The sequence below is a fragment of the Panthera tigris genome, chromosome E2 (assembly GCF_018350195.1).
Source record: "Panthera tigris isolate Pti1 chromosome E2, P.tigris_Pti1_mat1.1, whole genome shotgun sequence".
In the NCBI taxonomy this organism is placed as follows: Eukaryota; Metazoa; Chordata; class Mammalia; order Carnivora; family Felidae; genus Panthera; species Panthera tigris.
In genome coordinates, this window is record NC_056674.1 from 24230507 (window position 1) to 24302595 (window position 72089).

Consider the following 72089-nt stretch of genomic DNA (forward strand, 5'->3'; position numbering starts at 1 on the left):
CATTTATTTTTGAGACAGAGAGAGACAGAGCATGAACAGGGGTGGGGAAGAGAACAAGAGGGAGACACAGAATCCAAGGCAGGCTCCAGGCTCCAAGCTGTCAGCACAGAGCCTGATGCGGGGCTCAAACTAACAGACTGTGAGATCATGACCTGAGCCGAAGTCAGACACTTAACCAACTGAGCCACCCAGGTAACCCTTTACCAAACATGTAAAGAAGAATTCATACCTCTTCTTCTCAAACCATTCCAAAAAATAGAAAATGAAGGAAAACTTTCAAATTCATTTTAAATGGCCAGCATTATCCTTATACCATAACCAGAAAAACACTCTACTAAAAAAGAACTACAGGCCAATATCCTTGATGAACATGGATGCAAAAATTCTCAATAAAACACTAGCAAAGTGAACCCAGCAGACCATTAAAAGAATCATTTACCACAATCAAGTGGGTTGCCGAATGGTTCAATACTCACAAATCAATTAACACGATACACCACATTGATGAAAGAAAGGATAAGAACCTGTGATTATTTCAATAGATACTGAAAAATCATTTGACAAAGTATATCAATTCATGATAAAAACCCTGAACAAAGTGTGGTTAGAGGGAACATACACAACATAATAAAGGCCATATTAAAAAAATCCATATATGGGGCTCCTGGGTGGCTCAGTTGGCTAAGCCTTTGACTTCAACTCAGATCATGATCTCACGGTTCGTGGGTTCAAGCCCCACATCAGGCTCTGTGCTGACAGCTCAGAGCTGGAGGCTGTTTCAGATTCTGTGTCTCCCTCTCTCTCTTCCCCTCCCCCACTCACATTCTGTCTCCCTCTGTCTCAAAAATAAACATTAAATTTTTTTTTAATCCATAGCTAATATTATCCTCAGTTGGGAAAAACTGGGAGCGTTTCCTCTAACGTCAGAAACAAGACAAGGATGTCCAACCTCACCACTGTCATTGAACATAGTATTTAACAGTACTAGAAACTCTAGCCACAGCAATCAGACAACACAAAGAAATAAAAAAAAATCCAAATTTACAAGGAAGAAGTCAAACATTCACTATTTGCAGATGACATGATACTACTGTATATAGAAAACCCAAAAGACTCCACCACAAAACTGCTAGAACTGATAAGTGAATCCAGTAAAGTTATAGAATACAAAATCAACATACAGAAATCTGTTGGAGAGAAAACTGCCAGAGGATTAGCAGAAGGGAGTCTCCGGAGTCAAGCGCAGACTAGAGGCCCAAGGAAGAGGGTAGGAAGGGCGGCGAGGCGGTGCGCGCTCCACGGACTGGCAGGAGGGAGCCGGGGCGGAGGGGCGGCTCGCCGGCCAAGCAGAGCCCCCGAGTCGGGCTGGCAAAAGCGGAGGGGCCGGACAGACTGTGTTCCGACAGCAAGCGCGACTTAGCGTCTGGGAGGTCATAAGTTAACAGCTCAGCTCAGAAAGCGGGAAGGCTGGAGGACAAAGGGAGGGAGAGCTGCCGAGCCCCCGGACGGCAGAGCTCAGCTTGGCGGGGAACAAAGGCGCTCGCCAGCGCCATCTCCCCAGCCCATCCCCCAGCCAAAATCCCAAAGGGAACCAGTTCCTGCCAGGGAACTTGCTCGCTCCGCGCAAACACCCAACTCTGTGCTTCTGCGGAGCCAAACCTCCGGCAGCGGATCTGACTCCCTCCCGCTACCACAGGGCTCCTCCTGAAGTCGATCACCTAAGGAGAAGCGAGCTAAGCCTGCCCCTCCACCCCCCGTGCACCTTGCCTACCCACCCCAGCTAATACACCAGATCCCCAGCAACACAAGCCTGGCAGTGTGCAAGTAGCCCAGACGGGACACGCCACCCCACAGTGAATCCCACCCCTAGGAGAGGGAAAGAGAAGGCACACACCAGTCTGACTGTGGCCCCAGCAGTGGGCTGGGGGCAGACATCTGGTCGGACTGCGGCCCCGCCCACTAACTCCAGTTATACACCACAGCACAGGGGAAGTGCACTGCAGGTCCTCACCACGCAAGGGACTCTCCAAAATGACCAAACGGAAGAATTCCCCTCAGAAGAATCTCCAGGAAATAACAACAGCTAATGAACTGATCAAAAAGGATTTAAATAATATAACAGAAAGTGAATTTAGAATAATAGTCATAAAATTAATCGCTGGGCTTGAAAACAGTATACAGGACAGCAGAGAATCTCTTGCCACAAAGATCGAGGGACTAAGGAACAGTCACGAGGAGTTGAAAAACGCTTTAAACGAAATGCAAAACAAAATGGAAACCACGATGGCTCGGCTTGAAGAGGCAGAGGAGAGAATAGGTGAACTAGAAGATAAAGTTATGGAGAAAGAGGAAGCTGAAAGAAAGAGAGATAAAAAAATCCAGGAGTATGAGGGGAAAATTAGAGAACTAAGCGATACACTAAAAAAAAATAATATACGCATAATTGGTATCCCAGAGGAGGAAGAGAGAGGGAAAGGTGCTGAAGGGGTACTTGAACAAATTATAGCTGAGAACTTCCCTGAACTGGGGAAGGAAAAAGGCATTGAAATCCAAGAGGCACAGAGAACTCCCTTCAGACGTAACTTGAATCGATCTTCTGCACGACATATCATAGTGAAACTGGCAAAATACAAGGATAAAGAGAGAATTCTGAAAGCAGCAAGGGATAAACGTGCCCTCACATATAAAGGGAGACCTATAAGACTCGTGACTGATCTCTCCTTTGAAACTTGGCAGGCCAGAAAGGCTTGGCACGATATCTACAGTGTGCTAAACAGAAAAAATATGCAGCCGAGAATCCTTTATCCAGCAAGTCTGTCATTTAGAATAGAAGGAGAGATAAAGGTCTTCCCAAACAAACAAAAACTGAAGGAATTTGTCACCACGAAACCAGCCCTACAAGAGATCCTAAGGGGGATCCTGTGAGACAAAGTACCAGAGACATCACTACAAGCATAAAACATACAGACATCACAATGACTCTAAATCCGTATCTTTCTATAATAACACTGAATGTAAATGGATTAAATGCGCCAACTAAAAGACATAGGGTATCAGAATGGATAAAAAAACAAGACCCATCTATTTGCTGTCTACAAGAGACTCATTTTAGATCTGAGGACACCTTTAGATTGAGAGTGAGGGGATGGAGAACTATTTATCATGCTCCTGGAAGCCAAAAGAAAGCTGGAGTAGCCATACTTATATCAGACAAACTAGACTTTAAATTAAAGGCTGTAACAAGAGATGAAGAAGGGCATTATATAATAATCACAGGGTCTATCCACCAGGAAGAGCTAACTATTATAAATGTCTATGCGCCAAATACCCGAGCCCCCAGATATATAAAACAATTACTCATAAACATAAGCAACCTTATTGATAAGAATGTGGTCATTGCAGGGGACTTTAACACCCCACTTACAGAAATGGATAGATCATCTAGACACACAGTCAATAAAGAAACAAGGGCCCTGAATGATACATTGGATCAGATGGACTTGACAGATATATTTAGAACTCTGCACCCCAAAGCAACAGAATATACTTTCTTCTCGAGTGCACATGGAACATTCTCCAAGATAGATCATATACTGGGTCACAAAACAGCCCTTCATAAGTTTACAAGAATTGAAATCATACCATGCATACTTTCAGACCACAATGCTATGAAGCTTGAAATCAACCACAGGAAAAAGTCTGGAAAACCTCCAAAAGCATGGAGGTTAAAGAACACCCTACTAACGAATGAGTGGGTCAACCAGGCAATTAGAGAAGAAATTAAAAAATATATGGAAACAAACGGAAATGAAAATACAACAATCCAAATGCTTTGGGACGCAGCGAAGGCAGTCCTGAGAGGAAAATACATTGCAATTCAGGCCTATCTCAAGAAACAAGAAAAATCCCAAATACAAAATCTAACAGCACACCTAAAGGAAATAGAAGCAGAACAGCAAAGACAGCCTAAACCCAGCAGAAGAAGAGAAATAATAAAGATCAGAGCAGAAATAAACAATATAGAATCTAAAAAAACTGTAGAGCAGATCAACGAAACCAAGAGTTGGTTTTTTGAAAAAATAAACAAAATTGACAAACCTCTAGCCAGGCTTCTCAAAAAGAAAAGGGAGATGACCCAAATAGATAAAATCATGAATGAAAATGGAATTATTACAACCAATCCCTCAGAGATACAAACAATTATCAGGGAATACTATGAAAAATTATATGCCAGCAAATTGGACAACCTGGAAGAAATGGACAAATTCCTAAACACCCACACTCTTCCAAAACTCAATCAGGAGGAAATAGAAAGCTTGAACAGACCCATAACCAGCGAAGAAATTGAATCGGTTATCAAAAATCTCCCAACAAATAAGAGTCCAGGACCAGATGGCTTCCCAGGGGAGTTCTACCAGACATTTAAAGCAGAGATAATACCTATCCTTCTCAAGCTAGTCAAAAAAATAGAAAGGGAAGGAAAACTTCCAGACTCATTCTATGAAGCCAGTATTACTTTGATTCCTAAACCAGACAGAGACCCAGTAAAAAAAGAGAACTACAGGCCAATATCCCTGATGAATATGGATGCAAAAATTCTCAATAAGATACTAGCAAATCGAATTCAACAGCATATAAAAAGAATTATTCACCATGATCAAGTGGGATTCATTCCTGGGATGCAGGGCTGGTTCAACATTCGCAAATCGATCAACGTGATACATCACATTAACAAAAAAAAAGAGAAGAACCATATGATCCTGTCAATCGATGCAGAAAAGGCCTTTGACAAAATCCAGCACCCTTTCTTAATAAAAACCCTTGAGAAAGTCGGGATAGAAGGAACATACTTAAAGATCATAAAGGCCATTTATGAAAAGCCCACAGCTAACATCATCCTCAACGGGGAAAAACTGAGAGCTTTTTCCCTGAGATCAGGAACACGACAGGGATGCCCACTGTCACCGCTGTTGTTTAATATAGTGCTGGAAGTTCTAGCATCAGCAATCAGACAACAAAAGGAAATCAAAGGCATCAAAATTGGCAAAGATGAAGTCAAGCTTTCGCTTTTTGCAGATGACATGATATTATACATGGAAAATCCTATAGACTCCACCAAAAGTCTGCTAGAACTGATACATGAATTCGGCAAAGTTGCAGGATACAAAATCAATGTGCAGAAATCAGTTGCATTCTTATACACTAACAATGAAGCAACAGAAAGACAAATGAAGAAACTGATCCCATTCACAATTGCACCAAGAAGCATAAAATACCTAGGAATAAATCTAACCAAAGATGTAAAAGATCTGTATGCTGAAAACTATAGAAAGCTTATGCAGGTAATTGAAGAAGATATAAAGAAATGGAAAGACATTCCCTGCTCATGGATTGGAAGAATAAATATTGTCAAAATGTCAATACTACCCAAAGCTATCTACACATTCAATGCAATCCCAATCAAAATTGCACCAACATTCTTCTCGAAACTAGAACAGGCAATCCTAAAATTCATATGGGACCACAAAAGGCCCCGAATAGCCAAAGTAATTTTGAAGAAGAAGACCAAAGCAGGAGGCATCACAATCCTTTATCACTTTATCACATCCACAATCACTTTAGCCTCTACTACAAAGCTGTCATCATCAAGACAGCATGGTATTGGCATAAAAACAGACACATAGACCAATGGAATAGAATAGAAACCCCAGAACTAGACCCACAAACGTATGGCCAACTCATCTTTGACAAAGCAGGAAAGAACATCCAATGGAAAAAAGACAGTCTCTTTAACAAATGGTGCTGGGAGAACTGGACAGCAACATGCAGAAGGTTGAAACTAGACCACTTTCTCACACCATTCACAAAAATAAACTCAAAATGGATAAAGGACCTGAATGTGAGACAGGAAACCATCAAAACCTTAGAGGAGAAAGCAGGAAAAGACCTCTCTGACCTCAGCCGTAGCAATCTCTTACTCGGCACATCCCCAAAGGCAAGGGAATTAAAAGCAAAAGTGAATTACTGGGACCTTATGAAGATAAAAAGCTTCTGCACAGCAAAGGAAACAACCAACAAAACTAAAAGGCAACCAACGGAATGGGAAAAGATATTTGCAAATGACACATCGGACAAAGGGCTAGTATCCAAAATCTATAAAGAGCTCATCAAACTCCACACCCGAAAAACAAATAACCCAGTGAAGAAATGGGCAGAAAACATGAATAGACACTTCTCTAAAGTAGACATCCGGATGGCCAACAGGCACATGAAAAGATGTTCAACGTCGCTCCTTATCAGGGAAATACAAATCAAAACCACACTCAGATACCACCTCACGCCAGTCAGAGTGGCCAAAATGAAGAAATCAGGAGACTATAGATGCTGGAGAGGATGTGGAGAAACAGGAACCCTCTTGCACTGTTGGTGGGAATGCAAATTGGTGCAGCCGCTCTGGAAAGCAGTGTGGAGGTTCCTCAGAAAATTAAAAATAGACCTACCCTATGACCCAGCAATAGCACTGCTAGGAATTTATCCAAGGGATACAGGAGTACTGATGCATAGGGGCACCTGTACCCCAATGTTTATAGCGGCACTCTCAACAATAGCCAAATTATGGAAAGAGCCTAAATGTCCATCAACTGATGAATGGATAAAGAAATTGTGGTTTATATATACAATGGAATACTACGTGGCAATGAGAAAAAATGAAATATGGCCTTTTGTAGCAACATGGATGGAACTGGAGAGTGTGATGCTAAGTGAAATAAGCCATACAGAGAAAGACAGATACCATATGGTTTCACTCTTATGTGGATCCTGAGAAACATAACAGAAACCCATGGGGGAGGGAAAAAAAAAAAAAAAGAGGTTAGAGTGGGAGAGAGCCAAAGCATAAGAGACTGTTAAAAACTGAGAACAAACTGAGGGTTGATGGGGGGTGGGAGGGAGGGCAGGGTGGGTGATGGGTATTGAGGAGGGCACCTTTTGGGATGAGCCCTGGGTGTTGTATGGAAACCAATTTGACAGTAAATTTCATATATTAAAAAATAAAAAAAATAATAATGATAAATTTTTCTGGAAGTCAAAAAAAAAAAAAAAAAAGAAATCTGTTGGATTTCTATACACCAATAATGAAACAGCAGAAAGAGAAATTAAGGAATCAATCCCATTTACAGTTGCACCAAAACCAATAAGATACCTAGGAATAAATCTCACCAAAGAGGTGAAAGAATAGCATTCTTCATCACTACTTTTTGTTATCTCAATTACTATGTGTCTTGGTGTGCAGTTCTTTGGTTTAATTTTGTTGGGGGGATCTCTGTGTCTCCTGGATCTGGATTTCTGTTTCCTTCTGCAGATTTGGGAAGTTTTTGGCTATTATTTCCTCAAAAAATTTTCAGCTATTATTTCTTCAAATAAAGTTTCTGTGAATCCTTACAATGTAAATGTTATTATACTGATGGCATTGCGGAGTTACCTAAGTCTTTTTGTTTTGCGTGATTTTTGTCTCACCTGCTCAGCTTAATCACATTCCATTACTCTGTCCCCTATGTTGCTGTTTCATTCTTCTGCTTCTTCTAGCCTGCTATTTATCCAATCTAGTGTATTTTTAATTTCAATTATTGTATTATTCATTTTTATTGGCTCTTTTTTTATCTCATTGTTAAGGGTCTCACTGATGTCTCCCATTTTTTTCTCAAGTCTGATGAATATTTTTATGATCATTACCTTAAATTCACTATCAGGCATATTACTTATCTTTGTTTTAAGTCTTTTGACATGATTTTGTGCTGTTCTTTTATTTGGGACATATTCCTCTGTCTTCTCATTTTATCTAACTCTCTGTGTCTGTTTCCATGTGTTAGGAAAGAAAAAAAGATAGCTATATCTCCTGGACTTGAAAGTAATGGCCTTATGAAGAAGAAATCTTGTAGTGCTTTGCTATGCAGTGTCCCCTGTTCACCAGAACCTAGAACTTCAGAGGTGTCTCTTATGGGTGATGTGTGCACCCTGCAATTGAGTTTTTTTTTTTAATTTTATTTTTAAGTATGGTCATCTGCAATGGCTCTCTTTGCCTGTTGTCAGCAGTATTTGATTTCTGTGGTGTTAGTAGGCCAGTCTGGGAATGCCTTGGGCTTCAGTTACATCAGACCAGTCATTTTCCAGAGATGCAGTAGTACCAAACTGCAGGGTACTTTCCCTATGTTGTCCCTGAGAAGATTTCATTTGTTGGGTAAGCCTACATTCACACCAAGTGTCTGCATTAGCCCACTACTGGGGTCTCCATCTGACTGGTATGTATGGTTATCTTTGCTTCTTTTCGTGGCAGGAGTCATCTTGGAGCATTGCTGGTCACTGTAGGAGCTGCTTGCACACTGTCAGGCCTGTGGAACTGCCCTGTATGGGCTCTGGAAAGAGGGTTTGCAGGGGGGAGATCCGCTGAAGCACGGGGAGGGAAATGGTGCAGCAGCGCTAGCAAGTTAGGTAGCAAGCCACAGGTGTGGTGTGTTTACACTGGAGGCAGGGGGAGGGAAGGAAATGGCACCTGCCAGTTCTTTTGTTCCTGGAGGAGTTCCCCAGGAATTTCTGTCCCTTTGGGACATGTTTTGAGGTTAGTAAATAACTCTCCCTCCAGTATGTATCAGGTGCTTTTCAAATTGCTGCTTCTGTACCGTATTTTTTTAGAATTATTTTTTGTGCTCTTTAATGGTGGACACTCAGTTTCCACTCACCCACCAGCTTTTCAGAGCTGAGCCAGCTGATTTCTTTTAAATTCAGAGTTTTAAGTACCACTTGTAAGAACTCACAAAATTTGGCCTCTCTGGTTTTTAAAGCCCAATGTTATGGGGATTCATCTTCCCTATGGAAGCCTCCCAGTATGGGAGTTTGTTTCTCTCTCCTCCAATGCCTGCAGTGTCCTTCTCTCCCACAGACAGTCCCATGAGTCCCTTTAGTTCTTGACCATGTCTCTGCCCTTCCTACCCTTTTCAATATGCCCCCTTCTCTACATTTAGTTGTGGAGTTTATTCTGTCAGTCTTTGGATCATTTTCTAGGTTATTTACCCTGATGTGAGTGTTAGCTAGTTGTATCTGTGAGATAAGGTGAGCCTAAGGTACTCTTACTGAGCTATCTTCCATAGAAGTCTTTCTTTCTTCCTTTTGTCCTCTGTTTGGTATGTTCCATTGCCCTATCTTCCAGATCACTGATCTATTCCTCTGTTTCATCTAGTTGAAGCCCTGTAGTATATTTTTTTACTTCAGTTACTGTATTATTCAGTTCTGTTACTTCTGTTTGGTACATTGTGATATTTTTTTCTGTCTTTATTGAAGTTCTTAGTGTGTTCACCCTTTATTCTCCCAAGTTTAGTGAGTGTTTTTACAACATTTACTTTGAGTTATTTATTATGTGGGTTTATATCTGTCCCACTAATGACTTTTTCTGTTTTTTTTTTTAATCTTGTTCTTTCATTTGAAACAATTCCTCTGTTTCCTCATCTTGCTTTACTCTGTGTTAGGCAAAACAACTGTGTTTGCTTTTCTGTGTTAGGTAAACAGCTACACTTTCCAATCTTTAGGGAGTAGCCTGGTGTAGTGATAAACCTTATCATTCAACCTTGCTCTAGTTCCCTGTTGTCTCTCAAAGCTTTGTAATTATCTAAGCAGCCCGATTTATTCTATTATTTTTAATGTTTATTTATTTTTGAGAGAAAGAGAGTGGGGGAGGGGCAGAGAGAGAGGGAGACAGAGACTCCCAAGCAGGCTCCACGCTGTCAGTGCAGAGCCTGATGTGGGGCTCAAATTCATGAAGCATGAGGTCATGACCTGAGTTGGAATCAAGAACCAGATGCTTAACCAACTGAGCCACTTGGGTGCCTCTATTCTCTGTTTTTAAAGTTTGTTTATCTATTTTGAGAGAGAGAGAGACAGACAGAGAGAGAGAGAGAGAGAAGGGGCGGAGAGAGGGGAGAGAAAATCCCAAGCAGGGATTCTCGATCTCACAAGCCGTGAGATCATGACCTGAGCCTAAATTGGAATCTGAATGCTTAAGCCACTGAGACATCCAATGCCCCAACTTATTCTTGATAGGCTCCCATTGTCAAGGATGTGCCAAGACCTGTCAGTCCCAAGGGGTGGGATCTCATTTAGAACTTAGTTGCAGTCTGCTTGGAAGCCAGCCCCTCAAAGTAGCAGCTTTTAAATTATACTAATACATACAGTCCTGTGGGGCTACAAATATAAATCCTGCTGGCCTCCAGATTCAAAGATCTAGGGGTATCTTTTGGGTGACAGTCTCAAAAATGGGGGCTCCAGATTAATGTATGAGCTGCTTTCTGGGAGGTATTATACAGGTTAGCAAGGCCAAGGTAGTGTGCAAAGAAAGTGTCTCCCTGCTTACGTTCCTTGAGAGTGCTCCATGGCACCTAGATGTGTGGCAAATCTGAAGTCTGCACCTCAGGCTGAAGCTCTAGGACAAGTAAATTGTTCTTTTTCACAGGAATACTGGGTGTGTGTTTCAATCTGCTGTCTATGCAGTGCCTGAGGGGTGGTAGCTTGGCAAGAACTGTCTTTCTAATTGTTATAGTCCCATGGAGCCCAGGAACAGAAGCCCTGGCCCTCAGGACCAAGAAATCAAGAGGTGTCCCATATATGGATTGCATGCACCTGTCAGCTTTAGCAAGGCAGCTGGCAAGCACAAGGGACAGGGTACACTTGTTGGCTTCAGCAAAACATCAGGAAAATTCTTGACTTCATGTGCCCACTGGCTTCAGTGATGCAGTGGAAGAGTGTCCCATCTGCACATGCTCACCTGTCTTAGCAAGGGAGCAGGAAAATATCATAACTTCTTATACTTGCTGGCCCAAGCCAGGGAGCAGGGAAGATCCACAACCACCCATGCTTGCCAGCTTTAGCAAGGGAGTGGGAGAATTCTGTGACTGCTTGTATATGCCAGCTCTAGCCAGGTGTAAGGTAACTGCCACAACCACTCACTCCCCTCAGCTTTAGCAAGGCGATGGGAGGCCATGTCCTTGCATGTCCACCTCTGCTAGCAGGGTAGAAAGATAATGCAAAAATTATGTCGCCAGCACTTCTATCTCAAGAGAGTCCCAACTACCTCCTGCCCTTCCAGAAGATTCTTTAAGATTACCAAATGACTCTCCTTCACATATGGTCTAGGCATTTTTCAAACTGCTGCTTCTGTGTTGGGTCCTTAGGTGAGTTAGATCACATGTAAGTTCTTTAAAAGTAGAATCTCAGTGTCTCACAGCCCTTTGCGTTTCTTGACCATAAGCCCCATTGGTTTTCTAAACCAGGCATTTTGGGGACTTATCTCTCTGGTGCATGTCCCAAGAGTTGGGGTGCTTGACATGGGGTACCAACCCCTCAGTCTTCCAGGAGAAGCTCCATAATTGTCAAATTCCTCCATATTGTGGGTCACTGCACTGAGGTTGGGGTTTTTGGTGAAACTGCATCTCTGCCTTTCTTACTCATCTCAAAATGGTCCTTTTATCTTTCATTTTTAGTTCTTTTTGAGAAGGAATTTTTCCATTTATAGCTGTAGATTTGGTGTGTCTGGGAGAAGTTGAGTTCAAGATCTTCCTCTGCCACCATCTTGGGCCACCCCCTCAAACAACACCCAGCTAAGAGTGTTTTTAGATAGTTCCTGTGCCTTCTTTCTGTGACCCTTCCCTACATATCTAGGCCTCTTCTCTTTCCTAGCAGACTAGAATTTTCTTTCAATTCTTTCAGGACAATCTGTTCACATTCACAAGAGGGTGAGTCCCCGCTCCAGCCCCTCTTTTATCCCTTAGACTGCTGACCTGCCAATAGGAACATTTAGTCTCTCAGTTTCTTCCTTTACATAGCCCACAAAATAACCCCACTTGGTCAGTGCTTGACCAGTAAGTGATTCAAGATGCTATCAATTCACGAGGTGAAAGCTGATCTCTAAAGAAGTCAGACTAAGGGAAATTCAATCCCTCCATCTCTCTTCTTTTTTTTAATGTCTATTTATTTTTTGAGAGACAGAGTATGAGTGGGGGAGGAACAGAGAGAGAGAGGGAGTCTCATAATCTGAAGCAGGCTCCAGACTCTAAGTTGTCAGCACAGAGCCTGACATGGGGCTTGAGCTCATGAACTGCGAGATCATGACCTGAGGTAGCATGCTCTTTCTTGTCCCCTAGGCCAGTTTAGGTAAACAGAGGTGGCGCCTCATGCCTGCTGTAAACAACCTTGCTCCCAGCACAAGGATTTTGTTTTGTATTGACGCAAATCCCTAACACCACATATCTTCAAAACACCCTTTCCCTCACACCCATGAGTTAATGTTCATGGATTCATTGCCTCTTTGTGCATGTCCATCATGCTTGTAAGCCTTCTGATCCTAATAAAAATGGAGCGAGGACCCCTACTCAGGCTCTTGTCTCCTCCTGGACATTAGCCTGTCTCACATTTTAATCCTGCATCCATTCTCTTGCTGGACAAGAGGGAACGTCATACCCAGAGTCTACAATAATAAACCACAGAAACGTGGAGTTCTCTACAGATTTTCTTGGTGTCACCTCAGTGACCCAGTGCATGCTGCTGGCTTCCTACTGTAAGCACCTGAGACTGTACACCTGAGAGCTTACTAAGTCATCTGTGGTCCCCTACATAGGGCAGGCAGGCAATGTTGAGGAGCTGGTGCCCCTAGCACAACTATCAGCCAATGATACAACTGAAAGATAAATACCCCCGATTCCTCAGAGAGGAATAAAATAAATACTCCATTACACCTCAGGAAGTATCACTCTGAGCCATGCATTCTATAATATTTTCCAAAGCCCTCATCAGCCTTGAGCCCCAGCTTCCCACAATAGTAATCTCTTCTTAAACATACACTGTATTTTTTTTTTCCCCTTCCATCTTTCCCTTCTTCAATTGTGCTTTCTGGGATTACCTCCAAAATAAACTACATGCAATAGAATTCTAATTTCAGAATTCATCACTGGAGGAACCTTTATATTCAGGACAATGTGGCTATCCTGCATTGAAACACAGGTGGAGTGCTAGGTTGGCACAGTATAGAAGTAGTAACACATCTGAGGTGCCATCTAGGTAAAACTTCTTGTTTTACAAATTGATTCCAGGATTCAAACATGAATATCTGTCAGATTATTTTGCCAATATACCTTGTACTTTAAAGCCATAAAATCTTAAAGCTGGAGTAGTACCTAATCCATTGGTTTTTAAACTCTTTTTCACTTGTAGTGATTTTCTTTTTCAGATGAAGTATTATTAACAGCAGAAAATGTTTGTTGAACTATTTCTCTTACTGCCTTTGTGCTAAGCACTTTCCATATACCTTGTTATTTAATTTTCTCAATAATATGATGATGTAGCTTCCATTATTTTACATGAAAGGAAATTGAAATCTTACATAGACACCCCCTCACCACCACCACATGAAGTGGGTGAATGCAGGAATTCTTTAGAGGAAGTTACTGGTGGCTGTAGAAAGAGTTCATGTGATAAATGACTTTCTTGGACAGGAACATGCTATTGGGACACTGCATGGACATGTAACCCAACTCCAACCCCTGGGAATGGAGATACAGCAGCACAGAACTTTCCTTTGCGACTTTAGAAAATACCCTTTGGTGGATCATCTGCAGCTGTTTCCTCTTTCCTTCAGGCTTGCCATCTCACCAGCATTTCTGAAGCCCCATTTCTCAGCACATGCATCTACATAGATACTTCACCCAAAAACTTGGCCTGGTCATAGTACAAGCTCACGGTGTCATATTTACCCTGTATGTATAATTAAGGTCATAGACCTGGCTCTGAAGGTAAAAAAGAGACAAACAATATTTCACTAACAGTTAAAGGAAAGTTTTTTTGCCCTAATATCCCTCTGTTCTTTGGTATCTACCTCACATGCCTGCTCCTACCAACAATGTGGCAATGAATACAGCCAAGCTCAGGTCTCCCTGCTGCTAAACTTCCACCCAATAGCTGACTTTCCCTACCTGTTAGCATCTGCAGGCATTGTAATTGTCCAATGTTTATACTGACCAATATGTGACCAGAAACTCTTGAATGACAGATCGCCAGTTCCACAGAAACTAAAAACTATGCCAAAATAAATTGAAAGAGTCTTCAGATTAGAGACTAGGCGTCAATGTGGTGTGCTTCCACTGACATAACTGCATTTGGAGCTGCACATGGGACCAAGGAGGACTGTGCAGCAATTGTGAGAAAACGCAGCTTAACATAAAATGTGCATCGTTTGTGGCCGCTACCACAGTGTAGGACCCTCTTTGATGACCTGTATAATAGATCAGTAGTTACATGAGCTTTTTGCTTAGAAGTAATGGTTCTCCTTCTGGACCAGTGGCTGGCATTGTTACTTTTGCTTTTGGAAATCTCATAAAGGAAACATGAGCCTATTTTTATTCATACAGTCACCATTTATTGAACTCTGTCAAACATTGTTATATGGGCCATGAAGTTTCGGATTCATGGATAGAGATTCTGCCCTCATGGAGTTTAAATGCTAACTGGGGAAGATGGGCAATAAACAAATAAACAAAAAAAAATACATTTTACTTAGCAACAAGAGCTCTGAAGCATGAAACAGGATGATGATAATTGGCTAGGGAAATAGGATTGGGAAGGGGGTGGTGAATTTAGATTGGCTGCCCAGGAAAGCTCTCTCTGGAAGAAGCAACTTTAGAAGTGAGATCTGAAGGATAAGGAGCCAGCTATATAGGCCATTATCTTCCCTCTAATAGCATTCATCATGTCCAATTCTGTATGTTCATTAGTCACACATGTTGGTTCTCTCATTATCCTATCCCCTTGAGGGCAAGGATCTTTTCCACACTGTCTCTCCATAGCACCCAGGACAAGACGAGGACTGGGTAATATTTTGCATTGAAAGAACAAATAATAATGGGTTAAATGTGTGTCTATCTGAATGAAAAAATTAATACATGTGTGAATGTGTGAATACATGAACAAACTTAAAGTCTTAATCCCTAGTGAATTTATAAATAGGAAGCAAAGAATAATTAAAAAATATTTTTATAACTGAAAATAAGCTTTGAGTCTCAATGAATATTTGAACTTTAAGTAATCAGAAAGGAAGTGTAAGACACAACTGAAAGGTCTTAGTCACTTTGAAACAGTTAACAAAGCAATCCCAAGACAAAATCCAACAAAGGCCAAGCTCTCTCCCCTCTGGCTCATCCAAAACAGAATTAGAGAATGCACATAGAAATAGCACTATGCCTCCTACAGGAAGCCTGACAGGAGTTCTCACCTGGGCCCACTCCCATTTAACACCAAAGGTGTATATTTGAGCATATACATTGAATTTCTTTGCCCTGTGGAGGATTCCAGTGATTTTTAAGCACAAGAAAAAACTCCTCATTTCACCCCTCCCTGCAGGGCCCAATACATCATCTGTGAGCAACTGATGATGTTTACCCTCCATACTGCATAAGGAGCTTATCAAATGCTACAAAGTCAGGAACGCAGAGAACTTGAAGCAATTTTCTACAGCTTTGATAAGATATCTACATTCACTTTTCTAAGCCTTCCCCTCGGTTTTGAGGTTATTTGGCTACCAGCCTCATATGTCACTGTCCCTCCTCTTATATATCTTATAAAGATGTGGATTATGGCCAGCTCCACCAAGAAAGCACACTGACAGACAGTAGCTGTACTTTTTGTGAGCATAGCATAGCATAGCATAACATATAAGCTTGTTGAATCACTATGTTTTATACCTGAAACTATATAACATTGTGTGTCAACGATATTCAAATTATAAAATTAAATTAAAAAAAAAAAAAAGAAAGTGCACTTGTACTCCTGACCTTATTTCTATGTGTTCATGTCTGCCTGTAACATAGGGATGGGGGTTCTAGTCCTCTGTGGTAGAAGACATGCCTTGGAGGTCCAACTAGCATTTCACTGACCAAGGCAGGATTGTCTCCACTTGAAGTCTCAAATATTCTTAAATATTCTCCAACCATAGCTGGAGTTATTGAGGCTTAAAGTTTGTGGAACTTATTTTATTCACTTTATATACTTCCATACTGTATACCAAACACTGTTCTTAGCATTTTATAAGTATTAACTCATTTAATTCTCATAACAACCCTATGAAGTAGGTATTATTGCTATCTTCATTTTATGTACGGAGAAATTAGGATGAAATATGTTAAGTCACCCACTCATGGTCATCCAGCTAGTAAGTGGCAGATCCTGGATTTGAATCCAGTCATTCTGTATTGTTAACTTCACATGACTCTACCCACATAAATAAAGGGCAAACACTTCCTGGTGCAGGACCTCAGACCCATAAATTACCTGTCTATCCTATTCCCCTCTCACCTCCAAAAGTCCTGTTGGTCTGGGACATTTTAATGTTCAGGGAAACACTAAGGGGTCTCTGTGACCTAATTAGCACAGAGACCAATGTAGGACTGCCTAGTTTGGAGGCATGTTTCTTTCTCATGGGCGTTTCTTAGTCTCTGTATCCTAGTTTGTACAGTTAATTATACAAATCTTATGTGGATGACTGTAGTATATCACAGAAGTGGTTATGGGATTTCTTCAAGGTAATACAGGTAAAGTGCCTTAAGGTAAGGCCTGGAATTTAGTAAATGTGCAATTAATGTTAACTATTGTTGCTTGCCTGCATCTTCTAAATATAAAGATTCTAAATCTGGTGGTCCATGTACTTTACCAAACATAATAATAACCAGGGAAGTTTGATAGATGTGCATTCCTGAGTCCCACTCCCTGAAATTATGGTTCAGTAGGTTTCAGGGAGTAGTGGGGAACAGGAATTCAAAGGGGATCCTGATACAGTAGTTCTCAGATTCTGAGGTATCCATTTCCTCAAAGAGAACATTATAGCAATCTGCATTTAAATTCTCTGAAACTATAAGAAGTAGCCATTGTTGAAGTAGTCAATGGACTTTGGCCTCCTCAAAAGAAGTACAAATGGTCATGGAAGTTAATGGCAATGAGAGTAAGTGAAACTAACAACTGTTCACTTTGCTCTCTCTATAAGCACAAATATTTCCCAGACAGCCCTACGTTGTAGGGAGCTGGGTTAACTACAATAACTGATGCTTTCTGAGTGCTTCCACAGGAAAGCCACCTTTCTAAATGCTTTTATGAATTTCCCATTGATTTTTTCCAACAACTATTATTAAAAAAAATAATGTTTATTTATTTTTGAAGGAGAGAGAAACAGAGTGTGAGCGGGGGAGGGGCAGAGAGAGAGGGACCCACAGAATCCACAGCAGGCTCCAGGCTCTGAGCTGTCAGCACAGAGCCCAACGCAGGGCTTGAACTCACAAACCATGAGATCATTACCTGAGCTGAAGTCGGATGCTTAACTGACTGAGCCACTCAGGCATGTCTAACAACAACTCTCTCTCCTCTCCTCTCCTCTCCTCTCCTCTCCTCTCCTCTCCTCTCCTCTCCCCTCTCTCCTTTCTCCTCTCTCTCGATGACAGAAATGAGGTTTTTGGGTTGATCAAAGTCACCTAAACTGATAGTTTTAGATCCTACTGTATCACCTACTGTTCAATCCCAAAACCTAATGATCTCAATTAGTATGACACCAGGTGTTAAAGCTAGTGTATGAAAACCCAACATTTCTGGCCATGCCACATATCTGTGCCATATGACTTCCTCAAATAACTTGAATATAGGCAGTTGACCTAAATGTAAGTTATTGTCCCAAAGACCCAGGCATAGGTCAGTTTTGACAGAATTTTAAATTTATTTCTTTACATGTATTTATTTTTGAGAGACAGAGAGAGACAGACCAGGAGTGGGGGAGGGGCAGAGAGAGAAGGAGACACAGAATCCAAAGCAAGCTCCAGGCTCTGAGCAAATTTTCAGCACAGAACCTGATGCGGGCTCAACCCATGAACCATGAGATCATGACCTGAACTGAAGTCGGATGCTCAACCAAATGAACCACCCAGGTGGCCCTAATTTTGACAGAATTTAAGGAATAGGAAAGTGTGTATAATAGATATACATATAATAGTGTGTATACAAAGTCCATTAATGTGTTTAGTTTTTAGCAAATATGTAAAAGAGCCAATAAACTCTGTCTTTCAGCAATGTATTTCAAAGATGCACATTGACCTGTGTACATGTTCCAGTGGTGTGGCCTTTGTACATGACATTTTGGGACCTCTTCTTTTGACATAGCTTCCAGACCAGTTTTTCAGCCTCATAAAAACCAATATGTTATTCCATAGTTAATTATGTTAAATAAAGCACAGAATTATGCAGTTTGAACAGATTTGAGAACATTTTGACTATCACCTAATATTAAATCCTCTCAGAAGATGCATATTTATCTTCATTGATAAAAGCCTCCAAAATGGCCAATAGGCAATGATGTACTTCATAAGTTTGATGCAAAGTCTATTTTGAACAAAAGTTGTATGCTAGTTAGAATGTTTTGGACTAAAAATAACAGAAAACCCAAAGTGGTTTAAACAATCTCATACTATCTTATGTAGCAAACAGAATGATGTAGAGAAGTTCCTAAATTGGGTAATTCAGATGCACAACAGCACTATCAAAATTCAGGTTCTTTCCACCTTAATATTCTGTTATTATCATCTTACTGACTTTGACTTCAGCTTGTTCCCTTCATGGTCCCAAGTCTCTGCTTCAGGCATCACATTGTCACAATCCAATGCACAGAATCTGAAAAAGACCTATTTCTACCATATGTTTCTTTTTAAGAGTCAAGAAATCTTTTCTAGATATCTGTAAGCCACCATAAGTCCTTCATGCCTCACTGTCCATATGTATATCCCATTCCCTTCTTAAGCTTGATACTAGCAAAGAGAATGGAATCAGCATGATTGCCTTAGACTAGTGAAGTTCATCCCATGGGATTGAGAAAAGTGTTCCTTCCTGAATGCAATTACTATGTGAGAATATAAAGACCTATACAAAACTTCAAATGAAGATGAGGTTATAAAGTATTTATAGACCACCTATAGTGTCTGCTATAAGAGCCGATTAGAGATTATACAATGTTCCATAAGTTATAAACCTTTAAAGAAGACATCCTTTGATGTTTAAGTTCTAAGGAGTTTGTTTTAAAATCAGCCAAATTACCTTATGGTTACAGCACAGAAAAATCCCAATAATAATCAGAATGAAAGAAGTGATTCAGTCAGGATTACAAGGTTGTAAAGAGTAGAAATTGACTGTGGCCAATTTAAAAAGAATAAAAATATATATTGGAAAGACATGGTGGAGCTCACAATACTGAAAGCTGAAAATCCATGATCGGAAAAGAACAAGCACTAAGACAGTCTACAGGCTCTGCAGAGAGAATCTGATTGACTGAGCTTATAATACTCAGTGCCCACTGGTCCATCAGGGCAAGGCAGGCACCTTGACTGATAGCCCCATCAAGACTGCCCTGAAGGACTGAGAAGTGATCCCTCAATAAGAAAGCAGGAGACAGCTGCAAAAGAAGGGAACTTCAAGGCCAAGAGGCCCCACATAACAAATATTCAATACAAACACCAAAGAGCCTTGTCTGGGAGGGCAGATATTGCACACACTGACAACAGATCTAATCTTGGGACATGAGAAGATGAGGGTGTCAGGATTAACCAAGCCTATTTTTAAGCCCCAGAGACTGACCATCAATTTTCCAGAAATCCTGCTTAGTAGACGCTGTTTACTCCAGGGCCACTTTCTTATCAGGTCAGGACAACTACACAACTGCTTCCAGCTGTTCCTGTCCAATGGGATTCACCTCACCTGGAAATGCCAGAGCAGTTACACCCTGTCCCTGTGTGTATTAATCTACATTCTGTAGAAAGTCAGAAGTGAAAAGACCTTTTAAACATTTACTACCAATAAGGAGAAAAATCCATAGTTTTTTTTTTTTTAAGAATCAATGAGTTAAATAAAATATTTACAATGCTGTAGAGATGCTTCCACATTCCCAATAACATGAGAGAGGCTAAAAGCTAACATTTGGACCCATTTGCCCAGCACTGAATGGAGTAATCAAGTAACTGTCACTTTGAGATGCAACCCAGAAGGCCATCACACATAACTAATCTGGTAACCACAGCAACCTGTATACATCTCACCCCAACTTTGACTAAATATTTAAATAAGATAAATATAATTATGGGATTCACTTTAATATCAAGAAACAAACAGAACTATCTTAACTTTGAAAATAGTCTCTTAAAAGCTTAAGAAGGGACACATGAAACTGGTTTTTATGAGACTAATTTCCAAGGAAGGCATTTTTTTGGAAGTAAAAGTAGGACGATGGCATTACCTGACCCATAGCATCGCACAAGTGCAAAGCATTTAGTACATGCTGAGAGAGACTTATTTGTTAAACATCCCAAGAAACCAATAAAGTTCTCTAATTCCATGCTCCCTCTCCTCAGGATAAAAATTCAATCATTTCAGCATCAAAAAAGAACATCCTGAATTATCCACTTGGCACATTCAGGATATTAATTTTCCAGAGGAAAAATAATTCCCAACCCTCTTACTGCAATGATAAAGGGGTCTGTTGTTTCAGCTGGAATAGACTCCATATAAGTTTGACGTTTCTGAGTTGGCTAATGGCATGAAAGGGCAGCAGTTCTTTCTGCTGGTAAAGTAAAACAACACTGCCACCATCATTCAGTTTGTGTCAGAGCTGGACCGCAGTGATTCCCTAAGGCTGCTTGCCAAGGCCAGGAATAAATGATTTCCCCTCTTTTTTGCTATGCCAAAGAAAGATAATGCAGCACATTCTGTTAACATTTGTCACTGAAGCATAGTCCCCTCCAGGGATAACGTGGGAATATCAAGGACCTAGTGTTTCCAATTAATCAGGACCAAAATTACTCATGCAAGAAATGAAAGAAAATTTTAATATTTGGAAATAGAGTGAAAGCAGTAGCCACATTTAATTAAAGTATACTTTCTGCTTTTAATTTACATGGCAGATTCCATTTTATTAGTCACCTTAATTCTTGTTGCACTCTTCTTACCCCCAAGAACCACCCTAGGCAAAAGCACTAGTGCATTTATACCTGTGTGGGGTGATTTCTTCCCAATGCCTTCACATGAAGCCCAAATACAAGCCTGGTCAAAGAAGATGAGTTCCATGGCAAGCCTTCCTAGCTGGTAGACACATTCTCTTTGTTTCTTGGATTTAAGCATGGCCTTGATTTTTTTCTCTAGACCTTTGTACCATGGTGTCTTATGCATCAAGCACCGTTCTTCATTCTCAAATGAAGGACCTAGGATTCTGTTATTGCCTTCAAGGTGCAAACTTAACAGGCCTTTATACCAGGTCACAGCTCTGTTTGTGATCACTCAGTGGCTTGAAGCAGGCTTTTACCTTGAGTGCAGAATCCCTTTCACTGGGGCCCTGAGGATTGCAGCAATGTCATGCCATAGACAAGAGGCTCCTACCAAGAGGCAAACTGATATACAGTATGTAGTCCTGAGCAAACTAAACATACACAGTATTTGTTGTGGCTAATTAGTTTTATTATTTCATAAGATAAAAGCCTAGGTCCACGGTTTTCAGGGAAATAATTACAATTGCAAATGAAGTGGCATCACCGAAAGCAAAGGTCTTCAATGCAGAAGTAACTACAGATCCCACAGCATCATTGCTGTGGTTCAAGCCCTGCCTGGGCTCAGCTTTTAGACTTAGAAGATTTGTTATCCTCTGGGGTGCCAAACACAGATAGTGAATGACATGTATACCCATACCTATTAACCTTTTGTCTCTCTGTGAGTGAGATCACAAAAGATGTCTCAGAAGGTCAAATATTTTATACCGAACTTTACGAGATAAACTGGTGGATCCTGATTGATCCTCCAGAACCTCAAAACACAATGAGCATCTACAAATATGTGCAAGCGGAAGACCCTGGCCTTGAGAAGGATACAGAAATTTCAGTTATAGACCAAGGCCAGGGGCAGGGTCATTTTCAGTATGACCTATGAAGTTTCCTGAATTTTCAGGACATTAAGGAGTAAAGAAAAGAGTAACAATAAAAAGAAGTAGGTTCTTTTCTTTTTGGCCCAGTAAATTCAGACATTGAAAAAATACTCTGACTATAAATACTTGGAGCACATGAAGTTAAATAACTTAAAATTAGTTTTTACTTTTCAATTGATGCGATGACTATGGAGAGAGGAAAGGAAAGAAAGCATACCTATAGACATTTATTTATGTCTGTATGTGCATATACCTATATTTATATATCTATATATCTATAAATATATATATTTATAGTATATATCTATATCTATAGACATATATATAGATATAGATATATATAGAAATATATATATCTATATATAGATGATATAGATATAGATATATTTATATATAGATATAGATATATAGATATATAGATATCTATATAGTTATAGGGATATAGACAGATATCCACTTCCATCTCGATATAACAGTGTGGACCCTCTTAGTTAAAATTACTGTTGCTTCTGCCAGGCGCATCTTTAGTGATGCCTGCATTTGAGAATGCATAGGTGCTGTCAAATACACCAAAGTGAGCCATTGTCATTTATTTTTCTCTCAGAGTCTTACGAGTAGTTCCTTTGGTTTTTATTCTGCCCTAGCCCCAACCTAGTTTCACTTCTGGTTTTAAGCAGTGACATCAGACCCTTGGACCACTGCTTTGCCCTCACAAGACCCACAAGTTGAAGACTATAGTTTTAAAGGCCTAGAGGACACTTTGACCCATCTTGATGACATAGGGCAGGACTAGTTCAATAGAGAAGGTCAGTCAGGGGCTTGCTGGTCTCCAAGCTTGGTAGAAAGAGCTGTATCGACCACAAACTGCCCCTGGTTAGAGAAAACCCCACATCATGCATTTGAATACAGAAAGGGGGTAAATATGGACACTGACACTCATTATTCCCAAAAGCGAAAAGGCACTGACTTTGCCCCCTGCTATTCCCAGACAGGAAGCAACATCCTTATTGCCCTTATTGTAATTTACAAGTGCCTTTCTCAGCACAAGATTACTTATGCTGCCTGTACCCCTCACCTAATGCCTCAGATATGACTCTTTCCCAAAACAAAGATTCTTAAGCATTTCTTCACCCTAAACCCACTGGCCTCTTGGCACCAAATCTCCAGTGACTGCTATTTCATAACATCACAGAAACCATCATCTCATTGGCCCATTTGTTCCACTCAAATATATAGTAGCTGAGACAGGGGGCAAGGGGTCATGACCTTCTCAGGATATGCTCTCAGGGTGCATAGTCTTTGGGGCTGAGCTCTGGGAATCACCCCAAATCCTGCCTGCTCCAGGAAGCAACAGAGAGACAAAGCAGACAAGATTTACTCTTGGCACATATCTCTGAAACTTCCCACTAGAGAACACTTTTTAGAGGGGGAAAATGAAAAAAAAATACATAAACTTGAAGTTTGGAGTTTAAAGACTGAATATGGTAAAGAATGTTGGGAAAACTCATTATCTCTGTGTATTCATAACACTCATTCTGATTACTCCCATTACCTCAGAGTAGCCAATATTATCCTTCTTAACCTTTCAGTGTTTGGACATAGATCTCCTAGGGGATTTTAGAGTGCTGATTCAAAGTCACCAGATGATGTTGGCTGCAGCAGCCAGAGGCTAAGTTCTTGCTCATGTTTTCATAGATTTCAGTCCTTCTTTGTCCCTGTTGTGTAGCTCAGCAATGGTCCCTTCCTACCCTGGGAATGTCTTGCCCAACATGACTCCATCCATCCCTGTCAAGTGGAGGTGGCAGACTGTGCCTCTGTGGTGAGCTTTATACTAAAATGATTTCTTTCTTCACACCCTCTGGATAAAACAATTTGAATTCATTTCAATAGCTTGTACTTTCCTAGCTTTGAAGACTGCCTGTGAATCAGAATTCTGTGAGTTGAGGAGAGACAGCTTTTCTGAAATCAAGATAAATTTCATCTATGGTTTCACCTTTGTTTACACATTTAATAATGGGCTTCCCACACCTGATCACACAGGCTACATTGCAGCATCCATCACCCATAACTCTGCCATGGTCCACTCTATTTACAACCAAATCCCACATCTTGTCTTTGTAAAATGGCCCCATCCTCCTCCATGTATTGTTCCCATCTGCTAGACCTTAGGGAGATAGCTCCTGAGAGCTGACCTTTCCCAGATAATACCTACCTATCTTAGTCTGCCATTTCCCTCTTCCTCAAGGTACGTTTCATCTCTGAATGCAGTGCATGGCAGCCCACACCAGCCCTAGAGTCACCTCCCAGGTCACCTGACACACTCTGACCTCATCAAGAAGACCTATAGTGTCTGTCATCTCACCACATACACCTCTATGGGTTTGGCCCATATTCTAGAACATGTAGAGAAGTATCATGTAATGACAAAGGACATGTGAACCATGGGGGAAGTATGTGGAGCCATGCTTATGAGGCCTGAGAAGTACCTCGGGCAATTACACAAAAACATACACAACCACCTAAAGTTACAGAGAGAGAGAGAGAGAGAGAGAGAGAGAGAGAGAGAGAAACAAATGCAGAACACAGAAACAAACAAGATATACTTTTCTATTCTGGCACTTGTTTTTAGCCACGTAGGTAAGAAAACATTATGGTTTCCCCCATGCAACTTGTATGGCTTTAATCATGTCTTCTGAGTCACCTATTTTCCAGTCATTCTTAATCTGGCAGTTCTTATATTTTTGTGTTAATTTAAATTTAAAAAAATAAAATAAAATGATGTCATTTACTGATGTCAATGACCACCTGGGCTACAGAAGGAATGCCCTCTGAGGTCTTCTTCCTGTCACAGAAAAGAGAATGTGCTTTATACTCTCTCAGTTCCTCTAGAGGAAGTAGCTTGTTCTGCAGTGCTGCTCTCAAGACTGACAAATTGCCCTGTTCCTTCAGCCAACTAAGCCAGGCCCAGAATCAGCAGTGGGAATGAGGAATGGGTACAATTGTGATAGAGAAAAACAGGCAATGGGAAATCAATCCCTAACATTTTTTTTTCCAGTCTATTCGTTCACTCAAAAAATATTTATTGAACATTAGCCATGTGCAGGGCTGGTCTGACCCCTGGGGATAAAAGAATAAATAAGACAGACAAGGTGGGGACAAGGGACAAGGGAAATACAATTAATAAGCAAGTGAACACAGTGTTTTTAGATGACCTCATCTAGAGTTCTAGGAAGTTCTAGGAAAATAATGAGAAGGCAGTGTGGGGAAATAATAGGGAAGGAGAGGCTATTTCCAATTGGGTAATCAGGAAGGCCTCTCTGCATTGAGAACCTGAATTAAGAGAAATTACCCAGGTGTGTGAAGTGAGAATGTTCTGGGAAGAATGAACAAGGATGAAAGCCCTGGGTCAGGAATATAATACTCCCCAAATATTTTTGCCCAAACCCATTCACCCAAATGCCACCTTGTTCAGGGTGCCCTTCAGGAACACTATAAGCCACTTCCTCTGATCCATGTGAAGCACTGGGCCCCTCTGGCAGTCCAGCCCACACTCTTTCCACTCTCACCCCTCTAGACTACTGCAGTGACTACATCTTTTTCAGCTCTGTCTCTTCCACATCACCAAGCATGGAGTTTAATTGATACCAGCTGTTCAACAGAGATCTGCTGAGTAAATGAACCAATGACAATATAAGACTGGAGTGGCATGTCTGTCTTTTACTTGGGAATTATGACAATTCTAACTTTGGAGCACACTCTACTTGAAGTTTAGTTTAGGGTTATATTTCTCCCTTATAAATTGGTTGTAACGTAAAAGTCAATTGTATTTTGGAGATTTCTCTGCACATTTAAGGGGCAATAAGATAGGGATGGTTGCATCTTGTAGCCAAAATTATTGTTCCATCACTCTCACTGGCCTAAACTTACAGGATCTCTGGTGCTATGCATACTTGGCCCCAACATGGCCAGATAGGGTTCATAGTAACTTTAAAAAGAAAAGAGTAGATGAACATCAATGAAAATGACAGAGTATAGACTTCTGACAGGTATAGACCTCACTCCACCAGAAAGACAATGAAAAACTGACAAATATTGTCAGAATCATTTTTTTCAGAATTTTAAAATTAGCCCAAAGCTTGTAGCAACCAAGGGTTTTTATAAAATAAAAACAACTGAATCTCAGTAAGAACAGTGAGCTTTGGGGTGCCTCAGTGGCTCAGTTGGTTGAGTGTTAAACTCTTGATTTCAACTCAGGTGGTGATCCCGTGGTCATGGGATTGAGCCCTGTGTTGGGCTCTGTGCTGAGCATGGAGCTTGCTTGGGATTCTCTCTCTCCCTGTCTCTGTGCCCAGCCCCTGCTTGCACATGCTCACTCTCTCACTCTCTCTCTCTCAAAATAAATAAATAAACACTTAAAAAAAGAATAGGTTTGTAGCATTTTAAATTACCTTAGTCCCATCCCCCTTTCCAGCTCAGTAGTAGCCTTGAAAATAGCAGTCTGCATTCCCTATAATGGAGGGAACAGAAGAGATCTCATTCCCAAGGAATTGTCATCATTTGACCTGTCTGGTGATTCCCTGGATGATCCAATTAGAAAGGCTTGTCTTTATCTGTAGCCCAGTGTTAAAAGCTTAAGAGGGGAGAGTACTTGTGTAAACATTTACTGGCAAGTGTTTTAAATGTACAGCTGCCCAAGCAAATAAAAAAAAAAAAAAAAGGCAAATAATAGACTAATCAAAAGGCTTAAATGGAAAAGTTGAGGACTTTGATCCACTATATTCCTGGGAATATAGAAAACTGAGAATCTGCCACATAGGGCTGTGTACCTACCCAGGAAATCCCTACACTCTCAGCTCTGGCTGACCTTGAAACTCTTCACAAATGGGAAGTAAAGGCTGGGGCTGACTTGTAAGCTGCCTATCTGAGTGTTGAATGTGCTCCCTAACATCACCATCTGTAAAGTCTAGGAGACATTCTGGTTCCAGAAATTTAAGGAAATCTCTGTCCAACCATTATCTACCAATAAACTGTGTAGAGACTTTGTTATGTGGCAACACACACAAAAAATACATACTATACAGAATTAATTCAGAAAAGTCACTAGATAAAAAACAACTACAAGCCACAGTGACAACAAGTCCTAAAGTGAGGGAATAATCTTATTTCCAGAGTTGCCACATTGTATTATTTTAAATATCTAGTTTTCAGTGCACCTGGGTGGCTCAGTCAGCTAAGCGGCTGACTTCAGCTCATGTCATGATCTCACGGTTTGTGGGTTTGAACCCTGCATCAGGCTCTGTGCTGACAGCTCAGAGCCTGGAGCCTGCTTTGGATTCTTTGTCTCCCTTTCTCTCTGCCCCTCCTGTGCTCGTGCTCTGTCTCTCTCTGTCTCTCAAAAATAAACTTTTAAAAAATTAAAAATAAAATAAAATATCTAGTTTTCAACAACAACAAAATATTTGACATGCAAAGAAATGAGAAAGTGTACCCATGAATAAGAAAAAAACTTCATCAATAGAAAATGTTTCCAAGGAAACTCAGACCTTGGACTCACTAGACAAAGATTTTAAATATGTTCAAAAAACTTAAGAAAATAATGTCAAAGAATTAAAATATATGTAAGAATGATATCAAATAGAGAACAGAGAATATAAATAAAGGCAAATTATGAAAAGGAGCCAAGAAGAAATTATAGAGTTGAAAAGAACAATAACTCAGTGGGAAAATCCACTAGAGGGGTTCCATAGCAGATTTGAGGAGGCAGAAGGAAAAATCAGCAAGCTTGAAGATGGATCAATTGAAATCATCCAGTTTGAGAAACAGAAGGAAAAAGAATAAAGGAAGATAAACAGAACTTTAGAGACATGCAGGACACCATCAAGTGTATGGGGTTTTGTTTTGGAATGATGAAATTGTTCTAGAATTAGATAATGGTGATGGTTGCACACCTCTATGAAAGTACTGAATCATATACTTTAAAATGATAAATTTTGTGACAGATGAATTATATCACAATATAAAATAATTTTTTAAACAAAGTAGCAAGTAGTTTGGTTTTACAATACCTGCAAATGCCAAAACACATCATGGAAGATGTGTCCTTTCTTCCCCTGCCCTGCAGGTTTTCTGGCTTATAAAATTATACAATGAATTCCTAGTTTATTGTTACTGGTTGTGTTTTTCTTTCCTAGTCTTCCTTTTTAAGAATTAGATAATACCAGGGGCGCCTGGGTGGCTCAGTCGGTTAAGCAGCCGACTTCGGCTCAGGTCACGATCTCGTGGTCCGTGAGTTCGAGCCCCGCGTCGGGCTCTGTGCTGACAGCTCGGAGCCTGGAGCCTGTTTCGGATTCTGTCTCCCTCTCTCTCTGCCCTTCCCCTGTTCATGCTCTGTCTTTCTCTGTCTCAAAAATAAATAAACGTTAAAAAAAATTTTTAAAGAATTAGATAATACCGACACATGAAAAAATGCTCAACATCACTCACCATCAGGGAAATACAAATCAAAACCACAATGAGATACTACCTTACACCTGTCAGAATGGCTAACATTAACAACTCAGGCAACAACAGATGTTGGCGAGGATGCAGAGAAAGAGGATCTCTTTTGCACTGTTGGTGGCAATGCAAGCTGGTGCAGCCACTCTGGAAAACAGTATGGAGGTTCCTCAAAAAACTAAAAATAGAACTACCCTATGGCCCAGCAATTGCACTACTAGGCATTTATCCATGGGATAGAGGTGTGCTGTTTTGAAGGGACACATGCACTCCCATGTTAATAGCAGCACTATCAACAATAGCCAAAGTATAGAAAGAGCCCAGATGTCCATCAATGGATGAATGGATAAATAAGATGTGATACACACACACACGCACACACACACACACACAATGGAGTATTACTCGGCAATCAAAAAGAATGAAATCTTGACATTTGCAACTACGTGGACGGAACTGGAGGGTATTATGCTAAGTGAAATTAGTCATTCAGAGAAAGACAAAAATCATATGACTTCACTCATATGAAGACTTTAAGAGACAAAACAGATGAACATAAGGGAAGGGAAGCAAAAATAATATAAAAACAGGGAGGGGACAAAACAGAAGAGACTCATAAATATGGGGAACAAACTGAGGGTTACAGGAGGGGTTGTGGGAGGGGGATGGGCTACATTGGTAAGGGGCATTAAGGAATCTACTCCTGATATCATTGTTTCACTATATGCTAATTAATTTGGATGTAAATTTTTAAAAATAAAAAAATTAAATTAAAAAAAGAATTAGATGATAAAATACAAAAGAATATGTATCCAGAATAATGACAATTATATTTTTATTAACATAGTATTGACAATTATATAGCATCTTCACCTTTATTTATAATCCTCCCTGTGAAAAAGATGGATTTGCCTTTGTTCAAAGGCAAGAAGCAAAAGCTCAGAGAGTTGATTTAACAGGCCTGAGATCACACAACTGGTAAATGGCTTAGCAGGGACTTGATCCCAGCTCATTGACTTCACAGCCTAATTGGGGTATTATAACACCTCATTTTGATAAGGCAGAGTAGAGAGTAAGTTGCATTTCAAAGCACAACAAATTGTGCCAGGAATGATGGTTCTAGACCGTGAGGACATAAGAGCCATGCCCAAACTGGAGGAAAGGTGGATGATACCTGTGGTGTGCAGTCTATACCAGGACAGAGACTGCTCTCCATAAGAAGCTGAGCCAAATTTGAAAATGGGAGTCACCTTGGCTTACAGGTTTGTACTAGCAGTCATATGCATCCCCCTCAATCACCAGTGGCCTCTGCAGAATTCCAGTACTTCCATGTCAATAGTGGCATAATGTTAAGTAGGATATTAAGATGATGATAATTATCTAACCCAGGGAGTGGAAGGAATCTTCCCAGAGTACCATAGCACAGGGTTTATTGAGGAAAAGGTCTTATTAATTGCATGGCTATCATACCTGCTTCTCCAGAAAAGAACTTTCCAGCCTTTCCCACTCCCCAGATACCAGTGTGAGCGCCCTACTCTGCCTCAGGGGTGAGGTGAGCCACTTGGCAGCTTCACTGAGACAGACAATTTGGGAGCTTTGGGAGTTTCAGAATCACCAAGAATCTGGGGGCCCTGTCATGACAATGGTCTTCTAGGTTTGGAATGAAAGTAATCCTTCCTATTGAAAAATAATTGGAGAAGAATTTCCACAGTAGCAAAACACTGCTAAATATGTCAAGAAATGGTAGTCTCAGTCGCAGAAAGACAAAATTTTATTCCTACTCTCCCAAAAATTTGAACGGAAACATAATTACATGGTGCATTACTGCCATCAAGTGGCCAAATGAGGGAAATACCCAAAGCCTGAAACTGTTTCCAAGAGTGAAATTCTGGGCAAAAGTGCTTAGATGAAAATCATTCCTATCACCCCGATTCTTCTCTTTGTCCAGGTAGACATATCTAAACTCCACATTTTTAGCTCTTCTCAGATCACTCTCAGTTTCTTTCAAGAAGCTACACATAATTTCCTCTCTGGGCCTTTGCAGTTGCCTGACTTCTACTTGGAAGGAACTTTCCTCAGAACTTTATTATTATTATTTTAAAGAGGGAGAACGTGCATGTAGGTAGAGGGAGAGAGGGAGGGAGAGAGGGAGAGAGAGAGAGAGAGAGAGAGACAGACAGACAGAATCTCAAGCAGGCTCCATGCTCAGCCTGGAGCCCACCGCAGGGCTCAATCCCACCATCTTGGGATCATGACCTGAGTTGAAAGCAAGAGTCTACACTCAACCGACAGAGCCACCCAGGTGCCCCTCTACAGAACTTTAATAATGCATCGCTTTTGCCATTCAGATATTGTCTGAAAGTCCACCTTCTCCAAAAATTCTCCTTTATTCATTCCATTTAAAGTAGCCACTCCACCCACAAGTCACTTTCTCATAAGACACAAGTTTAATTCTTATTCACAGCCTTTCTCAACTCTGAAATTACTTTATTTATTTATTTACTTATTTATTTACTTACTTCTTTTATGTACACCTTCATACCCCACACTTTCCCACACCTTCATACCCCAGAATGAAATTTCATGAGAATAAGATTTTGTTTGTCTTCATCATCCCACCATCTGGAACAGCGCCCAAATGAGAAGAATCTCCAATGCAACAAGTGCTGCCTGGATGGATGAATGGATGAATGGATATATATATATATATATATATATATATATATGGTTGGATAGACAGATGGACAGATGGGTGGATGAGTGGATGGGTAGGTGAATGGGTTAGATGGGTCAGCAAGAGAGTGGGTAGATGGATGGGAGGATGGAAGAAAGGACATATAAATGAGAAATAAAAAGACCAGTATTTTACACCAAAATCCCAAATAATACTGCCTCCATTAGCAATTCCATGGTCAACATTTGGGTTTCATTTTTTCAAAATTTGATGACTTTGAATGGCAACGACAGTCTGTGTTACTTACTCATATTTAGAGAACACCTGCAATCAGTTAATTTGGATTTTTTAAAACACTCAAGTTTTCTACCAAGGTGCAGAATTACCCCAGGTATTGTACACAAAGTATGCTTTCCTTTAAACTGCATCTATGCCCATAAAGTTGTTATTGACACACGAAGTCTTTAAATGATTCTTTCCTTTGTAAATTGAGAACACTTGTGATAAAATATAGAAGATCTCCAGCAACTGAAAAAGAATGCACATTTGCTACTGAATATGGCAATTTTCTAGAATCAAAGGCCTTCCTCATGATAGTTTGCTGATATTTCATGTCTGTGGATTTAAATTGCAGACGTGAGCTCATCAATATAGCCTGTCAACAATGGGTATGCACTTAAATAAAATCAAAATCTACAGGCAAAGTAGCCAGAAGTGGTGTTTTGCAGGGACCTTTTCCTTCCAGGAGAACTAAAATGAAGCTACTGTTGATGTTGAATTATGTTCTCATTCACATATAAATAACTTTGGCAGGTCACAGTGGAGGTGACATTGCTAAGGAACTGTGCAGTGCCTCCTCAACTGTCACATCACTATCTTAAAAGACAGATAGGTAGTCTATAGCAACTGTGTGGGAATCTTCAAGCTTCTACTTAGATCTTCAGGCACAGCTCTGGATAAGTAGGTGGAAAATTTTGCCCTCTGCTGCAGATAGAGATGATGGATTTTTCCAAATGAATTACATGGCAAATCTATGTGAATTTCCCTCCCAAAGTAACTAAGAGAAAACTAACTTAGACTTGCTGCCAACCAGAGTTTTCAGGAAAGGTTTAGGAAAAATCATGCAAACTTGCAAAGATGATATTTAGCCCCAGGACAGGAGAAATACCCTTTTGTCTAGTGATAGCCATTCTGGCTTCACTGTAAGCACTCATGAAGTGCTTTTTAGCTTATATCCCAAACCATAACATCTGCCTATTCTCCCCCCACCTTCCCAAGTAAATATGAACTGTGAATACATCTTACCTTCAAGTCACAGTTCAGCTGTTCTTCACATTCATGTGTTCATTATTTCACTCAACAAACATTTGCTAAGCACCTACTTAGTGCCCACCTATCAATGTGCCAGGGAGAGAGGTTGATACTGAGATGATACCCCGCCCTCGAGGTCTAGAGGAGTTATAGCACAATGAAGACTATAACTGAAAAAGAAAATCTAAAGCACAGTTAAGAGTTCTACCAATTATCCACTACATATGTTTGGCAAGTAACTTCAACTCTGTAAGCCTCAGTTTCCTCATTTATAAAATGGGGGGGGGCGGTATAGCAGAACCTACCACTCAGGAATGCTATAATCAGTGAAAACTCATCAGGATATGGCACACTATAGGGAGTAACCAATAAACTGAGAACTTCAAGGGTTCAGACTTAAGAGAGGGATCCCTGACCACACAGCTGGTAAGTAGGGTCAGAAATGCTTCATGGGTGCTTGCCCATTTGATTAAGTCATTTCCTGGATCCAGGACTCAGTTTCCTCATAGTTTATATAAGGAAGTTGGATTATGGTTGATCCCATCTGGCTCTTACTTTCAGCTATTTGATCTGTGTCATGAAAAAATTAGTAAGATTTGGACTTGCAGAGATAAAGGATAGAAAGATATTTCCAGTGTAGACTAGAAGAGAGTACTCCTTAACTTAAAATATCACCCTTATTGTCCACTATCCATAGAACATTTAATTCAGCAATTGTTTCTTGCGTAACTTTCATGTACTTAGGAAAAATTTTTAAAATACTTAACATGAGGCATGAGCTCCTACTGACACACAGGAATGGAGATGATGCTAGCCAAGGGATTCAGGCATGGTCCAGAGGACTCTGCTGGGCCAGGATTACCTAAGGGTAGATTTTGTAGAGGTTCTGAGAAAGGAGCAGGTAAGCCTGGACAAGAAATTGGGAAGGGTTATGATACTTTGTTAGTTCACAACAACACCATGTTACCAATCATCATGGAGAAATTTCAATGCTTGCCTTCCTATGTGTCAGAGTTGAATAAGACCCAGCCTCTGTCCTCAAATGTGTCTCCAAGCAAATCATGCCCCCATGGGCTGGTAAGTTCAGCAGTGGAAACTGTGATAAGGTCCAGTGGAGCCAGCCAGCTCAGAAGAAGCAGACATCAGCTCTCTCCAACCTGTTAATGAATTGGGATCAGATACAATCTTTCTCTCTAGCTCTACTCCTGACCTCACACAGTCACAGCTGTGGGCTCAGGGAAAGGGATAGAAATTTCCCTCTGTGTGCAGCCAAGTGGCAGACTGAGTGCCAGAGGTCCAGCTATCTCAAACACAAATGCAGAATGGCAAATGGAGGCAAGGCCAAGAGTGTGTGCCAGCAGGTCTACAGTGATAGACCCCCCCCCCATGTCAGGATTACCCTGTCTTAGTCTGTTAGAGGTGCTATATAAGATATCATAAACTGGGTGGCCTATACCAACAGAAATTTATTTCTCACAATTCTGGAGCCTACAAGTCCAAGATCAGGATGCCAGGAAGATCAGGTTCTGACAAGGTCCCACTTCCAGGTTACAAACTATAGACTTCTTATTGCATCCTCACATGGTGGAAAGACAGCAGAGAAAGGAAGCAAACTCTCTCCATCTCTTCTTAAAAGGGCACTAATTCCATTCATGAATGGTCTACCCTCGTGACCTAATTACCTAATCACTTCCCAAAGGCCCTACCTATAATATTGCCATACTGGGGGTTAGAATTTTAACATATAAGCTTTTGGGAGACACAAACATTCAGTTAATAACATACCTCTGCTCCAATTAATAACAATAATCTGAAGAGACACTGGTCATAAACAACTAATACATACCAGCTGAAAATGGGCCTTTATATCCAACACTAGTAAAATATCCACCATAGACCTAATGTTGTGTCAATGCATTACCCAAATGTGTTATCTCATTGCTCTTCAAAACAACTCTGTGAGGAAGATACTTTATATTCTCATGTTAGAGATGAAGAAACTGAGGCTTTGGGGGATTGTGTATCTTGCTCTAGTTCACAGAGCAAGTAGTAACTTGAGCCAGGGCTTGCCCTAAGACCCTATTTACCTGAACCTAGTTCTTTTTTTTATTTAATTTTTTAATGTTTATTTTTGAGAGAGAGAGAGAGAGACAGAGCATGAGCAGGGGAGGGGCAGAGAGAGAGGGAGAATCTGAAGCAGGCTCCAAACTCTGAGCTGTCATCACAGAACCTGGCACAGGGCTTGAACCCACGAACAGCGAGATCTGTACTGTACTTCCTTAAGTTTGTGTGCCAAGCTTCTCCAACACTGCCAGCAGGGGGAGGTGGAGTCTGGCAGAAGTGTAGTCTAGTTCAACCGTAAGAACATAGAAGTGAAAGAGAGACTTGCACTTGCACACACCCTGGAGAAAAGCCTCAACCAGTGTGGAGAGAGAGCAGTTAAGAATTGATAATTCTTCCTCAAAGTGCCTTGGTGGGATTGAGCTCCATTGCCTACAATCTGACCAACTCAATAACACACCATGCTCTAATCCTTCCCCATGTTACTCATTCCTTGGGGTCAGCTGCCAAATAAACCACCTACACACACATCCTTATCTCAGGTCTTCTTTCAGAGGGAACCCAGGCTAAGACATAGAAGAGGCAAAGTGGAAAATGGCCACAGTGAGGACCTTATCCCTTAACACTATAGAAGCCCCTCAGAACCGGACTCAATCCCTTGAAAGTGCAAAAACCCTGATTGACTGGAATTTCCATCACCTGCAAGAATGGGGACTCACAAAATAAAGTTTAATTGTTAAAAAAAGACCAAATTGCATTTATAGCACATATGAAAAAAATTGACCTGCAGCCCAACCATGAAACAAGAGAAAAGGGTATCCCTGCTCATCTTTCCTATGAAGAGCCAGTTAGTTTTTAGTGAAGACCTGGAGTACCTGCTCTCATTCTTCATTCACAAATAACTGACCATGATGAGCTGAGCAGACTGCATCTGCACATAGGCAATCAACAGGGCATTTGAGCCACCTTTCTGAGCTCTTCCACAGGCATTGGTTGCCCACCCCCATCTAGTTCTCCTGGCCCACTCAACCAAGCCCAGAACAATGTCTTTACCCAGCTTAACACCATGGCCACCTTCCCACCCCTGGTCCAGTGGGAGCTGCACACCACCTCTTTTGACTCCAGGTTACACCAGGGGCTACCAAGACCACCAACAGTGCAGTCCTTAACTTCTGAAGTCTCAGGATCCTGAGAAAGAATTGATGAAGCCCTAAGAACACTGCCGTCTGATCTGGGCTTCCAGGGTGCCGGTATGGGTCCATCTGTTGACAAGGGGGTGGGGAGGAGAGCTTCCTTCTGTCTAAACTTTACTTCTGAGACAATCTCCCCACTGCCTTGTCCCTGCCTGAATCCCAAGGTGGGCTCCCAGCTGCCTGTATCTTGCCTAGTTACAGATGCCAAGCATTGTCCACTTTTGTGGCATCATGTGTTGGAGAGACTAGTGGACTAGGAAGCCAGTGACCTCAGACCCGAATTCTCAGGGCTTCACCCCTGCTTCCTGGCCCCAGGTGGCTAATGGGTATGAAGGGCATCTGAAGGCAGAGCTCTGAGCCAAAGGTAGGTGGAGAGGGGAGTAGCAACAAGCTAGATCACTGTGTGGTCCCTTACCCTCCCACTGCCCCAATTCCAATTTGGAGACAGGTCCAGGGCTGTACCCCTCATAGAAGACATGAGATTGGGTTTTCTGATTAAACTTCATTTCTGTCTTTTCAGTAACAACAAAGAGGGCATTAGAGGACATTATCCGTGTATATCTACATGGAAGAGGTTTTTTTTTTAAACTTTTTAAAAGTTGATTTATTTTTGAGACACACACACACACACACACAGCGTGAGTGGGGGAGGGGCAGAGAGGGGGAGAAGAGAGACACAGAATCCAAAGCAGGCTCCAGCTCTGAGCTGTCAGCACAGAGCCTGACATGGGGCTCAAACCCATGAACTGTGATCATGACCTGAGCCAACGTAGGATGTTTAACTGACTGAGCCACCCAGGCAGGCTTGGAAGAGATTTTTTTTTAAGTTTTTAATTCCAGTTAGTTAACATACAATGTTATATTAGTTTTAGTTGCACAATATAGTGATTCAACAATTGGATTCAACAATTCCATATCACTCTGTGCTCATCACGAGACGCGTGCTCCTTAATCCCCATCACCAATTCTCCATACCCCCACTTCTGGTAACCATCAGTTTGTTCTCTATAGTTAAGTCTGTTTCTTGATTTTTCTCTCTCTCTTGTTTTTTCCTTTTGCTTTTTGTTTTGTTTCTTAAATTTCACATGTGAGTGAAATCATATGATATTTATCTTTCTCTGACTGGCTTATTTCACTAAGCATTATACTCTCTACCTCCTGGATGGGAACAGATTTTGATGAAGCACAGGGCAAGGGACATTCCTGCATCCACAATGAAAATTTGACCAGGTCTTCCCTTTCTCTTTACTTATGTCCAGAGCTAACAACATGAGCTAGTCTCCAGAGATCTCCATTTTCACAAGGCAAGTGGTCAGCAAGTTTTTCATCTGGCCCTATCACTAACTGAAACAGGCTCTGATGGCTTCCAGAGGCTCTATCAGTAATGGGGTGTGATGGCTTTCCTGCTTTTCCATGTAAAAAATGGAAGAGATACAGAAGGAAATGATGAATGACAAATGGCTTATAGTATTTATGGCCAAATTCTAGGTAATTGAGCCAAAGAGGGAGGAAACATATTCTTAAAGATGCTATTAATATAGAAGACATTTTGGGTTTCCTAACTTCTGTTTCACCCATCCTTAATCTTAGAGACATGGAACAGGTTGTGGCAGATGCTGAAGATTGCCTCCCAACAGCCATTTCATCTTTACTTCTTTTTTACAGAATCCTGAACTTGTTTAAGTGTTAAGCAACTACTCTGCTTAAGAAAGGGATAAAAGAACTTTACAGCTCCAGAGGGTGATTGGTATCAGCCAGTCATAATTATTTCATTTACCTTTTCAGAGATTGGCTAGAACTAGGTTGCATGCCCACCCTTAAACAAATAAATGATGGAGGATCACGTGACCCAGTTCTTATCAATACTATGTGAGAGGTCTGCTAAGTTGCTTCTAAGGATATTTTTCTTTTCTGATACAAAGAAGTGTATTTAAAAATCCCTCTTTTGGCAGCTGAAAAATATTGCGTCTATATGTGATGTATGAAACAATGGCAGCCATTGTTTTGTCCCTGATGGGAGAAATAGGCCACTATGTTCTGGATGGCATAACATAAAGATGAAAAAGCCTGTATTCTTGAAGTCATTTCTGATCCACTGTAACTGCCCCCCCCTTTTTTTTTACTTTATCATTAAGATAATAATTCCTGTATTACTTAAACTATTTTTAGTTGAGGTTTCAGTTTCACCTGTGGTCAAATAAATTCAGAAAATAAAATTGAACAAGTTATGTCTACTGGTATTTCAGAACCTAAGTATTGAACACAAATGTACATCATGAATTTTCAAAAATAAAAATCCAGTAATCTTGTACATCTAGCCTGGGGTCATACTGGGTTACTGGGTTTTCTAGGCCAATGGCAGTTATTGTATTGATTCCCCAAGACATCTTAATTTCACAGTTATATATTTTTTAAAAAACTGGGATACCTTTGGTGGCTCAGTCGGTTAAGCCTCTGACTCTTGATCTCAGCTAATGTCATGATCTCACAGTTCATGAGATTGAGCCCTGTGTTAGCCTCCATGCTAATCCCAAGAAAGACTCTCTCTCTCCCTCTCTCTTTGCCCTTCCTCTGCTCGTGCTTTCTCTCTATCCAATAAACTTAAAAAAAAAAAAGAATACTGAAGCAATATATAAAAAATAAAAATAAAACAGAAATTCTCAATTTTTATGGAAAGCTTTCTATAGTGAAAGCTATAACAAATTCACATATTTGTTATGTGAGTCATAACAAATTATAATTTCTTTAAAAAAACTTTAAAAGTTTAGTTTACTTTTTAAATTCATTATTTTGATATAAATAGCATTAAATCACTAAAAAATTTTGGTTTAAAATAACTGTCAAGGGGCACCTATGTGGCTGTCAGTGAAGCGTCTGACTCTTAGTTTCAGCTCAGGTCATCATCTCATGGTTTGTGGGATTCAGCCCCATATCGGGCTCCATGCTAGGATTCCTTCTCCTTCTCTCTCTCTGCCCTTCCCCTGCTTTTCTCTCTCTCTCTCTCTCTCTCTCTCTCTCTGTCTCTCTCTCTCTCTCTCCCTCTCTCTCTCAATAAATAAATAAATAAATAAATAAATAAAATAACTGTCAAGCCTGTGGCTAAACCAGTAATTTGAGGTACTCTCCCTGGCACATCCTCAGCCAAGAGCCAGGATCATTATGGTTGTTGTCATCAAAACCTTGAATCAAAGTTGCCACAGGAGAAGTTGAGCATAAAGCAGTGGGTGATGTTCAGGTCCCTGGTTTTAGCTCTGTCATTACTATCTGAGTGGCCTCAATTTCTCTGAGCCTAGATCCCCATTTTCAAAGTGAGGGTCTCATTAGTACAAACCCCTTACAGATGCAGAGAAGAGAATCTAAGAGAATGCATGGAAAGATGCAAAGTGCTTAGCATTGCATGGCACATAGTGAACATGCAACCATGGTAAGTATCATTGTTTTTTAACCATCTCCTCATCCCTCCTCTGTGGGGCTGCACTTTGTACCTCTAGTAAGCTTTCTTCCTCCCTTCCTTGAACTCACAGCACTTTTTGCAAACCACATACCCAATTACATCAAATGTGTTTCTGACATCTCTAATTTTTACTATTAAAGTTTCATCTCTAACAGAATTCCTCTCAAGACCCACCTGCACCATCCTCTAGCCCCTTAGTGTCAGGTGTACAACACCCACTTGAATCAATTCAACCTGACCCCTTTCCAGGTGGATAGGGCATGGAGGTGGGGGGATGTCATGTGAAGACATTTATTTCTTCTGAATTCCAGTTACTAGGTCCATACACTCGACTTGAGATCGTTTCCAACGTACTCTTCAGAAGATTAAAGAATGAATAGTACTTTTTAAAAATACTTTCCTGCAATTCAACCTCAAAGATGACATTCTATCCTATTCTCCTCATCACATCTCATAGTTCTAGCTATGTGGCTGCAGCTGCTGACAAAAGGTCCCCAAAGGCTTTCCTAAAGACCCTTGAGTCCTAAGTTCAAAGGTGATTAAGAGCTAAATTGTCAATAAGTGCTTACATCAGTCTTCAACACTCAGGCTGCTGGAGTGACAGTTCATTTTCTCAGAGTTCTGAACTCGAGAAGGAAGGTATCTTACCTCTTGTGGTAGACATCCACTGGTTTTTGTCATCCAGTCTGGTTGTAGCACTTCAGTTTTCTTTCGGAGGGCCACTTCTCCCATGTGAATGGACTTTCCTCCACTCACATGTCCGGAGAAGAACACGTGACCAAAACCAAGCCAAGTTGCACCAAGTGCAACTAGGTTCAGGGGCTTCTGTCCCAAGAAGCACTCCCTTTGCTGTAACTGGAGATTGCAGTGTTTACCATGTGGAGAGAAGTTGCCCATGAAGAAAGCACAGAAGAGGGAGAAAACCAAGAACAGCACTGGACCCCCCGTGTTTTCAACTACCTTTGCAATCAAATTCCCTTTCATGGTTTCTCTTAAATGTTTTTATAGTATTTTAAGACACTTTGAAAGGGCTTCCTGTCACCTTCAACTTAAAGAGTCTGAGTAACAAAACTTCCAAACAATTAGAATAGAAATTTTAGCTAGTAATAACTCATTACAAAATCACACTTTCATTTTTAAAGTCATCTCCTATGTATCTTCATTTCATCCTGAAGCAGTAGGTCAGGAATTAGAGCCTTTATTTTATAGGTGAGGAACCTGCAACCCATAAAGTGTTGTGAGTTGTGCATGGTCCCTTGGTGTTGACTAAAAAGCCAGCCACACTGTAAGGCTGCGTGTGCCAGGTAATGCTCATCTCTGTAACTTCTATAAAGCATCACCTTCAAGCTTTACAAGGTCAGGATGAATTTATTCCTTATCATTAACACTACTCAGAGCACCATTTTTGTATTATAGCAACTGTATTAAGATAAAGCACAGGTGAAATCTTCACAAGCCAGCTTCTTTCCCAATATGTTGCTCTCACAACCATGTATTTTACAATGCTTAACTCACTGATTTCCTAATCTCAGAGAAAATAAGAGGATTAGTAAGAGATAGTTTAGGCATCTTGAATCTGTAGGAAAAAAAAAGTCATTCTTTAAGCTCCTGAAGATTCCATACTGGGGAAGGAGAGAAATGTCAGGTATCTGGCCAATGCTTTGTTTCACTATTTTTCTTGGCTTCAAACTTGCAAGAGAAAAGATTTTACAAATCTTGGGTGGGTGCTAAAAGTGTTTTAAACTGTATAGTTAAAAAAAATCTTCAAGAAATTATTTTTTTCTAGGTTCCCAAAGCTCTATGTGCTTCAGCACCACTAGGAATGAAGACGAAGTTTCATGGATAATGTAGATGATAATATTAGTTGTTATCACATACACTGTGCTAGTTAGGATGATCTAGGTTTTGTTGTAATAACAAACAATCTTTCAGGGCTTAACACAATAAATCTTTATTTTTTATTATGCCCCAGGGTGGTTCGGCTCTGCCAAGGTCTCTGCTCATAATCATCACCCTTAAACCCAGACTGAGCAGGAGCTAGTTTTAAAATGTGCTTCCATAGTAACTGTGGCAAGGGAGAAGGAATGTGATGAGTTGTGCACTGGCTGTTACATCTTCCACTTAGAAATGACACACATCACTTCCACAGATATATCATTGGTTAACAAATCACATAGCTGTGTCCAACTTCAAAAGAGTCAGAGAAGTTGACCTACCATGTGCCTGAAAAGAAAAAAGAGGAGCACAAACACAGCTTTAACATCTGGTCACCCCTGGCCAACAATTCTACAAGGTTGGAGAATCAGACCATTCTTTCCATTTTAGATGGAGACACCAATAGAAAGGCCATATGTAATAGGAAGAAAGCTAATGTCTTGTCTCTAAACCCAGTTTTTATTTCAGTATGTAAAGAACCCTATATCATCAGAAATTGGGATTTCCCAATATCGTCACTTGTGGGCAAGCTAGCAAAGGGATGTGGAAATGGATTTTAAATATATCATTTTAATTTACAGAATAGCAAAACTGCATGAGATAAAGGGAGCAGTGCTTAAAAAGGACTGAATCACTTCACCATGTATGTAATTCATGTCCTAATGCTGTACACTTTAAAAGTATACAGTGCTAGATATCAATTATATCTCAATAAAACTGAAAATAAGAAAGAAAAAAGGAAAACCTCTGTACTAGATGATATCTGTGTGTCTCAGGCAGCACGTTAGAATGACCCACTGAGATTCTGAGACAGAAGGAGATGACCCTGACCTCCAGTCCTTTCACTAGGTCAATTCAGACTGTCAAGGACAGTGAAAAAGCGGGGAGTGGACAAAAGCTGAAGACAGAGGACGGGTGTGCAATTGCTGATTGGAGAGAACAGAGTTCTGATACTAGAGACTGGGTAGCTGGGTGATGCCATTTCCACTGCTCCCACACATGCGCATATGCACCTAAGAGTGCCACAACACTCCACTCCAGTAGACTAGCAGTGCCATTTAGCGGAGAAAAGAGGCGTTACACTGAGCTCCACCCAACTGGGCCAACCTTGCTCTTCAAGAACACAAGTCTCACCGCCTACTTAGTATATGGACTATAAAGTGCTACATAGTCTGACTTCTAGGGTAAACGAAGTCATTTCAGTTCTATTTCAATCTGTTATCATGTCCATCTATTCCATTCTCTTTCCTTTTTTTTTTTTTCTCCTTTACACTTCTTTTTCTGGAAGACAGAAAGAGAAAAAATCATTTTATTTTCAATTTTTATTAAAAATATTTTTCTTTAATATTTTTACTATATTTTCTACTTTTGCATAAATTTTCTCAAATTCTATCGTTTTATTCTTCCATCGTTTTATTTTAGTCTACTTCAGTGTATTCACGTTTTCAAATTTTCAAACAATTTTCTTTTTTTCTTTTTCTTTTTCCCTTTTTCATTTCTTTTCTTTTTCTTGAATGCAGAAAGAGAAAAACTTCATTTTTACTTTCAACTACAATTAAAATATTTTCTTTAACTTTTTACTATATTTTTTGCTTTAATGGAATTTTTTTAATTCTATTTTACTTCCATCATTTTATTTTAGTATACTACAGTGTATTCACTTTTTCAAATTTTCATAAGATTTCTTTTTTTTCTTATATCTTTTTTCTCTTTTTTGTTTCTTTTATTTTTCTTGAATACAGAAAGAGAACAAGGTTATTTTTATTTTTAATTTTTGTTAAAAATATTTTCCTTAAATTTTTTCTACTATATTCTTTACTTTTGTGTAAATATTTTCAAATTCTATTTTACTCCCATCATCTCAATTTAGTCTACTTCAGTGTATTCATTTTTTCAAATTCTCAAACAATATCCTTCCGCCCCACACACCTTTTTTAATCTAATCTGTCAAACCACTTTCAACACCCAGAACAAAACACACCGAGGATCTAGCATTGTTTATTTGATATTTGTGTGCGTGTTTTTAATTTTTTAATTTTAATTTTTTTAATTTTAAGTTTTCTGCCACATTAATTCCTATTCTCCCTTCAAAATGACAAAACAAAAGAATTCACACCAAAAGGAAGAGCATGAAGAAATGACAGCCAGGGATTTAACCAACACAAATACAAGCAAGATGTCTGAACCAGAATTTAGAATCACGATAAGAAGAATACTAGCTGGAGTTGAAAATAGACTAGAATCCCTTTCTGCAGAGACGAAAGAAGTAAAAACTAGTCACAATGAAATAAAAAATGCTATAACTGAGCTGCATCATGGATGGATGCCATGGCGGCAAGGATGAATGAGGCAGAACACAGAATCAGTGATATAGAAGCAAACTTATAGAGAATAATGAAGCAGAAAAAAAGAGGGAGATTAAGGCAAAAGAGCATGATTTAAGAATTAGAGAAATCAGTGACTCATTAAAAAGGAACAACATCAGAATCACAGGGGTCCCAGAGGAGGAAGAGAGAGAAATAGGGGTAGAAGGGTTATGTGAGCAAATCATAGCAGAAAACTTTCCTGACCTGGGGAAAGACACAGACATCAAAATCCAGGAAGCATAGAGGACCCCCATTAGATTCAACAAAAACCGACCATCAACAAGGCATATCATAGTCAAATTCACAAAATAGGCAAGAAAGAATCATAAAAGCAGCAAGGGAAAAAAAAAGTTCAGAACCTACAAGGGAAAACAGATCAAGTTTGCAGCAGACCTATCCACAGAAACTTGGCAGGCCAGAAAGGACTGGCAGGATATATTAAATGTGTTGCATCAGAAAAATATGCAGCCAAGAAATCTTTATCCAGCAAGCCTGTCATTCAAAATAGAAGGAGAGATAAACACTTTCCCAGACAAAAACTAAAGGAGTTGTGACCACTAACCCATCCCTGCAAGAAATTTTAAGGGGGACTCTGAGGGGAGAAAAGATGAATATATATATATATATATATATATATATATATATACAGAGGGAGAGAGAGAGAGAGAGAGAGAGAAATACATAAATAACAAAAGCAACAAATATTAGAAAGGACCAGAGAACATCACCAGAAAATCCAACTCTACAAGCATCATAATGGCAATAAATTCAGATCTTTCAGTACTCACTCTAAACATCAATGGACTCAATACTCCAATCAAAAGACATAGAGTAAAAGAATGGATAAGAAAACAAGATCCATCTATATGCTGTTTACAAGAGACCCACTTTAGACCTAAAGACACCTTCAGATTGAAAATAAGGGCATGGAGAACCATCTATCATGCTAATGGTCAACAAAAGAAAGCCAGAGTAGCCATACTTATATCAGACAATCTAGACTTTAAAATAAAGACTGTATCAAGAGATGCAGAAGGGCATTATATCATATCAAGGGGTCTATCCACCAAGAAGACCTAACAATTATAAACATTTATGGGATAAATGTGGGAGCACCCAAATATATAAATCAATTAATGACAAATGTAAGGAAACTCATCAATAATAATACCATAATAGTAGGAGACTTTAACACCCCACTCACAGCAATGGACAGATCATCTAATCAAAAAAATCAACAAGGGAACAATGGCTTTGAATGACACACTGGACCAGATGGACTTAACAGATATATTCAGAACATTTCATTCTAAACCAGCAGAATATACATTCTTCTCCAGTGCACATGGAGCGTTCTCCAGAATAGACCATATACTGGGACACAAGTCAGCCCTAAATAAGTACAAAAAGACTGAGATCATGCCGTGCATATTTTCAGACCACAATGCTAGAAAACTTGAAATCAACCACAAGAAAAAATTTGGAAAGGTAACAAATACTTGGAAAGTGAAGAACATCCTACTGAAGAATAAATGGGCTAAACAAGAAGTTAAAGAGGAAATTAAAAAGTATATGGAAGCCAATGAAAATGATAACACCACAAGCCAAAACCTCTGGGATGCAGCAAAGATGGTCATAAGAGGAAAGTATATAGCAATCCAGGCCTTCCTAAAGAAGGAAGAAAGATCTCAGATACACAACCTAAACTTACACCTTAAGGGGTTGGAAAAAGAACAGCAAATAAAACCTAAAAGCAGCAGAAGACAGGAAATAATAAAGATTAGAGCAGAAATTAATGCTATCAAAACCAAAAAAAAAAAAAAAAAAACCCCAAAAAAACCACAGTAGAACAGATCAATGAAACCAGAAGCTGGTTCTTTGAAAGAAATAACAAAATTGATAAGCCACTAGCCAGTTTGATCAAAAAGAAAAAGGAAAGGACCCAAATAAATAAAATCCAGAAGAAAAGAAGAGAGATCACAACCAACACAACAGAAATGAAAACAATAATAAGAAAATATTATGAGCAATTATATGCCATTAAAATGGGCAATCTGGAAGAAATGGACAAATTCCTAGAAACATATACCCTATCCAAACTGAAACAGGTAGAAATAGAAAATTTTAACAGACCCATAACCAGTAAGGAAATAGAATTAGTAATCAAAATCTGCCAAAAAACAAGAGTCCAGGGCCAGATGGCTTTCCAGGGGAATTCTAACAAACATTTAAGGAAGAGTTAACACCTATTCTCTTGAAGCTTTTCCAAAAAACAGAAATGGAAGGAAAACTTCCAAACTCTTTCTATAAAGCCAGCATTACCTTGATTCCAAAACCAGAGACCCCACTAAAAAAAACGGAGAACTATAGACCGATCTCCCTGACGAACATTGATGCAAAAATCCTCAAGATATTAGCCAACCAGATCCAACAATACATTAAAAAAATTATTCACCACAATCAAGTGGGATTTTTACCTGGGATGCAGGGCTGGCTCAACATCCGCAAAACAATTAGCATGATTCATCACATCAATAAAAGAAAGGACAAGAACCATGTGATCCTCTCAATAGATGCAGAGAAAGCATTTGACAAAATGCAGCATCGTTTCTTGATAAAAACCCTCAAGAAAGTAAGGATAGAAGGAGAATACCTCAAGATCATAAAAGCCATATATGAATGACCCAACACTGATATCATCCTCAATGGGGAAAAACTGAGAACTTTCCCCCTAAGGTCAGGTACAAGACATGATGTCCACTCTCACCACTGTTATTCAACATAGTATTGGAAGTCTTAGCCTGTGCAATCAGACAACACAAAGAAACAAAAGGCTTCCAAATTGGCTGGGAGGAGGTCAAACTTCCACTCTTCATAGATGACATTGTACTCTATGTGGAAAACCTAAAATATTCCACCAAAAAACTTCTAGAATTGATTCATGAATTCAGCAAAGGCCCAGGATATAAAATCAATACAAATAAATTGGTTGCATTCCTATACACCAACAATGAAGCCACAGAAAGAGAAATCAAGGAATTGATCCCATTTACAGTTGCACAAAAAACCATAAAATACCTAGGAATAAATCGAACCAAAGAGGTGGAAATTATATACACTGAAAACTATAGAAAGCTTATGAAAGAAATTGAAGAAGATACACAAAAAGGGGAAAAGATTCCATGCTCCTGGATAGGAAGAAAAAAATGTTAAAACGTCAATACTACCCAAAGCAATCTACATATTAAATGCAACCCCTATAAAAATAACACCAGCATTCTTCACAGAGCCAGAACAAATAATCCTAAAATTTGTATAGAACCAGAAAAGGCCCCAAATAGCCAAAGCAAGCTTGAAAAAGAAAACCAAAGCAGGAGACATCACAATCCCAGACTTCAAGCTCTATTACAAAGCTGTAATCATCAAGACAGTATGTACGTACTGGCACAAGAACAGACACTCAGATCAATGGAACAGAATAGAGAACCCAGAAATGGACCCACAAACGTATGGCCAACTAATCTTTGATAAAGCAGGAAAGAACATCCAATGGAATAAAGGCAGTCAATTCAGCAAGTGGTGCTGGGAAAACTGGACAACGACATGCAGAAGAATGAACCTGGACCACTTTCTTACACCACACACAAAAATAAACTCAAAATGGATGAAAGACCTCAATGTAAGACACAAAACCATGAAACTCCTCAAGGAGAAAGCAGGCAAAAACCTTTTTGATCCTGGCCACAGAAACTTCTGTCTCAACACGTCTCCAGAGGCAAGGGAAACAAAATCAAAAATGAACTACTGGGACCTCATTAAAATAAAACCTTCTGCACAGAGAAGGAAACAATCAGCAAAACTAAAGGGCAACCGACAGAATGGGAGAAGATATTTACAAATGACATATCAGATGAAGGGTTAGTATCCAAAATCTATAAAGAACATATCAAACTCATCACCCAAAAAACAAATAATCCAGTGAAGAAATGGGCAAAAGACATGAATAGACACTTCTCCAAGGAAGACATCCAGATGGCCAACTGACACATGAAAAAATGCTCAACATCACTCATCATCAGTGAAATGCAAATCAAAACCACAATGAGATACCACCTTACACCTGTCAAAATGGCTAACATTAACAACTCAGGCAACAACAAATGTTGGCTAGGATGCAGAGAAAGAGGGTCTCTTTTGCACTGTTGGTGGCAATGCAAGCTGGTGCAGCCACTCTGGAAAACAGTATGGAGGTTCCTCAAAAAACTAGAAATAGAACTACCCTACAGCCCAGCAATTGCACTACTAGACATTTATCCATGGGATACAGGTGTGTTGTTTCGAAGGGACACATGCACCTTCATTTATGGAAGCACTATCAACAATAGCCAAAGTATGGAAAGACCCCAAATTTCCATCGGTGGATGAATGGATAAATAAGATGTGATATATATATATATATATATATATATATATCTCACATTATATATATAATGGAGTATTACTCGGCAATCAAAAAGAATGAAATCTTGACATTTGCAACTACGTGGATGGAACTGGAGGGTATTATGCCAAGTGAAGTTAATCATTCAGAGAAAGACAAAAATCATCTGACTTCACTCATATGAGGACTTTAAGAGACAAAACAGATGAATATAAGGGGGGGAAACAAAAATAATATAAAAACAGGGAGGGGGGAAAAACAGAAGAGACTCATAAATATGGAGAACAAACTGAGGGTTGTGGGAGGGGGATGGGCTACATTGGTAAGGGGCATTAAGGAATCTACTCCTGAAATCATTGTTTCACTATATGCTAATTAATTTGGATGTAAATTTTAAAAAATAAAAAAATAAAATTAAAAAGACAGAAAAGAAAAACATAAGCAAATGCTTAGGTGACAATATTAGCTTAAGAAAGCAAGAGTCAAACTGATTACAATATAATAAGAAAGAATAATGTTTTAAAGACTAAATGAAAATAATGAAAATTACTTTATTTTCCCCTTTCCCTATTTTGTACACTTTGTAGTATGCAAATATATTGCTTTTATAGTGAACAATAATTGGAATAAAAATTTCCCAGTAGCTCTGTAGTAAAAGTAACAGGCAGATATAAATTTTATAATTGATGTGAAAGTACTTTCTCCTCCTTAAAATGTGGTCTCAGTAAGAAATCATAATGATCAGTGTTAAATTACGTTTGGTACCAAACCATTCACTTTCAAGGAATGAAAGCAAAAATGGACTATTGGGACCTCATCAAGATAAAAAGCTTCTGCACTACAAAGGAAACAATCAACAAAACTAAAATGCAACTGACAGAATGGTAAAAGATATTTGCAAATGACATCAGATAAAATGACATCAATGTCACTTATCACCAGGGAAATACAAATCAAAACCACAGTAAGATACCACCTCACACCAGTGAAAGTGGCTAAAATGAACAAATCAGGAAACTACAGATGCTGATGAGGATGTGGAGAAACAGGAACCCTCTTGCACTATTGGTGGGAAAGCAAACTGGTGCAACCACTCTGGAAAACAGTGTGGAGTTTCCTCAAAAAATTAAAAATAGAACTACACTTTGACCCAGAAATAGCACTACTAGGAATTTAGCCAAGGGATACAGGAGTGCTGATGTATAAGGGCATGTGTACCCCAATGTTTATAGCAGTGCTTTCAACAATAGCCAAATTATGGAAAGAGCCTAAATGTCCATCAACTGATGAATGGATAAAGAAATTGTTGTTTATATATTCAATGGAATACTACTTGGCAATGATAAATAATGAAATCATGCCATTTGCAGCTACATGGATGGAACTAGAAGGTATTTTGCTGAGTAAAATAAGTCAGTCAGAGAAGGACAGATATCATATGTTTTTCACTCATATGTAGATCTTGAGAAACTGAACAGAAGACCATGGGGGAATGGAAGGGATAAATTATTACAAACAGAGAGAGAGAGAGAGGCAAACCACAAGAGACTCTTAAATACAGAGAACAAAGGGCGGATGAGGGGTGGGGGAGAGGAAAAATGGGTTATCGGCATTAAGGAGGGCACTTGTGGGGATGAGCACTGAGTGTCGTATGTAAGCCAATTTGACAATAAATTATATTCATAAAAAAAAACCCGTTCACTTTCAGTAGAACACTACCACCTCATTTTTTATTTTCTGGAATTAAACTAACAGCAAAAGAAGGCAGATTCTCACCCCATTCCATATTTAATTAAGCTTTTAAGATACATTCTTTCTCTTGTAGGTTTGATTACCTGTAATTCACTTGAGGCTTATCCTTCTATAGAACACAATACAGGAGATGATTCTTCGTGGTTACAATTTGTGTGATTAAAATGATTTGTAAGTAACCTATGCATTTGTAGCACTAGGAGGTAGGTCCTCCAAGCATTTCCCAGTCAGGGCCATCTCATAAATAGATGCTGGGCAGTCACTTCCTGAAGTTCAGAACAACTCAAAATACTCACAAAGGTCTCCATGTGAAGGCAAATAGAAGATTGGCAGAACAAACTTTTTAAAGCCACTAGGTGCTGGCATAGGATTCTTCCTCTGTTGCTCAGAGGTTCTCAATCCAGACATAGATGTACTTTGCATTTCCCCCATTACTCTCCAATCACTCTGTTTTTGCCTCCAAGCATCTGAAAAACTATATTTGTGGACAGTTTCATTTTCCCTTAAATAATGTCTGTCAACTTTTCTAAAGAAGACATCCAGATGGCAAACAGACACATGAAAAGAGGCTCAACATCACTCCTCATCAGGGAAATACAAATCAAAACCACACTGAGATACCACTTCATGCTGGTCAGAGTGGCTAAAAGGAACAAATTAGGAGACTATAGATGCTGACGAGGATGTGGGGAAACAGGAACCCTCTTGCACTGTTGGTGGGAATGCAAATTGGTGCAGCTTCTCTGAAAAACAGTGTAGAGGTTCCTCAAAAAATTAAAAATAGATCTACCCTATAACCCAGCAATAGCACTGCTAGGAATTTACCCAAGGGATACAGGAGTGCTGATGCATAGGGGCACTTGTACCCCAATGTTTATAGCAGCACTTTCAACAATAGCCAAATTATGGAAAGAGCCTAAATGTCCATCAACTGATGAATGGATAAAGAAATTGTGGTTTATATATTCAATGGAATACTACTTGGCAATGAGAAAGAATGAAATCATGCCATTTGTAGTAACATGGATGGAACTGGAGGGTAGTATGCTAAGTGAAATGAGTCAGTCAGAGAAAGACAGATACCATATGTTTTTACTCATATATGGATCTTAAGAAACTGAACAGTAGACCATGGGGGAAGGGAAGGGGAAAAAATAGTTATAAACAGAGAGGGAGGGAGGCAAACCATAAGAGACTCTTGGATACTGAGAACAAACTGAGGGTCTTCAGGGGTTGGGAGAGAGGGAATAGTGGGCGATGGGCACTGAGGAGGGCACTTGTTGGGATGAGCCCTGGGTGTTGTATGGAACCAATCTGACAATAAATTATGTTTTAAAAATAATAAATAAATACTACAAATATTTTTTAAAATGTCTGTCAAAAAAATCCAAATATTTAGGTTTTACCATAAAAGCAGGTAAGCCCAAGAATGAGGAAATGTATAAATTGTTGCCCATTGATGTTTTCATCCATGTACAGTTCACACAGTTTCACAAATTGATTTTTATACCAAACACAGTCTAAGAAATTGAAGCACTACTTCATATACACATAGATTTTTTAGAAAAATGGACAGATATCATACTAACGAATAAGTTAGTTATTGAGTCAAAAAACATGCACAAAGCTACATGCCTAGCATTGTGCTAGGTGCTGTGTAGGTTACACAAGAAGGGAGATACATAGTCTTCACCTGCTAAGAGTTTGTAGTTGAGCAAAAACATAAAACATTTACTTATAAATAAAGGAAATAATATGACAGAGTTTTACCTGCACAATTTGATATCTGATGAAAAAATCAAAGTGTTACAAAAAATCAGAGTGAGGAAGAAACATTTGGGGTTGAAGGGATCATGGAGGGTTTCCTGGAAGAGGTGGAGGTGTAACTGGACATACATTGATGGAGTTTGGCTGAACATAGAGGATGAGGAAAGGTTGGAACATAAGTACCAGCCTGCAAGAATAGGGGTTGAATGTAAGCAAAGGAGATGGGGATGCCACTAGAGGGGAACAGGAGAGTTAAACAAAGAAGTTCAAGAGACTGGACTAATATAAAACAGAAGTCAAATGCCCTGGGAGTTTTTTCTTAAATGAAATACCCCATCTCAGCTTATGTTTGATATAGGGACAGATTAGCCGTAGAAAAATGTAGTGGGAGGATGGAAGTGGTCCAGCCTTGAAAGCAAAGGGACAAGGAGCATCCAAGACAAAAAGAAACAGCATGATTACCAAAAAGCTGTCAGGTACAGTAATAAGCCTTTATGCTTCATCAAAGCTACCTCTAATTATTTTGAAACTACATCTTTCCTCCTGACCATCTTTCTGCATGCAAAAGAAATGTTAACTTTCTGTAGCTCACCCTTATCACCCTCCTCCCAGACAATTGTTTTCCTAAGAGGAAACCAAGCTCACCAAACTCAGCAGCACTAGGACAATTTCAGGGAAGTGGGGTCTCTAAACAGAAGAATCTCTCCTGAGAAATGTTTCCATGCAGGAGACTCTTGGGTGAGGAGCAACTGGCATCAAAGATAAGCTGAGGGTTTTTTTTGTTTTGTTTTTTTTTTTTTGCATCTCACATCCATGAAATACAGCAGATCAACACTAAACCATCCTGCACACTTAGAAAACTTATTGAGGACTAACTGGACTAATATAAAACAGAAGTCAAATGCCCTGGGAGTTTTTTCTTAAATGAAATACCCCATCTCAGCTTATGTTTGATATAGGGACAGATTAGCCGTAGAAAAATGTAGTGGGAGGATGGAAGTGGTCCAGCCTTGAAAGCAAAGGGACAAGGAGCATCCAAGACAAAAAGAAACAGCATGATTACCAAAAAGCTGTCAGGTACAGTAATAAGCCTTTATGCTTCATCAAAGCTACCTCTAATTATTTTGAAACTACATCTTTCCTCCTGACCATCTTTCTGCATGCAAAAGAAATGTTAACTTTCTGTAGCTCACCCTTATCACCCTCCTCCCAGACAATTGTTTTCCTAAGAGGAAACCAAGCTCACCAAACTCAGCAGCACTAGGACAATTTCAGGGAAGTGGGGTCTCTAAACAGAAGAATCTCTCCTGAGAAATGTTTCCATGCAGGAGACTCTTGGGTGAGGAGCAACTGGCATCAAAGATAAGCTGAGGTTTTTTTTTGTTTTGTTTTTTTTTTTTTTGCATCTCACATCCATGAAATACAGCAGATCAACACTAAACCATCCTGCACACTTAGAAAACTTATTGAGGACTAACAAAACAATCTGCACAACCTGAACGACAGAACTCAGCAGGTATGCAGGACAAAGAGGTGAACTGGGGGAGAGAGAAGCTGTGGAAGGCAGGGAGCTGTTTTTGCTTGCAGACAGAGGATAGAGACAGTGGGAGAGTACAGGAAAAGCACCCCCCCCCAAGAGCAACTGGAAAGACAGGGAAAAGTGGAAATAGCCACAAGGATGAAACAAAAAAGGGAGAAAGGAGAAAGGAGAAGGTTTAAATTCTGTTAAGACTCTGTAAACAGGGGGAGCACCGAATCTGAAACTCCACAGCTCAATAACTGGTGGTGCTCTGTTGGAAAGGGAAAATCCCCAAGAGCAGAGAGTGAGGTCTAGGGATCCTCAGGCCACACAAGGAGAGGCAGTTCTCTTGCTGGGAGGACGTTTGGTAGAGGCTGCGTAGCCACCCCGCAGCCTAAGGTCCCAGCAGACCCCAGAGAATAACCACATTTTCTGGTGCTGGAACAAGGACGTTAAGGGGGAAGGCTGGTGCCAGATGTATGTTGTGACTTACCATAATCCTTGAAGTGCTGTTGCTACATAATCGTGTGAACTCTTTTGAGGGGGGGCTGGCACCCATCTGCAGTCTCTGGGCATCGGCAGCAGCATGGTTCCGCAAATGTTCCTGAGTGCAGCAGGCACCCGGCCATTGCTTGGTGAGACCCTGGCCCAGAAGGTCTGAGTGGGTCAAAGCTCCAGTCTCTCAGAGTGAGGGTTTGTGAAACATGGTCCCATCTGAGATAAAACTCAGGAGGGAGGTGCCGCCTGACAACCAGATAGCTTGGTCACAGACTGTGTAAAAGTGAGTGGATGGACGCTGGATACAAAGGAGGCATACACAATTGTTGATTGGGGAGAACAGAGTTCCAATACTAGAGACTGGGTAGCTGGGTGACCCCTCCTGCACACGCACATACACACCCACAAGCGCCACAACATTCCACTCCAGTAAGCTAAGCAGCACCATTTAGTGGATAATGGAGACGCTACAATCAGCCTTGCACAACTGGGTCAATCTCACTCTTCAGGAACACCACAAATCTCTCCACCTGCTTAGGTTATGGACTATAAAGTGCTTCATAGTTTGACGTCTAAGGGAAAATGATGTAATTTCAATCATATTTCACTCTATTCGCTGGTTCATGTATTCAATTTTTTTTCTTTTTCATTTATTTTCTTTTTCTTGAATACAGAAAGAGAAAAAAATTATTTTTATTTTCATTTTTTGTTAAAAATATTTTTCATTAATTTTTCTACTACATTTTCTACCTTTTTGTGATTTTTTCAAATTCTACATCACTTCCATCATTTCATTTTATTCTAACATTGTATTCATTTTTTTTCAAATTTTCAAGTTTTCCTTTTTTTCTTTTCTTATCTTTCCCTTTATTCTCTAATCTATCAAGCTCCTTTCAACAACCACACCAAAACACACCTAGAATCTAGCAACACTTATTAGATTTGTGTGTGTGTGTGTGTGTTGTTTTTAATTTTTTAAATTAAATTGTTTTGCCTTATTAATCCCTTTTCTTCTTTCAAAATGAAGAAATGAAGGAATTCACACGAAAACAAAGAGCAGAAAGAAATGACAGCCAGGGACTTAATCAACACAGACATAAGCAAGATGTCTGAACCAGAATTGAGAATCACAATAATAAGTAAGAATACTAGCTGGAGTGGAAAATAGATTAGAATCCCTATCTGCAGAGATAAAAGAAGTAAAAACTAATCAGGATGAAATAAAAATGCTATAACTGAGCTGCAATCTCAAATGATTGCCACGGTGGCAAGGATGGATGAGGCAGAGCAGTCAATCAGTTATAGAGAGGACAAACTTATGGAGAATAATGAAGCAGAAAAAAGGGATACTAAGGCAAAAGAGCACAATTTAACAATGAGAGAAATCAGTGACTCATTAAAAAGGAACATCAGAATCATAGGGGTCCCAGAAGATGAAGACAGAGAAAAGGGGGTAGAAGGGCTATGTGAGCAAATCATAGCAGAAAACATCCTTAACCTGGGGAAAGACACAGACATCAAAATCCAGGAAGCACAGAGAACTCCCATTAGATTCAATAAAAACCGACCATCAACAAGGCATATCATAGTCAAATTCACAAAATATTCAGGTAAGGAAAGAATAATGAAAGTAACAAGGGAAAAAAGTCCTTAACCTACAAGAGAAGACAGATCTGGTTTGCAGTAGACTTATCCACAGAAACTTGGCAGGCCAGAAAGGAGTGGCAGGATACATTCAACCAGCTGAATCAGAAAAATATGCAGCCAAGAATTCTTTATCCAGCAAGGATAAAGAATTCAAAATAGAAGGAGAGATAAAAAGTCTCCCAGACAAACATAAATTAAAGGAGTTGTGATCACTAAACCAGCCCTGCAAGAAGTTTTAAGGGGGACTCTCTGAGGGGAGAAAACAGAAAGAAAGAAAGAAAGAAAGAAAGAAAGAAAGAAAGAAAGAAAGAAAGAAAAGAAAGAAAGACCAAAAGCAGTGAAGACTAGAAAGGGCCAGAGAACACCACTGGAAACTCCAACTCTACAACAAATATAATGGCAATACACTCATAACTTTTAGTACTCACTCTAAACATCAATTAACTAAATGCTTCAATCAAAATACATAAGGTAACAGAATGGCTAAGAAAACAAGATCCACCTATATGCTGTTTACAAAAGACCCACTTTAGACCTAAAGGTACCTTCAGATTGAAAGTAAGGGGATGAAGAACAACCTATCATGCTAATGGTCACCAAAAGAAAGCCGGAGTAGCCATACTTATATCAGACAATCTAGACTTTGAAAAAAAAGACTGTAACAGGATATGAAGAAGGACATTATGTCATAATTAAGGGATCTATCAACTAAGAAGACCTAACAATTGTAAACATTTATGCTCCAAATGTGAGAGCACCCAAATATATAAATCAATTAATCACAAACATAAAGAAACTCATTTATAACAATAACATAATAGTAGGGGACTTCAACACCCCACCCACAGTAATGGACAGATCAACTAAACAGAAAATCAACAAGGAAACAAAGGCTTTGAATGACACACTAGACCTGATGGACTTAACAGATAATTCAGAACATTTCATCCTAAAGCAGCGATATACACATTCTTCCCCAGTGTGCATAGAATGTTCTCCAGAATAGATCACATACTGAGACATAAATCAGCCCTCAACAAGTACAAAAAGATTGAGATCATACCATGCATATTTTCAGACCACAATGCTATGAAACGAGAAATAATCCACAAGAAAAACTTTGGAATGATAACAAATACTTGCAGACTAAAGAACATTCTACTAAAGAATGAATGGGCTAAGATGTTAAAGAGGAAATTTTAAAAAAATGCATGGAAACCAGTGAAAATGATAACACCACAGTCCAAAACCTTTGGGACACAGCAAAGGCGGTCATAAAAGGAAAGTATATAGCAATCCAGGCCTCCTAAAGAAAGAAGAAAGGTCTCAGGTACACAATCTAACCTTACACCTTAAAGGGCTGGAAAAAGAATGGCAAATAAAACCCAAAACAGTGGAAGACAGGAAATAAAGATTAGAGGAGAAATCAATGTTGTCAAAAACAAAAACAAAAACAAAAACAAAAACAAAAACAAAACAAACAGTATAACAGATCAATGAAGCCAGAAGCTGGTTCTTTGAAAGAATTAACAAAATTGATAAACCACTAGCCAGTTTGATCAAAAAGAAAAAGGAAAGGACCCAAATAAATAAAATCAAGAATGAAAGAGGAGAGATCACAACCAACACAGCAGAAATAAAAACAATAATAACAGAATATTATGAGCAATTATAGACCGATAAAATGGGCAATATGGAAGAAATGGACAAATTCCTAGAAACATATACACACCAAAACTGAACCAGGAAGAAATAGAAAATTTGAACCGACCCATAATCAGTAAGGAAATCGAATTAGTAATCAAAAATCTGCTAAAAAAAAACAAGAGTCCAGGGCCAGATGGCTTTAGGGGAATTCTACCAAACATTTAAGGAAGAGTTAACACCTATTCTCTTGAAGCTGTTCCAAAAAATAGAAATGGAAGGAAAACTTCCAAACTCTTTCTATGAAGCCAGCATTACCCTGATTCCATACCAGGCAAAGACTCCAGTGAAAAGAGAACTATAGACCAATTTCCCTTATGAACATGGATGCAAAAATCCTCAACAAGGTATTAGCCAACTGAATGTAACATTACACTAAAGGAATTATTCAACACGAGAAAATGGGATTTATCCGTGGGATGCAGGACTGGTTCAATACCCACAAAAAAAAATCAATGTGATTCATCACATCAATAAGGAAAAGACAAGAAACATGTTCTTCTCAATACATGCAGAGAAAGCATTTGACAAAATACAGCATCATTTCTTGATAAAACCCCTCAAGAAAGGTAGAGATAGAAGGAACATACCTAAACATCATAAAACCCATATAAGAAACCTGACACTACTATCATCCTCAATGGGGAAAAGCTGAGAGCTTTCCCCTTCAGGTCAGGGACAAGACAGGGGTGTCCACTTTCACCACTGTTATTCAACATAATATTGGAAGTTTTAGCTTCAGCAATCAGACAACACAAAGAAATAAAAGGCATCCAAATCAGACAGAAAGAGGTCAAACTTTGACTTTTCACAGATGACATGATATTCTATATGGAAAACCCAAAAGATTCCATCAAAAAACTGCTGAAACTGATCCATGAATTCAGCAAAGTGGAAGGATATAAAATCAATGCACGGAAATCAGTCGCATTCCTATACACCAACAATTAAGCAAGAGAAAGAGAAATCAAGGAATCGATCCCATTTACAATTGCACCAAAAACCATAGGAATAAATCTTACCAAGAGGTGAAAATCTATACAATGAAAACTATAGAAGACTTATGAAAGAAATTGAAGAAGACACAAAAAAAAAAAATGGGAAAAGATTCCATGGTCCTGGACAGGAAGAACAAATATTGTTAAAATGTCAATACTACCCAAAGCAATCTACATATTCAATGCAATACCTATCAAAATAACAACAGCATTATTCACAGAGCTAGAATAAACATTCTTAAAATTTATATGGAACCAGAAAAGAGCCTGAATAGCCAAAGCAATCTTGAAAAAGAAGACCAAAGCAGTAGGCATCACAATCCCAGACTTCAAGCTCTATTACAAAGCTGTAATCATCAAGATGTATGGTACTGGCACTAAAACAGACACTTAGATCAATGGAACAGAATAGAGAACCCAGAAATGGACCCACAAACATATGGCCAATGGAATATCCAATGGAATAAAGACATTCTCTTCAGCAAGTGGTGCTGGGAAAACTGGACAGCGACATGCAGAAAAATGAACCTGGACCACTTTCTTACACCATACACAAAAATAAACTCAAAATGGATGAAAGACCTCAATGTAAGACAGGAAGCCATCAAAATCCTCAAAGAGAAAGCAGGCAAAAACCTCTTTGATCTTGGCCGCAGCAACCTCTTACTCAACACGTCTCCAGAGGCAAGGGAAACCAAAGCAAAAATGAACTATTAGGAACTCATCAAAATAATAAGCTTCCACACAGCGAAGGAATCTATCAGCAAAACTAAAAGGCAACCAATGGAATGGGAGAAGATATTTTCAAATGACATATCAGATAAAGGGTTAGTATCCAAAATCTATAAAGAACTTTTTCAAACTCAACACCCAAAAAACAAATAATCCAGTGAAGAAATGAAAAAAAGACATAAATAGACACTTCTCCAAAGAAGACATCCAGATGGCCAACAGAATCATGAAAAAATGCTCAACATCACTCATCATGGGGAAATATAAATCAAAACCATCATGAGATACCACCTCACACCTGGCAGAATAGCTAACATTAACAACTCAGGCAACAACAGATGTTGGCGATGTTGCAGAGAAAGAGTGTCTCTTTTGCACTGCTGGTGGGAATGAAAACTGGTGCAGCAACTCTGGAAAATGGTATGGAGGTTCCTCAAAAAAATTAAAAGTAGAAGTACTCTACGACCCAGCTTTGCACCACTAGGTATTTATCCAAGGGATACAGGTATGCTGTTTGAAAGGGGCACATGCACCTCAATGTTTAAGCAGCACTATTCAACAATAGCCAACGTATGGAAAGATCCCAAATGTCCATCGATGGATGAATGGATAAAGAAGATATAGTACACACACACACACACACACACACACACAATGGAGTATTACTTAGCAATCAAAAACAATGAAATCTTGCAACTACATGATTGGAACCAGAGGGTATTATGCTAAGCAAAATTAGTCAGTCAGAGAAAGACAAATATCATATCACTTCACTCATATGAGGACTTTAAGATACAAAACAGATGAACATTAGGGAAGCGAAGCAAAAATAATATAAAAACATGGAGGGGAACAAAAACATAAGAGATTTTTAAATATGGAGAAGAAACAGAGGGTTGCTGGAGGGGTTGTGGGAGGGGGGTTGGGCTAAATGGGCAAGGGGAATTAAGGAATCTACTCCTGAAATCATTGTTGCACTATATGCTAAATAACTTGGATATAAATTAAAAAATAAATTATATAAAAATTAAAAAATAATAATAGTAAAATAAGTGAAAGAGGAGACTTTACAATAGAAACCACAGATATAAAAAAGTATCAAAAGAGAGTACCATATACAATTATACCTGAAACAAATAGGATAACCTAGAAGAAATGAATAAATTCATAAGAACATGCAAGTTACCAAGACTGAATCATGAAGAAATAGAAAATCTGGTCTCTCTCTCTCTCTCTCTCTCTCAAAATAAATAAATAAAGTTTAAAAAGTGGGGACACCTGGGTAGCTCAGTCAGTTGAGCATCTTACTCTTAATTTTGGCTCAGGTCATGATCTCACTGTTCACGGATTCAAGCCCCATGTCGGGCTCTAGGCTGACATCACAGAACTTGCTTGGGAGTCTCTCTCTCCTTCTCTCTCTGCCTCTTCCTCACTTCCTCTCTCTCTAACTCTCTAAATAAATAAGTAAATAAATAAATAAACAAACAAACAAATAAAAAATAAATAGAAAATATGAACTAATATCAAGGAAAGAGATTGACTCAGTAATTAAAAAAAAATCTCCCAACAAGTAGAAGTCTAGGACTAGAGGGTTTCATAGGAGAATTCAAAGGTTGCTACTCATCACTTGCAACCAATATGGTATTAGAAGCTCTAGCCAGAACAATTAAGCAAGAAAAAGCTATCTTTACCAGAAAGTATGAATTAAAATTGTCATTGTTGGGACGCCTAGGTGGCTCAGTTGGTTAAGTGTCTGACTTTGGCTCAGGTCATGATCTTGTGGTTTGCAAGCTTGAGCCCCATATCACGCTCTCTGCTGTCAGCACAGGGCTTGCTTCTGATCCTCTGTTCCCCCCTCTCTCTGTTCCTCCTCTGCTTGTACTGTCTCTCTGTCTCAAAAGTAAACAAACATTTAAATAAATAAACTGTCATTGTTTGCTAAACTGTCATTGTTTGCATATGATGTGATCTTATACATAAAAAAATACTAGAGTACACACACACACACACACACACAAATACATTTAGAACTAATCAATAAATTCACTGAAGTTGTAGGATACAAATAAACACACGAAAATCAATTGCATTTCCATACACTGACAAGAAATTACCTGAAAAAGAAACTAAGAAAACAATCTCTTACAATAGCATCAAAAGCAATAAAGTACTTTGGAATAAATTTAACCAAGGAGATAAAATATCATATACTGAAAACTATGACATTGATGAAATAAATTAAAGAAGACACAAATACATGTAAGATACTCCATGTTCATAGATTGGGAAAATCAATATTATTAAAATGTCCATGCTGTCCAAAGTCACCTATGTATTCAATGCAATCTCCATTAAAATCCCAATCACATTTTTCAGAGAAAGAAAAAATAATTCTAAAATTTGCATGGAACCACAAAATAGCCAGAATAACCTTGAAAAACAAGAACAAACTGGAGTCATCACACTTCCTCATTTCAAACTATATTACTAAGCTGTAGTAGTCAAAACAGTGTGGTACTTGCATAAAAACAAACACATAAACCAATGGAGCAGAACCTAGAGCCCAGAAATAAATCCAAACATATATAGTCAACTAATATTTGAAAAGTGTGTCAGGAATATCCAGTGGGAAGTGGATAGTCACTTCAGTAAATGGTGGGGGGCATCAAACAAACTAGTTACAGACAAGGTTCAGATCCTGGCTCCCCTACTTGTCCTCTGACCTAAGACAGGCTGCTTAACCTTTCTGGAGTTCAGTTTCTTCATATGGAAAATGGGGATATCTTCATAATAGCTTAATGGCTTATCTAAACAAACCTCCACCCCTAGGGATTCTCAAGTCTACAGCCTGAGCAAGAAAAAGAAGCCCAGCACACTGATCCCATGACACCAACTCCACCAGTCATTAATGCAAGTCTTTATTTTGTTGTGTATACAATTTAAGTTATTAAAATTTGTACAATATTTACAAATTAAAAAATCATCTGAAAAAATTAAAAAAATAAATGGCATGGGTGAAAACTGGATATCCACATGCAAAGATGAAAGAAATAAAGAAAAAAGAAAAAGAAAAAAAGAATTAGACCCTTACACCATCACAAAAGAAAATAGGTTAAAAACTTGAATGTATGACCTGAAACCATAAAACTCCTGGAAAAAAACATAGGAAAAAACTCCTTGACATTGGCCTTGGCAATAATCTTTTTTAGATATGACACCAAAAGCATTGGCAATAAAAAAATATATCAAGAGGAACTAAATCAAACTAAAAAGCTCTATACAGCAAAGGAAACAGCCAACAAAATGAAAAGGAAATATATAGAATGGGAGAAAAGATTTGCAAACCACATACCTGGTTAGAGGTTATTATCCAAAATATTTAAGGAACTCATACATTATAGCAAAAAAAGTCTGATTAAAAATAGGCAGAGAAACTGAATAGACATTTTTCCAAAGAAGACATCCAAATGGAACGTACTCAGTGTCACTAATCACCAGAGAATTGCAAATCAAAGCCACAATGAGATATCACCTCATGCCTGTTAGGATGGGTATTATCAAAAACACAAAAGATAACAAGTGTTGGTGAGAATGTGGAGAATGGGGATCCTTTTGCACTGTTGATGGAAACATAAATTGGTGCAGTCACTATGGATAGAAGTATGGAAGTTCCTCAAAACATTAAAAATAGAACTATGAGGGGTGCCTGAATGGCTCAGTTGGTTGAGTGTCCAACTTCAGCTCAGGTCATGATCTCACAGTTCCTGAATTCGAGCCCCACGTCAGGTTCTGTGCTGACAGCTCAGAGCCTGGAGCCTGCTTTGGATTCTGTTCCTTTGTCCCTCTCTGCCCCTCCCCTACTCATGATCTCTCTCTCTCCCTCTTCTCTCTCTCTCAAAAATAAGCATTAAAAAAAATAGAACTAATGATATGATCCAGCAATCCCACATCTGGATATGAAATCAATATCTTGAAGTGATATCTGCACTCCCATGTTCACTGCAGCATTATTCATAATCATCAAGAAATAGAAACAATTTGAGTACCTAGTAATAGATAAATGGATGCATAAAAGAGAGAGAGGAGAGAGAGACTCCCAAGCAGGCTCCATGCTGCTCTTAAAATGGAGCCCAAAGGGGCTCCTGGGTGGCTCAGTCGGTTGAGCGGCCGACTTTGGCTCAGGTCATGATCTCGCGGTCCATGAGTTTGAGCCCCGCGTGGGGCTCTGTGCTGACAGCTGGGAGCCTGGAGCCTGTTTCAGATTCTGTGTCTCCTTCTCTCTCTGACCCTCCCCCATTCGTGCTCTGTCTCTCTCTGTCCCAAAAATAAATAAACTTAAAAAAAATTAAAAAAAAAAAAAGGAGCCCAAAGCGAACCTCAATCTCACAAACTATGAGATCATGACCTGAGCTGAAATCAAGAGTTGGACACTTAACCAACTAAGCCACGCAGGCATCCCACTAAGGAAACAGATCTTAGGTGATCTCAACACACATACAAAATCTTAACTTCCGAGGTGATGGATGTGTTAACTTGACTGTGTAATCATATTACCATGTATACATAAATCAAATCATCACGTTGTACACCTTAAATATGAAATTTTATTTGCCAAATACACTTCAATAAAGCTGAGGGAAAAATAAAATAAAAATTTTCCAGAAAGGGTAAAATACAGAGATCATACAAAGATGAAGATTCAAAATAGAGTGGTGCCTGGGTGGTTCAGTTGGTTAAACATCTGATTCTTGGTCTTGGCTCAGGTCATGATCTCACAGTTTGTGGGATTGACCTCCACAACAAGCTCTGTGCTGACAGCTCAGAGTCTGCTTGGGATTCTCTCTCTCCTTCTCTACCTGCCCTTCCCTCTCTTCCTTTCTCACTACCCCTCCCCCACTCTTGCACACTCTCCCTTAAAATAAATAAATAAAATAAATAAACTTAAAATAAAAAAGATTCGGAAGAGTAAAGGAATTTCCAAAGCCATAAGAAGGCATTGGAGAAATGCCTTCAAAATTCTGAGTGTAAATTATTTCCAGCCTAAAATCCTATTTCAGCTAAATTATTATTCAGGGGTAGAACAAATCTGTTTTGATACATTCAAGGTTTCAAAACATTACCTGATGGACCCAATTCTCAGGACATGCCCTGATTAAATGAAGAACTAAATTCTTTTAAAAGTAAACATACGTAAACAGAAGATGCAACACAAAAAAGAGAAAAGGGAACATTCTCAAGATGTTGGTTCTAGAGAAAGACAGCACTAGCAATAGAGGGAAACCAGTCCAGATTAGAGCAGATCAAAAGCATTTCTTTAGAAAATGGAATACATAAAATTTATATTGTGCTTAAAAATACCAGTGGAGATTACACAACTAGGAGCAACCTTGAAGATATTTTGGTGGTAAACACATAGAAAGCTTTAAAAGGCCAGGAAAAGCATTAACTCCAGAAAATACAAAAAGTTATATAAAAAAATTGCCACATAACTAAGTTGTGAATAGTGCTTAATAGTCATAATAATATTAACAGAAAATTCATAACAAAAATATTTTCACAGTGTCAGAATGGAAGATAATATGTGCAAACATATGATGATAGCAAGGGGATATGTAAAAAAGAGTTAAATTCTCATCTTTGATCATGACAATTAACTGAGAATACCAAACCTGAAAAATCAATATAAACATGTCCTTTAGAGATATGGAGTTAAACACTGAAGAAATCCAAAATAGTTAACAGAAATGGTCTCTGGGAAGCAGGAATAAAAACAGAGGTCTAAGGCTGATTTTTTCCCCCACAAGTCAACTATTTGGCTATTGACTGAATAATTATTATTCAGGCATATTTTGGATAAAAACTTTAAGTTAAAAAAAGTTTGAGGAAATAACTAGATAAACCGAAATTAAATTAAAATTAATTAATTTGGTTAATTAATTAACCCAAATTAAATTAAACCCAAATTAAACTTTTACAAAACAATGCTCCAGATTCTTCAAAAGTTTCAATAAAAGCAAAGAAAGTCTGAGGATCTGCTCCAGATTAAAGTAGGCTAAATAGACATGACAACTAAATGTAATAAATGACACTGGACTAGACCATGGAATATTTTTAAAAGGTGATTTAAAAGACATAATTGAGACAACTCAATATTAAATGTTCTGAATTTGATAATTGTATAGGGATTAGTTACAATAATGTTTCTGCTCTTAAAAAATACACACTGAAATATTTATAGTGAAGAGTAATGTTGTTTGAACTTACTTTCAAATGGTGTAGCAAAAATATATAGTATATTCCAGGCACAATATTTTTTATACTCCATGCATTGTCTCATTAAAGACTTATAGTAACTGCATCAAATAGGTTATACAGCTGCTTCTATTTCAGATGAAAAAATTGATCCCAGAGAAGCTCATATATCAGTTAAGTGGCAGAGCCAAAACTTGAATACAAATCTGATTAATTTCCCATTTTCTCATTTTCTTCACTGTCCATTTTCTTTTTCTTAAGAGACTTTAATTTCGAGGACCATTTTACATTTACAGAAAAGTTAAGAAGATAGTGCAGAGAGTTTTCAGATACCCTACACCTGGTTTTCCTTGTTAACATCTTACATTACTGTGGTACACTTCTTACAATTAATGAACCAGTATTCATACATTAAGTAAAGGCCATATCTTTAATCCTATTTCTTTAATTTGTACTTAATGTTCCTTTCTGTTGCATAACCTCATCTAACATATGTTACACTTAATAATCTTGTCTCATATGCACCTCTTGACTATACACTTTTACAGACTTTACTTATTTTTGATAATCCTATCAGTTTTGAGGGGGGTACTAATAAGATATTTTGTAGGATGCCCCTCTATTAAATTTTTTCTCATGAATAGACTATAATTCTGTGGTTTTGAGAGAAAGACCACAAAATAAATTATTACATTATATCAAAATTAGATACTATCCACATGATTTCTCACTGTTGACGTTGATGTTGAGTTACTGTTTGCCAAGTTTAAACACTGTGTAGTTTATTCTTTTTCCCCCTTTCCATACTGGACAGGAATTTGCTATTTGTAATCTGTACTTATGCAATGGGGAGTTATGCTTCTTCACCTTGAGAGTGGAATATTTACATAAATTATTTGGAATTATTCTGTCTCTTCTTCATTTATTTATTTATTCAATTATTTACTTTTATCAGTATTGACACATGGATATTTATTTTATATTTTCGTTATTTTTTTTCTCTTTTTAAATTTTAGTCATTTTTTTCAATATATGAAGTTTATTGTCAAATTGGTTTCCATACAACACCCAGTGTTCATCCCAAAAGGTGCCCTCCTCAATACCCATCACCCACCCTACCCTCCTTCCCACCCCCCATCAACCCTAAGTTTGTTCTCAGTTTTTAACAGTCTCTTATGCGTGGGATCTCTCCCACTCTAACCTCTTTTTTTTCCTTCCCCTCCCACATGGGTTTCTGTTAAGTTTCTCAGGATCCACATAAGAGTGAAAACATATGGTATCTGTCTTTCTCTGTATGGCTTATTCACTTAGCATCACACTCTGCAGTTCCACCCACGTTGCTACAAAGGGCCATATTTCGTTCTTTCTCATTGCCACGTAGTATTCCATTGTGTATATAAACCATAATTTCTTTATCCATTCATCAGTTGATGGACATTTAGGCTCTTTCCATAATTTGGCTATTGTTGAGAGTGCTGCTATAAACATTGGGGTACAAGTGCCCCTATGCATCAGTACTCCTGTATCCCTTGGGTAAATTCCTAGCAGTGCTATTGCTGGGTCATAGGGTAGGTCTATTTTTAATTTTTTGAGGAACCTCCACACTGTTTTCCAGAGTGGCTGCACCAATTTGCATTCCCACCAACAGTGCAAGAGGGTTCCCATTACTCCACATCCTCGCCAGCGTCTATACTCTCCTGATTTGTTCATTTTGGCCACTCTGACTGGCGTGAGGTGATATCTGAGTGTGGTTTTGATTTGTATTTCCCTGATGAGGAGCGACGTTGAACATCTTTTCATGTGCCTGTTGGCCATCCGGATGTCTTCTTTTGAGAAGTGTCTATTCATGTTTTCTGCCCATTTCTTCACTGGGTTATTTGTTTTTCGGGTGTGGAGTTTGGTGAGCTCTTTACAGATTTTGGATACAAGCCCCTTGTCTGATATGTCATTTGCAAATATCTTTTCCCATTCTGTTGGTTGCCATTTAGTTTTGTTGGTTGTTTCCTTTGCTGTGCAGAAGATTTTTATCTTCATAAGGTCCCAGTAATTCATTTTTGCTTTTAATTCCTTGCCTTTGGGGATGTGTCAAGTAAGAAATTGCTGTGGCTGAGGTCAGAGAGGTCTTTTCCTGCTTTCTCCTCTAAGGTTTTGATGGTTTCCTGTCTCACATTCAGGTCCTTTATCCATTTTGAGTTTATTTTTGTGAATGGTGTGAAAAAGTGGTCTAGTTTCAACCTTCTGCATGTTGCTGTCCAGTTCTCCCAGCACCATTTGTTAAAGAGACTGTCTTTTTTCATTGGATGTTCTTTCCTGCTTTGTCAAAGATGAGTTGGCCATACGTTTGTGGGTCTAGTTCTGGGGTTTCTATTCTATTCCATTGGTCTATGTGTCTGCTTTTGTGCCAATACCATGCTGTCTTGATGATGACAGCTTTGTAGTAGAGGCTAAAGTCTGGGATTGTGATGCCTCCTGCTTTGGTCTTCTTCAAAATTACTTTGGCTATTTGGGGCCTTTCGTGGTTCCATATGAATTTTAAGATTGCTTGTTCTAGCTTCGAGAAGAAATCTGGTGCAATTTTGATTGGGATTGCACTGAATGTGTTGATAGCTTTGGGTAGTATTGACATTTTGACATATTTATTCTTCCAATCCATGAGCACGGAATGTTTTTCCATTTCTTTATATCTTCTTCAATTTCCTTCATAAGCTTTCTATAGTTTTCAGCATACAGATCCTTTACATCTTTGGTTAGGTTTATTCCTAGGTATTTTATGCTTCTTGGTGCAATTGTGAATGGGATCAGTTTCTTTATTTGTCTTTCTGTTGCTTCTTTGTTAGTGTATAAGAATGCAACTAATTTCTGTACATTGATTTTGTATCCTGCAACTTTGCTAAATTCATGTATCAGTTCTAGTAGACTTCTGGTGGAGTCTATCAGATTTTCCATGTATAATATCATGTCATCTGCAAAAAAGTGAAAGCTTGACTTCATTTGCCAATTTTGATTCCTTTGATTTCCTTTTGTTGTCTGATTGCTGCTACTAGAACTTCCAACACTATGTTAAACAACAGCGGTGAGAGTGGACATCCCTGTCGTGTTCCTGATCTCAGAGAAAAAGCTCTCAGTTTTTCCCCATTGAGGATGATGTTAGCTGTGGGCTTTTCATAAATGGCCTTTATGATCTTTAAGTATGTTCCTTCTATCCCTACTTTCTCGAGGGTTTTTATTAAGAAAGGATGCTGAATTTTGCCAAAGGCCTTTTCTGCATCGATTGACAGGATCATATGGTTCTTATCTTTTCTTTTATTAATGTGATGTATCACGTTGATTGATTTGCAAATGTTGAACCAGCCCTGTATCCCAGGAATGAATCCCACTTGATCATGGTGAATAATTCTTTTTATATGCTGTTGAATTCGATTTGCTAGTATCTTATTGAGAATTTTTGCATCCATATTCATCAGGGATATTGGCCTGTAGTTCTCTTTTTATACTGGGTCTCTGTCTGGTTTAGGAATCAAAGGAATACTGGTTTCATAGAATGAGTCTGGAAGTTTTCCTTCCCTTTCTATTTTTTTGACTAGCTTGAGAAGGATAGGTATTTTCTCTGCTTTAAATGTCTGGTAGAACTCCCCTGGGAAGCCATCTGGTCCTGGACTCTTCTTTGTTGGGAGGTTTTTGATGACTGATGCAACTTCTTTGCTGGTTATGGGTCTGTTCAAGCTTTCTATTTCCTCCTGATTGAGTTTTGGAAGAGTGTGGGTGTTTGGGAATTTGTCCATTTCTTCCAGGTTGTCCAGTTTGTTGGCATATAATTTTTCATAGTATTCCCTGATAATTGCTTGTATCTCTGAGGGATTGGTTGTAATAAATCCTTTCTGATTAATGATTTTATCTATTTGGGTCATCTCCCTTTTCTTTTTGAGAAGCCTGGCTAGAGGTTTATCAATTTTGTTTATTTTTTCAAAAAAACAACTCTTGGTTTCGTTGATCTGCTCTACAGTTTTTTTAGATTCTATATTGTTTATTTCTGCTCTGATCTTTATTATTTCTCTTCTTCTGCTGGGTTTAGGCTGTCTTTGTTGTTCTGCTTCTATTTCCTTTAGATGTGATGTTAGATTTTGTATTTGGGATTTTTCTTGTTTCTTGAGATAGGCCTGGATTGCAATGTATTTTCCTCTCAGGACTGCCTTCGCTGCGTCCCAAAGCGTTTGGATTGTTGTATTTTCATTTTATTTTGTTTCCACATATTTTTTAATGTCTTCTCTAATTGCCTGGTTGACCCACTCATTCTTTAGTAGGGTGTTCTTTAACCTCCATGCTTTTGGAGGTTTTCCCGACTTTTTCCTGTGGTTGATTTCAAGCTTCATAGCATTGTGGTCTGAAAGTATACATGGTATGATTTCAATTCTTGTATACTTGTGAAGGGCTGTTTTGTGACCCAGTATGTGATCTATCTTGGAGAATGTTCCATGTGCACTTGAGAAGAAAGTATATTCTGTTGCTTTGGAATGCAGAGTTCTAAATATATCTGTCAAGTCCATCTGATTCAATGTGTCATTCAGGGCCCTTGTTTCTTTATTGACCATGTGTTGAGATGATCTATCCATTTCTGTAACTGGAGTGTTAAAGTCCCCTGCAATTACCACATTCTTATCAATAAGGTTGCTTGTGTTTGTAATTGTTTTATATATTTTGGGGCTCCTGTATTCGGCGCATAGACATTATAATTGTTAGCTCTTCCTGATGGATAGACCCTGTGATTTATACATAATGCCCTTCTTCATCTCTTGTTACAGCCTTTAATTGAAAGTCTAGTTTGTCTGATATAAGTATGGCTACTCCAGCTTTCTTTTGACTTCCAGTACCATGATAAATAGTTCTCTATCCCCTCCCTCTCAATCTGAAGGTGTCCTCAGGTCTAAAATGAGTCTCTTGTAGACAGCAAATAGATGGGTCTTGTTTTTTTATCCATTCTTATACCCTATGTCTTTTGGTTGGCGCATTTAGTCCATTTACATTCAGAGTTATTATAGAAAGATATGGGTTTAGAGTCCTTGTGATGTCCGTAGGTTTCATGCTTGTAGTGATGTTTCTGGTACTTTGTCTCACAGGCTCCCCATTAGGATCTCTTGTAGGGCTGGTTTAGTGGTGATGAATTCCTTCATTTTTTGTTTGTTTGGGAAGACCTTTATCTCTCCTTCTATTCTAAATGACAGACTTCGTGGATAAAGGATTCTTGGCTGCATATTTTTTCTGTTCATCACATTGAAGATCTCCTGCCATTCCTTTCTGGCCTGCCAAGTTTCAGTAGAGAGATCAGTCACGAGTCTTATAGGTCTCCCTTTATATGTCAGAGCACGTTTATCTCTAGCTGCTGTCAGAATTTTCTTTTTATCCTTGTATTTTTCCAGTTTCACTATGATGTGTCATGCAGAAGATCAAGTTACGAGATTCCAGTTCTGTCTGAAGGGAGTTCTCTGTGCCTCTTGGATTTCAGTGCCTTTTTCCTTCCCCAGATCAGGGAAGTTCTCAGCTATTATTTCTTCAAGTACACCTTCAGCACCTTTCCCTCTCTCTTCCTCCTCTGGAATACCAATTATGCGTATATTATTTCTCTTTTGTGCATCACTTACTTCTCTAATTTTCCCCTCATACTCCTGAATTTTTTTATCTCTCTTTTTTCAGCTTCTTCTTTTTCCATAATTTTATCTTCTAGTTCACCTCTTCTCTCCTCTGCCTCTTCAATCCGAGCTGTAGTCATCTCCATTTTATTTTGCAGCTCGTTGATAGCATTTTTTAGCTCCTCCTGGCTGTTCCTTAGTCCCTTGATCTCTGCAGCAAGAGATTCTCTGCTGTCTTTTAATGTTTTCAAGCCCAGTGATTAATTTTATGACTATTATTCTAAATTCACTTTCTGTTATATTGTTTAAATCCTTTTTGATCAGTTCGTTAGCTGTTGTTATTTTCTGGACGTTTTTCTGTGGGGAATTCTTTCGTTTTGTCATTTTGGATAGTCCCTGGAGTGGTGCGGGACTGGGGGGCACTTCCCCTGTGCAGTCTTGAATAACTTGCATTGGTGGGCGGGTCTGCAGTCAGACCTGATGTCTGCCCCCAGCCCACTGCTGGGGCCACAGTCAGATTGGTGTGTGCCTTCTCTTCCCCTCTCCTAGGGGTGGGATTCACTGTGGGGTGGCGTGGCCCATCTGGGCTACTTGCACACTGCCAGGCTTGTGGTGCTGGGGATCTGGCATATTAGCTGGGGTGGATAGGCAAGGTGCACGGGGGGCGGAAGGGGCAGGCTCACTTTGCTTTTCCTTTGGTGATCTGCTTTGGGAGGGGCTCTGTGCCACCGGGAGGGAGTCAGACCCGCCAGAGGGATGGATCCACAGAAGCACAGCTTTGGGTGTTTGCGCAGTGCAAGTTCCCTGGCAGGAACTGGTTCCCTTTGGGATTTTGGCTGGTGGATGGATGAGAGAGATGGTGCTGGCGAGTGCCTTTGTTCCCTGCCAAGCTGAGCTCTGTCGTCCGGGGCTCAACAACTCTCTCTCCTGTTGTCCTCCGGTCCTCCCGTTCTCCGAGCAGAGCTGTTAGTTTATAACCTTCCAGATGTCAAGTCCCGCTTGCTGTCGGAACACACTCCTTTTTGCCCCTCCGCTTTTGCAAGCCAGACTTGGGGGCTATGCTTGGCCGGTGGGCTGCCCCTCTGCCCCAGCTCCCTCCCGCCAGTCCGTGGAGCGCACACCGCCTCTCCACCCTTCCTACCCTCTTCCGTGGGTCTCTCGTCTGCGCTTGGCTCTGGAGACTCCGTTCTGCTAGTCTTCTGGCGGTTTTCTGGGTTATTTAGGCTGTTGTAGGTGGAATCTATGTGATCAGCAAGACTTGCAGTGAGTCCAGCGTCTTCCTATGCCACCATCTTCCTATACTTTGGTTTATAATTAAATATTACTTTCTTTTGTTGCTCATATTGTCCAGATTTAGCCATTGGGCATTTAACCTGCTCAACTCTTCTTCTTTATCCAAAACCCTGGCAAACTTTTTACTATCTTTATAGCTTTGTTTTTTCCAGAATGTCATATAATTGGAATTGTACAATATGCAGTCTTGTCAACCTGACTTCTTTCACTAGAAATATGTAGTTAAGGTTCATCCATGTCTTTCTTTGGCATGATAGTTCAATTCTTTTTTTTTCTTTCTTTCCAAGGTTTTATTTAAATTCCAGCCAGTTAATACAGTGCAATATTAGATTCAGGTGTAGAATTCAGTGAT